Source organism: Salvia splendens, chromosome 8, assembly GCF_004379255.2.
Source record: "Salvia splendens isolate huo1 chromosome 8, SspV2, whole genome shotgun sequence".
Lineage (NCBI taxonomy): Eukaryota > Viridiplantae > Streptophyta > Magnoliopsida > Lamiales > Lamiaceae > Salvia > Salvia splendens.
This window is the reverse complement of record NC_056039.1, coordinates 4,583,522-4,654,270: the sequence shown is the minus strand read 5'-3', so window position 1 is coordinate 4,654,270 and position 70,749 is coordinate 4,583,522. Positions and strand designations below refer to the sequence as shown.

Here is a 70,749-nt window from a genome sequence, read left to right as displayed (position 1 = left end):
GCCTGGTGACGAGCAGCCGCCAACTTCCTCTGCATCTCAGCGTAGTCGCTGGACGCTTTAGAGAGTTCGACTGCGACGAGCTTGCTGAGCATGCTATTCCTCTGAAAATGGAAAAAGGAAAGAGTCAACAGAGGGGCCACCAAAAAAACATAGGAAAGAAGCAAAGCCAAAGAATCAAGAAGAGAAGTTACCTCGGCAAAGTCCGTTGGCCATGCAAAAGGCTCACAGACATGCTCCGAAGGGGGCGCCAAGACGATGTCTCTCTCCGGCGCTCTTGGGGGCTTCGGGGTCTTCCCCTTCCCCTTTGCCGAAGTGGACTCCGGCTTTTTTGGATCCGAAGAAGAGGTCTTCTGCCTCTTCGGATTCTTCTCGGCATCAGGCGCCGAGCTGGTAGCCTTCTGTTTCTCCGGCTCCTTAAGCTCGGAGGATTTGCGGCTAATCTTATTTAGCAAGTTCACTGCCAAAAAGCAAGAAAGCAAGGTTAGTTTTCGCCACAAAAGCAGTAAGGCACAAAAAAGAAGTCCTCACCCTCAGTCTCTTCGTCCGAAGACGAGGAGTCGAACAGGAAGTCGCCCTTGACGAGCTCAGACTCCAGGTACTGCTTCCTAATCATAGGAATCTTATTGAGCTCGCCCTCGAGCTCGTCCAACGGTTCTAACCGAGGATGAGGAATCACGGATTTCGGCCCTCTCCAGGGAAAGCCCGGAGCCGCTGTCCTATTATAAAAAAAAAGCGATGTTGCCACTTTGGCCACTTGGTTTTGCAGAAGGCCCTAAAAGGCTGTAAAGGGATCAAGTAAAACCAAGATCCTTTTCTCTTAAACTGGAAAAAATTAAGGATTGCCCTCAGAGACAGATCCTTATCTAGCCTACGCAGTTCGGTAGCAAAGGCCGATAAGTGCCTCCAAGAGTTCGGAGTCACCTGACCTAAAGGGAGTTGAAAAAAATCAAGCAGCTCTACAAAGGCAGGGGGAAGAGGGAAACGAAGCCCGCATTCCAAGCCGGCTTCATAAACGGTGGCGTAACCCTCCGGCGGCGAGTCAGCCCTATGAAGGTCGTCGGGAATCGCAACCTTCCCCCCAGGAAAAAAATATTTTTCGTGTAGGGATATCACAGTATCCTTACTCAAGATGCTGTGAAAATACTCTACGGTCTTCTCCCCGGATTCTTTCCGGCTAGAAGACCCCTTACCCCCTTTCCTACCGCTACCTGACTCAGAAGAAGAAGAAGAAGACATGGTTCTTACTCTTTGAAAGTCTGAAGAAATTCTGAAGAAATTTTTGAAAGCGGAAGGAAATTTTTACGCAAAAGAAAGAGAATGCAGAAGAAGCAATAGCAAAAGTGTTCAAATGATGAAGAAAGGACGTATTTATCAGATTCGGAGAAGATTTCAAAATCATCGCACCGTTTCGAATCCCACCTTTTCAGGATTCAACGGCCGGATTTTACTGTCGCATTTAATGCAGTCACGCGCAAGGCACGTCCCCTGACGTCAGCCTCCCCCGTACCTTTATCCAGAATGCCGAAGTGACTCGCTTCGCCGAAGTGATTCACTTCGCTTTTCGGGGGGGTAGTGATGGGGTACGTACTAAACAAGCCCAATAGCAGTGACGGCCCATCAGCCCAAAGCCCAAGGAAGAGTATCAGTTCGGCATTACCAAAGAGTTCGGCCCCAGCCTACAGCTCGGTAAAAGCCGACCAATCAAGCTCTACTCTCAGATCGGCAAAAGCTGCTCGGCAATAGTTCAGCAGTTCGGTCTCAGTATTCGACCGAACTGGGAGATAGTGGACTCATGCAGAACCTCCACTACACGATCTATTTAGTGGTGTCAACTCATGCAGGATCTCATGCAGGATAGCGGACCAAACAAAGAGATAGTGGACCCATGCAGGATCTCATGACCTCCACGACATCCACGACCTAGTTAGTGGTGATGCAAGCCACGATCTTAGTTCAATGTATAAATAGAACTTAGATCAGATAGACTGGGGAGGAAGAAAAGCTCTCTATACATCAAATATCATATAGCAAGTCTGTATTTGTAAGCTGTAAACCAGATCAAGCAATACAATCTTGCCCTCATTTCTTCCCGTGGACGTAGATTTACCTCAGTAAATCGAACCACGTAATTCCTTGTGTCGTGATCTATATTTTTTTTACCCGCATTTATTACTATCAAAAATTCGCCCAATCATCATGCTACTTCGCAAAGTGGAAACGGTACAACCTACACTATAAGAGCTTCTAATATTACGAAACTAAACCTTTCAAATAATATTAACAAAGCCAATAAATATACCTAAAAAATCGAATTGTAAGTTAATGTTGAAGTTTGGATGTCTATTCACCAATTGTATGCTCATGTCATACATGTTGATGTATTATGTATCTTATATGAAATCAATTATTTATTTTTCTACTTGAACGAGGTATTACTTTTTAACTTAAAGAATATTGAACGATCCATGAATTAATTATTGTAAGCTCTGATAAAATAATAAATATATTCCCTCCATCCCAAGTAAGATAACTCTTTTATTGGGTGACATTAGATTTTATATAATTTTATTTTGTGTGTTAACCGGAGAAAATAAAGTGAATAATAGAAATAAAATAAAATAAAGATAAATGTGTTTTTATTTTTAGAAATTAATCATTTTGATTGAGACAAACTAAAAAGGAACAGAGATTCATCTCCAGTTAGACGGAGGGAGTAATATTTAAATACATTACAATTTAATAAGCACCACCATTTATTAATGCGTGATAATTGGATTCCAAAATATGATTAATTTTTTATAAATTATTAAATATAATGAAAAAATATCACATACAGTATTACAGTAGATACAAACAAACATTAAATCACTTGAAATAAATTAATTAAATATTATACTTATTTATCATTAAATCAGCTTTAAACTCTATTCAATGCAAACTTCGAGTAACCATAAGCGCATTCAAGTTTAATAGAGTATATTATTTTCCTAAATAAAATATAAATATATTAGTCATACCACTAAGGCAACAAGTTTGCCTGAACAAATTTTCTAATTGAGCTAGAAAAGGATCATCTTTGAACTGAAATTCGATTCAAGATTAAAGCCCAAAACATAAGCCTGGTAAAAATAAAAATATGAATAATGGAGAATAAGAGTGGTGTCTCATTTTGTAAGATTAAATTTCTCAATACTAATGAATTATAGGTGACTCGAACTGTTATTTTATTGATTGAAAAATATCTTGCGAGATGAATTTATTTAGTTACTGTCCAATGTATGCAACTACTATTCGAAAATGAAATAGTGTGGTCCCATTAAAAAAATGATTAGGATTGACAAAGAACAAAATTGAATATACTAAAAGATGAAGAATCCGATGAAAGGTGATGAGACTCGATCATGATTTGTTCGTCCCGACAAAAGATTGGATTGAGATTGGGGGTATGAAATATGAATGAATGGTTTGGTGAGACAAAAAGTTGGGCAAATTTTGCAAAATGCTCAATTTCATTTTGGGTTATACTTATAAGGTTATAATAGTACCCCTACTACATTTTTATCGATTTATATTATTCTAAGTAATTAAGAACTTGGTTTATACACATAGCCCTTAATTAAGACTAATTACGAAGCTCTTTTAATTTTATCCCATTTTTCACTTGATTCAAATTGAGTATGAGCATGCTCCTACTGAAAATTAAGAGTTACAATGTAGCTAGTTACAAAAGCATAATACTAATAATTAATATCCCATAAATACGCCAGTCATAAAATTGACCCAATCAACAATTTTGTTTAATTTTTTTAATGTTCGGACACTGTTTCTTTGGGTATTTGTACTTATCATCAAGACCAAAACCTGTGTTAGAACCTGTGTGCGTGCTATAAATCTTCCGTTTCATAGTAGTGAAGTCATTTTTCTATCTTGGTACGTTCTATAATAGTGAAATCATTTTCATTTTTAGTAAAAGGCAATACTCCTACATTTCTTTCAATTTATTTTACTCTTTCTTATTGTATCATCTCTTCATCTCTTTATCTTTTTCATTTCCTACTTTATTCTTTCTTTAACCAACTCACTTAACACAAATTTTATTGAATCGCGTGCAGGAAAAAATGCATCCAGTACCGCAGAACGGAGGAAATATTGTTTATTGCATTAATTCGTTGTGAAAGTACTCTCTCATTTTTATTTATAAAAAATATTTTAAATTCATTACTCATATACGTCAATTTATTTATAACTTATATCACTATGACACACAATTACAATCCATTAAACATTATTATAATGTAGGTTCCTCATTAATACTGTTTTGATTATCTTTTAATTCTTCCTCCTACTTTACTAATTAATTAGGGTATCATTTCAATATATATTTGTATGGGATCCACAGAGTAAATGAATTTAGTTGGTCACATTTTGATTCAGTTGATTTGTATTGAATTGATTTAGGTGTGTAACTTGGCTACGATGATATTTTTTGTATTAGTACAATTACAAGGTCATAAACGTACATGGAGAGCTTATTTTTAATCTTATTTTATTACGTGTCCTTTAAAAAAATATTTAATATTTTAATCAAATACTATTTCTTGATGAATGTCGATTTACTTGAATACAGTATTATGGAGTATTAATTATCGGCAAATAAACTGTAATAAGTGAAGTGTAATTAATTATCGGCCCAATGTGAAGTTTTATGGGCTGAAACTGTACCGAATAATGTGGCAGGCCTCATATCCTTATAAGCCCATCTATTGAATAAGCAGAGTACATAAATCTCCAAACCCTAATCTTTTCACTCCTCCTCTGCTGAACCGAATACCTAGCTCTACCGGCAGCAGCTTCGACGGCGTAGGAGTTCGTCATATTTTCAGGTAAATCGGATAATTTTTTGTTTCATATACATCGTTGTTATATGAATTGCCTACATGTTTCCTTTTTCTCGGATCTATTCTTCGAGTTTTTCCATGTCGATTTGCAGTCATCTACGGATCTTATACTTCCGTTTTATGATTATGTGTGTATGTGAAAGCGTGATCTAAATTTGGAAGGACTCTGCCAATTCTTTGTAAATACTCCTAGACGTTGAAACAGTTAAGATCAAGTATTCATGGGCGATGTAGTCTGTGTTTTATTTAAATATGAATGTATTAAGTTGGTAGTGTCCTTGAGTGGTGATGTAGTATAAATCCTACTAAAGGCCGACGTTTTATGGTTGGATGATTTGTAATGTTATTGAAGTGTATGTTATGCAGCACGACAACATGTCGCCGTTTGCCACTTGATTCCAGATAATGTGCTGTTTTTGTATGTATTGTTTCAATTTATTTGTTGATTATTTTATAAATATTTGTGAGATACTATTGATGGAAGTTTTTGGATAGTTTTGGTTGATATTTCTATTCGTGGCTGCTATGTGCTTAATTCAAATTGATGTAATGGTTGTGATTGTATTGATAAGTAAACTTAATTGAATTTCTTTTCACATTTATGTTTATGTTTGAAACCTATGGAATGTTGGTTGTTTTTCATTTTCTGATGGCTATTTGTTTATATTCAGAGTGCACTAGAACAAGATGGTGAGAGTTAGTGTGCTTAATGATGCTCTGAAAAGCATGTACAATGCTGAAAAGAGAGGAAAGCGTCAGGTCATGATCAGGCCTTCGTCGAAAGTCATTATCAAGTTTCTTATTGTCATGCAAAAACATGGTATGCCCCTTTGGCTCTTCTTATGCACTAGGTTCTTTTGTTTGGTGCAAACAAAAAATCAAATTTTTAACTTGGTGCAACAGGATATATCGGAGAGTTTGAGTATGTTGATGACCACAGATCTGGAAAGATTGTGGTTGAACTGAACGGTAGGTTGAACAAATGTGGTGTTATTAGCCCCCGCTTTGATGTCGGTGTCAAGGAAATTGAGCCCTGGACTGCAAGGCTGCTCCCATCAAGACAGGTACAATTTGGAATTGCAACATTGTTTGTTTCATTCATGAGTAATTCACATTTCTGACTAAAATTTCCAAGTGAGAGGGTTTTCTTAGGTATGTCATTACTTGGTGAATACTAGTAATACATATATTGCAAATCGGCGTAGGAGTAACTTTCTTGATTTTAAGTTGGGACTTTGAATAGGAAAATAGCTAACATCATTTCCCATTCTTACTGCAGTTCGGCTACATTGTGCTGACAACATCTGCTGGAATCATGGATCATGAAGAAGCTCGTAGAAAGAACGTTGGAGGCAAAGTTCTCGGTTTCTTTTACTGAACATGATTTTGGATATGAGTACTGTGTGTACTGCTTTTACATCTCAATTATAGTTTGAATGGTCAAGTTGCATCATGGGGATTAATTCTCATGTAGCAGTTTTTTTGTTAATTTTAATTTTGATCATTACTATCCGATGTTATGGGATTGTGCTTTTTTTTGAAATTGCAGTAGATCTCTGATTTTTGTTGAAAACTATATGAAATGCGTTTTGAACATTGTTGTTTCTCGTTAGTTCACTATATTTTTTAGGCAATGTGTTTTCGCTTATTGGGAATTCTTGTTGGATGGTTTGTGTTGCCCGTTTCAAATGAGAATTTAGGTATATTGTTAAATCACGTCCGCCATATTTGATGTCTTGCATAATCTTACGTACTTTTTAAAATTAAATAGTTATCTATAGTGGTTTGTATATCTCTTCATTACATTCTTTTGAATATGTAGTTATCACATGATGTATGTATCTCTTCACATATTTTAGAAGTTTATCTTTCCACATTGGAAGCTCTATCAACTCATATTATTCTTATATATCTGAACGATAATTGTTGGAGCGACGTGGATCATCATTATGTGTGGGGAAGAAATTTAAAAATAAGCACTACTTTGGCGTTTAGTAAATGGTCCCTTATAATATCTTTATTATGAAATGAAAAGGCTATGGTGAATACCACCCACTTTCCAAAAGTAACCACGAAGCACTTCAAATTATAAAAGTATTCCCATTAATTCATTATTACCGATTTTAATGGTATTCGTGAAGCTCATACTTTAATTCATGAATGCTGTTTTTATCTATACTATGTGTTCTACATTATTAACCAAAAACATGATCACCTCAACCTAGCTAGATTAGAATTTCTTTACAAAAGTTCCAAATGGATCATTATATCATCGATAATTATACTATTTAATTACAACTAATTTCATTTATTCTCTAATTTTTTTTAACAAAAAAAACACTCACTGTAGATATGCTCTGTTCCAAATAAATAAAATGGAATAATACAAAGGCAAAAATCCACCAATATTGAGCATGAAACAAACTTGTTCATAGCATTCACACACTAGATTCATGATTTGATTACATTGACTTGAAACAGAAATGCCGAGTAAAACCAAAATATACAAGGAGAGCTAATAAACAACCCCCATTCCCGTATGACATCTAGTTACTTGTATCAACAAATTCCCCTCTCTTCTTTTCATGCCTAATTGAAACTTGTTTTCTAGTCAGCCAAACATATAATTGTAAAATGGGAAAGATTGAAAGTGATGATCCCCCACAGGCTGATGTTGCCTCTCTTCTTCACTCATACTCCACAAAGAGTCAGTTGGGCAGTAATCCCATATGGGAGAGGCCACTGCTTGAGAGGTGAGCCCGCGGTTCTCCTCCGGAAACTCGAATTCCTTCCATAGGTCATCCATGGAGTATACCTTGTTCCCTTCTTCCACCTCCAAAACACCAGTTTCTGGTAGTTTCATCCCACCGGTGTCGTAGAAACTCCGCTCCCCCCCTGCCCCCGCACCCTTCCCCTTTGCCAGGGGAGACTCCCCCGGCCCAGGGCTGGTGGGGGCGGACGAGGAGGAGGAGGAGTTGGAAGATGAAGAAGTCGAAGACGATGAAGAAGAAGAACCTTTCTTGTTCTTCTTCCTCTCTTGAGCCTTCTTCCTCATGTGGGTCCTCCAGTAGTTCTTGATCTCGTTGTCTGTACGCCCAGGTAATTTTCGGGCAATTCTCGACCATCTGATAAAGTAAACGAGTAAGAATCAAGCAACACATGGTTGCAAATTCAGAGAATGAGAGAAATTGGAAGCATCCAATTAGTTAGGGGTCTTTAGGGAATGACAAAAAAAAAACAAATCCGTGCGGTCTCTGCCTAAAACGGACAATATTAAGCTATTGTGCAGTACGAACCTATTTCCCCATTGGGACTGAAGCTCGACGACGAGACGCTCTTCGTTGGGAGTCATCTTGCCTCGTTTGAGGCCGGGGTGGAGGTAGTTAACCCACCGCAGCCGGCAGCTCTTGCCGGTTCGTTTCAAACCTATAACAACAACAACAACAACAAAAAATTCCGAAACTCTTTCGTTATTTTTTTTCATGGTTTCATTCTTTTGGAGAGACGATGGCCGTTTGCCCTAAACAGGCCTACCTATATATTGTGTCTCCCGCCAACCTTCAAACCTGAAACTTTGGCAACGAAATCCCATCTCCGATCTCCAAACAAGTTCACGTAGAATACAAGCTGGACATCTTCTTCTTCTGTCCATGGCCCTTTTCTCACTTCTTCTTTCTCCATTTTCATTTTCATTTTCATTTTTTCTCTGTGTATGGGTTGAGATGCTGTGAAGGGTGAGTGGGGAAATGTATATATACTAGGAATTTTATGTGGTAAGAGCATCCACAACCGTGCTCTTGCCAGCGGCACGGTTGTGGACCCGGGCGGTACTATTCATGCCTGCTCTCTGGCAAGAGCACAACACCCACAACTGTGCTCTTCCGCAAGGACGAGCACAATTAATATAAAATTCAATTACACAAAAACATTTCCATAATATTAAAATTCATTTAAAACCCACAATAAATATTACAAATGACAAATAAAATTAAACATTGCATAATTAAAATCCTAAAAATTAAAAATTACATAATTAAAATCCTAAAAATTAAAAATTACATAATTAAAATCCTAAAAATTAAAAATGACACTACTCGTTGCCGAATTTCGCCCACATGTGGTTGATTAGGTCTTCTTGTAGTTGATTGTGGATTCGAGTATCGCGCATTGTGTGTCTTGTCTCGATCCTCTGGCCAACCGTCGTATGCTCGCCTCGGCGTAGGGGAGACCTCGCTGTTGAGCTTCCGGCTTCGTCCTCGTCGTAGAAGCTAGCCGCCCTCGGCCCTTCGTCGGCTATAATCATGTTGTGTAATATAATACACGTGAACATGATGTCGGCGATATTATTCACGTACCACAGCCGAGTCGGCGATAGTTTGTATGAGAATTATGAATGAGAGATGAATGAGAGATGATTTGATGTGATAAATGGATGATGAATGTGTGTATTTATAGATGATTTTGGGGAAAAAAAAATAAAAAAAAATCAAAAAAATTCAGAAAAAATGGGAAAAAAACGGCCATATTTTTGGGATTTGGAAAATATTTTTTTTTTATTTTTTAGCATTATTTATAATTAAATACCGATTTTTAAAAATAAAAAATAAAAAAAAGTTTAAACACAACGGCTATGCCGTTGACGAATGGGAGCGCGCCACGTGTGCGTCCGCTGGCACGGACGTGCTCGATACATCGAGCAGCGCCGTGCCAGCGGCGCGGCTGCAGCGGCGGCGGTCCTGCGCCTTGCCAACGGCGCGGACGGCGGTGGCGTCTTTCGCCACCGCTGCGGATGCTCTAAAAGAGATAATAATAGTGTAGTGTGTATTATATTATATTATTTGGTAGTGGGTTTGAATTGAGTGAATTAATGAGAGATTTGAATGTGATGGAAGAATGGATTAGGCACCATATATAAATGTGGTTTGTAATAAAATTTTGTGATTGATAGGAGAATGTGGCTATATGATGCAAGCCCATTATAAAGTGCGTTTTCTTTTCTATTTTTTTTATTTTTTTATTTTTGTAAGTGGTTGTTATATTCATGGCCCTTCATTTTTTTCTCAATTACATTGTAATTTTTGAAAGAAGTTACTAGTAAGCACAGCTCATGACAGGTAAAGATAATGTTATTACTATGAGACTATTTTGAAAAAAAAAAAATCTATTACCGTATTTTATTGTTTTCAATTTTACATACTACAATTATGTATATAGAGTGTCGTGATGCTGCTTGTGACTGTGATGGTGGAATCGAAAAAAACATTATTGGTTAAGTAGCTAAGAAGAATCCAAGAAAGGCCAAGCTTTCATTTCCTTAGAGATGAAGTTGAATATTCTGGAAAAATAATATGAAAGGAATTATTTACAACTTTCGGAAATAAAACAATAAAACATTATATATTATTCTTTTATTGTGTACATATTTATGATTGATAAATCACGAAAGGTAGTTGCAACAATTTTATCTCTTTTCAATGCCAATTTATATGGGAATTGGAAATTCTATCACTTCTGTTTCTTGTGATCAAAGTGTGAGGAGTTTATTAGATATGTTAGCTATGGTTTTAGGGTGAGGAGTTTATTGTGATCAAAGTGTGAGGAATTTATTAGATATGTTAGATATGGTTTTTTGATACAATTCATCAAAGTATAATAATATCTCCAAATTCAACTTGGATTTTTAGTCCTAATATTTTCCACATTAGGTTAATGCTTGGTGGAATGCTGTTAATTTTTCTTTATTCATGTATTACTATTTTATAAAGATAGACACTTCCTGGAATTTTCCTTTATTGGGAAAAAAAAATTCGCCTTGGTAGGTTTGTCAACCAAGAATATACTTTATTTTACGAAATGATTTTATAATTTCTTCTTTCACGTAATACTCAAGCAGAAAATGCAGAATGGATTGATATTGTCAAATTAAAATCTAAATCATTTTTTAGATGGAAGTGTGATAAATTTTGTAAAACATTTAATGCAGATATTCTTTGTCATGGATTGCGAATTCATCCTCAAAGACAGATGTATTATTGTATATACATGAAAAGAATATAGAAAGAAAAAAAATCACAACCCCAAAAGGAAAATAAATAATTCACCTCTACCCATTAACGATAATATGACAAATTAAAAAATGAAAAGTTAGCAACAGGTCGCGTTGCAGTTGGCAGTGCGGAGCTGTGGTGACCTTGAGGTCACGGGTTCAAACCTCGCCACCAGCTGGGAGACTTTCGGCCTTAATCCGCAAGTCCGGTTGAGCATGATTAGTCGGATTCCGTCAAAAGACGGATTCGGTACACATGTGGTTAAACAAAATAAAAATGAAAAGCTATTTTGTAGGGAATATTCTTGTTAAAAATGAAAAGCTATTTTGTAGGGAATATTCTTGTTTGTGTATATCATTTTGCAATTATTAGCTTGTAGAATATTCTTTAAATATATTTAATATGGCTTTAACCCAGCCATCAATTGAGACGTTGAAACCAAATGATATAAAGTTATGTTATCTTCACAATTGATATGGGATGCCACCAATTTAATTTCAGCCTCTGAAATGTAATTCTATACTATTATTGTTTGAAAATGATACCACTATCAATCTAATAAAATTGGTGGGCTTTTGCATCATCTTGTTAGTTTTCCTTCTACTATATGACTTGACAACATTAGGATAAAAAAAATACTATATAAACTCGTTTGCATTAAGAAAAATAATCACAATTGATTATATAATCCTAATATTAATAGTATATAGAAGCTTGCCACTAATGTAAGAATACTCGAACACATCTTGTAATCCTAGTGAAAACAACAACATTTGTGAGTTTTTATTCTCCTTATAAATTAAAGAAAAAAATGTATATTTACACAAAAATAATACTACTAATAGTTTAATATGTTCATAATTTTAGGTTTACAATTGCATCGACTATATTTCAAGCGAACTAAGTGGAGTAGTACTACTTATCACAATTTGTCCTAATCAATGATATTTAGGCATTTATCACATCCTAATTGAGAAGATAAAACTAATTAAGGTGGCTCCTTGCTTTAGGGGTTGTGGTTGTGATGAAAGTGGAATTTAAAGGGTCACCAAAAAGATGAACAAAAATGAGGTGGATGCCACTCTTTCATCGCCACTCCCACTTGAAATAGTAATATTTTTTATTCTCACATTAACTTGATTAAAATAATGCCAAGATGAGACATATGTGGGTCAAATATATGTGTTTATCTTTGTGTGTGATGGTTTTGTTTTGAATGCTTTGTGGACAAAAATATAGTGCTAAGGTAGGGCTAACAAATATTAGCAAGAAAAAGTGAAGACATTATTATATAGTATTGATAATTTAAAAGATTGTTTGTGTATCACCATGAGGCACACCTGCCTTCGGATTCTTGTCATAAACTTTTGTTCAACTCTTTTTCTTCTTCTGCATGACATCTTTCTTTTGCAATTATGGTTTTTCATTCTTTTAACACAAATTATTCCGAAATTAATCTACTTTACCAAATAAGTTTCACCATACTGTGATAAAGGACTTTTCCAGAGTTTTTTGAAATTGTGATTGCTAGGACATTTTGCATAATTTATTATCTTAATCAATTAATAATATATACAAAGAATTTTTTATCACCACTTATTAGTAAAAAAAATACTCGTAGTATTAATCTTTCATGCGGTAACGCCATACATCTATTGCATATTTGGTACTCGATGTAAGTATAATTAAGATTTTTATTTACATATCATAATTCATATGTGTAGAAAGTACTCCACAATTCGAAAAATAATACATCATGGGCCTTTTTGGTATTTAAGGGCTTTTAGTTTGAAGCAAACGAGTGGGTCCATATTCTTAAAAAAAAGCCCGTGTAAAAGTTTCTGGATCGCATTTCCAGATAGTATAATTTTAATAGTATTATTCAGTCTTTTTTTTATGTCTAGATATAATATACTTATATACCTATAAATATGATTTTGTATCATATTTTAGACTCTAGTACTAATTTATCAAAGGCATTTCTATTTCTGTTAAAATTCATGATTCATATATATCTATTGACCTTTACTTGATTGTGCAACATCTTCTTATGTTAATCAAAATTATGTACTTAATCACGAATTCAAAGGAATAGAAAGTTCAATATCCTTATGTTTTATGGATGAAATACTAGCGAACGAAAATAAAATAACAAGATTTGCATTTTAACTTTATTAAAGTTGACTAAAAATTATGGGCTACAAAAGTTTGAAATAAAAATATTTGCCTACAAATACCCATTGGGCCTAACTATAAAGGCTATATATTAGGTTTTCATTTTCCTTTGTTATTGATAATGTGGAAACGTGTAATTCAATTATTTAATTTATTAAAGTAACTTTCATCGTTTATTTATATTTATTCAAGAATATACTTTTCAATTCCAGATCGAGGGCCTAAATACTAAATAGATGAGTCATAAAGGTTATGCCTAGCTATTTTTTTGGTAAAAAAGGACATATGTTTTGTATAAATTATAAGAAACGGGTTGTGATTTATTAGTAAAAATGAAAATTACGCAAATTTGATTAACACATTTTATAGAAATTGTCACATTTTTATGAATCAGGGAATATTCTTTTTAAAGTTTGATATTTTAACTAATTAAGGACTATTTGTTATCAAACAAACAATCATTATTTGGCGGACACAATGAAAAAGACACACTATATGATATGAGCATAGCTGATGAGATCATTTCAGTAGAAATTCGAAAACGGCATTTAATTTAAAATGTAAATAGCTGAAAGTTACAAAAATATTTATATGATGAATACGACTATACCAGGGAGTATAAACTAAACCAATTATTAGGACAAACAACCATTTCATACCGCTATTTTCAACATTTATTTAATTGTAATCATAAGACAATTTTCCTGATTGATGAATATATAGTTGAGTATTTTTAATTTTATTATTACTCCCACCACCTCCATTTATTGGCACCAATTTCTAATTTATTGACACTTTTATTTTTTACTATTTTTAAGTAATGAAACTCATATTTTATTAACTCATTCTACTCACGTTTTATTATATAAAATAGAATTTGCATTCTACTAACTTTTTTCCATTATATTTTTTAAAATACTGGTCAAATTAATTGGTGTCAATTAATGAGGGGCGGATGGAGTAACTTTTTTCTAAGTATACGAGTCCTTTTTATGATATTAATCAAGAAAATTAAGCATGATAGAAATTATCATGCATTCCTATATCTCAACCAGCCCAATATATATTCTTTAATCTTCCAAGTCGAAAGAATCGTCTCAACACAAATGAGTTGTACTAATTTTTACTAATACTGAAATTTGTCTAATCTTGTGTGAGAACGTCATCAGTACACAATTATTTGGACACTAATCGGTTTATGTCTAAGAGCATCTACAGTGGGGCATACGATAGTCAGCCCGATGCATCGGGGACTATCGTCCGCCACTATAACCATGCGAACGATGCCCGATGCATCGTCCGCGGTATCGTCCGCCCCACTGCGGGCGACACGGACGGTGTAACGCGTTTTACATTTTTTTTAATTCTTCAAAATTTATATATATACACTCTTCCATACACTCTTTCTTCTCATTCTCTTTATTTCACTTATTACAAAATGAATTCCGGTGATTTCCCAAGTTCGAATAGTCCGATGTTCGGTGGTGGTGCACGGTGGCCGGGTATAGACCCTGATGAATACCAACCCTTCGACTCCAACACCATGTACGATCCTGATTTCAGCACAGATTCGTACGAGCTGTAAGACATGGAGTCGTCTCCCACCCCGCGGCCGCGCCTCTGGCTCCGCCACCGCCGCCTCGGGCTCCGCCACTAAGATGAAGCGGAACAGGCAAAGAGCCCAGAAGTTGCCGCTTCCGGAAAAGAATGAATAATTCGCCCTATGGAGGACGAACTACAACCCGGATGAACCCATTGTCTTGACGAAGTGTTGGATTGATATTTCAGAGGACCCGGTGTTTGCCAACAACCAAAAGCAAATCGCGTACTGGGAGCGCATCGATGATCGCTACAACGAGGCCAAGCCTGCGGCCGCCTACAAGCGTCATAGGGAGCAGCTCCGCAAGTACTGAGATCAGGTGAAGAAGCAGGTCAATTTGTTCTCGTCGGAGTACGAGAAGTGCTTGAAGGAGCATGGCAGCGGCGAGAGTTTGACTGATGTGCACGATAGAGCGCTTGTGTCGTATATTTCATTGTACGGCGATTTCAAGCATTACAACTCCTGGCTCCTCTTGAAGGACAAACAGAAGCTCCAATGAGGGATTTTTCCCCTATCGGCTGAGGCGAAGAGGACGAAGAACACCACCGCCGATGATTATACGAGCAGCGACGGCGGATCACCTCCGATGGACCTCAACCAGCCGATGTACGAGGATGAAAGTTTCGGCACACCGATGTCCTCCCGGCTTCCCATTGGCAGCAAGGCTGCCAAGAACAAAGGCAAGGAAAAGGCGACATCCTCACAGGCCCCGGCCCCGATCTCGACCACGACCCTAACCCCGACTTCGGCTGCGGGACATGCCTACGCGGAGTTGGTGGCGTCCGCCAACCTGAGGACGTTGTTGGACACGCACCACGCCCTCAAGCAGTGCGAGGACCCGGGCGAAGCCGAATACCTCAAGTGGAAGATCGATGATCTGCGCCGCAAGTTGGGAATGATGTAGAGTATGTCTTTTTTATCTGTAGTGAACTTGTTTTTTTTATTTCTAACTCTTGTAACTTTTTTTTAATTAAGTAATGTAGGATTTGTCTTTAAATTGTGGTGCTTTTTTTTATTATTTTGCATGACATATTTGAAAACATAAAATTAATTAATAAAATAGTAGTGAAAACTATAATGCGGACTTTAGGGCGTCACACTTCATGTGGAAGGGTAGGAGGATAGAATGATGATGTGACGGAGCATAGAGCGCCCCATAGTAGCCCGCTCAAATGCAGGAATTATGGTGGGTCCCACCACTTGCCTTGGACCTAGTTTTCATACTCTTTTTCCATTTATTTATTATACACAAAAACATAATATAGCCGTAATTATTGGGCTGCATTCCGAATGTCAATGTTAGGTGAGACTACTGAGAACGTAGGAGTCAACTCTTAGACTGATTCGGAATTTTATGCCGAAACCAAATGCTGCTTTAATTTGAATATTTTTACAAATAATGAGTTTAATTTAATAGACATAATTAATACTAATCATTTTTATCACAACCCAAGATCGAAACGGTAGTATTAAATTAGCTTATTTCATGCGATAGTAAAAATTCTATATATACTGATGGGTTAAAAGGTTTTTCAATGAATCGATACAATCGAGAGCGAATCATAATGATACTCAAATTAATTAATAAAGTTCACTTTTTCTTTTTCTTTTTTGAGGAAACGAAATTCATATTATCCCACACTTATTTTTGTCTCAAAACGCTATCTAGAAGCATTATTAGTAGGATTTGTTTATCCACTATAATTTCCCACTCCTATAAAATCTATTTAAGCAGTAATAATTGCACGGGTTTGACTTTTGAGGTTATATTTTAAATTTGTTGCTATTATTATTCAATTGTGTTTGAAAAATATTACTCATAGTATGTAATTAGTCCGCGGGGAGTATCATTGTCTTCACACATACAAAACGAATCTCTCAACCTAATCACTTTTTCAGGTAAATTATTATAAAATCATATCTCCATCTCTATTGTTGTTAATAAATATTTGAAATATTTGTGTTGATAAGAATATTTGATACGTAATTTGAAATTTTACATGTTTTTTGAAAGGACGTGACTTTTCCACATTTGCAAACAGATTTATTAATAACAAAGAGGATTTGTTAATACCGACAATTTGTGATTTATCTTTTTTCCTTTTCTTTTTTTTTTTCACGGAACATTTACTAATCGAGAAATTTCGGAAAAGGGGATTAATTTTGCTGACCTTTCAGAATTTGACATTCAATTCGCTGACCCTTCAGAATATGAGATCGAGGCATGCGGATTTTTCAGAATAAAAGATTTTTATTTTTTTAATCTTTTTTCTCATTTTCTCTTATTATTTCCCTTCCAACATTTATCAAATTACCAAACTATCCAACTCAAATTCAGACTTAAATTTTAAAGAAACAATCGAAATTGCTACCGCCTCCACTTCGGACCCGCCGCAAAAATCTACTCATCAAGAAAACTTCGATCATCACATTTGAGTACAATATTTGAAAAATACAGTTGAAAATGGATAAGAAATCAAACTATCTAAAACTATTCGGATATACACCAGAGACTACAATCAGGTTTGTACTATCCAACATGTAAAAGCCAATCTACTGAAAATGCTTCAAAAAAATTCAGACACACAGCAAGAACAATCAAGATTATAATTTTTTAACGAAGCACAACCGAATGAAGAAGGAAAAATCAAAACGCAGCTAATATTTTTCTGAAATCGAAAACCCCACGAGAATAAGGAACCAGCTACACCAGTAAGACAAAGATACTTCATCAAGACTCAAACTTGCACATGATTTTGCTCCCATTATAGAAATTTGTAGGTATTGTGAAGCTCCTCCTTGGACTGGGAAATGTGGAAATTTTGAAAATGGAAATCTAAAAATGAGAGAAGAAGACGGAGATGTGGAATTTAAAGTAGTGGTGGCGAACATGTGATTGGTGCAAGATTAATGAATGAGGGAAATGGGATTAGGCATTTTGTTTTGTCTTGATTCTTCAAGAAAGAAATTAATTAATTAGTCCAGGACTCCACTCCACAATCTGCATATCTCTTTCTAATAGAGTTGAGGCGGGTGTGGAGTAGGGAAAGAGATGCATTTGGAGTGGAGGAGGCAGAAATTTCGATTGTTTTTCCCAAATTTGAGTTGGATAGTTTGGTCATATGATAAATGTTTAAAGGGAAATAATAGGAAAAAGAAGAGAAAATAGATAAAAAAATAAAAATACCGTATTCTGAAAAATTCGCATGCCTCGATCCCATATTCTGAAAGGTCAGCGAATTGAAGGTCAAATTCTGAATGGTTAGTGAAATTAATCCCTTTTTCCGAAATTTCTCTTACTAATCTCACTTAAAGATAGAGGGAGTACCGAGTACGGAGTATTTAACTAGTTAAATTCAAAATACAGAATTTTTCCGATGCACGAGCTTTAATAATTTATTTCTCTATATTTTTTACAGTATGAAAAAACCGGTAATACTAAATAAGCTGTGACACGTATTCTTAAGAGCATCAGCAATAGCGGCGTCAAAACCGCGACGCCGATTTTTCGCCGACGCCGGTTCTGACGCCAAACCATTGCGACCGGCATCGGCGAAATCGGCGTCAACTTCGGCGTGGCCATGCCGATTCGTGTGATGACGCCGGTTCTAACGCCGATCCTCACGGCGCCATTGTAGGCCCCGGATCTGCGTCAGACCGGCGTCAGATTTTAATTTTAATTTTTTTTTTCGAAAACACTATATATACGCGCTTTGAACGTCATTTTCATTCGCACCACTTGTACCTTTTTTTTAAAATTAATGTATTTTTTAAATTTTAATAGTATTATTCGAATTTCCCGTATTTGTCTCGTAAATTAAATTTCGTATGTTGATACGATTGTAAATTAAATTATATAATTGTTATTAGTGATGTGGATAGGTAGTGGGAAGGCTATGTGAAGGCTATTTGATGTCCAGTTGATGTGGCAAGCTGATGTGGCATGAGAATTTTAGTACGAATGATGTGACAGTGTGAAGATTATGTGAGCACTAGGTGAAGTCCAGTCTCAATGTGGATGCTCTAACTTAACCCTGTAGATTTGACCATGCCACATGAAATATGAGGGCAGGTTGGATCAAGCATTTAAAATACAAAACTGAAAGTAGAAAAGATAAATAATAGAGAGACGAGTACAAGTTTGTTAGCTAGCTTTTGTCTCCCGCATCCGTTTTTGAATTTTCCCCTCCTCTCCTCTCCTCTCCTCTCCTTCCCCTTGTCTCACCATTCACACCTCTCTTTCTCTCTCTCTCTCTCTCTCTCTCCAATTGGAATACACAACATGGACTTCAATTGACTCCTTCCACTCCTCTGCCCTGTCCTGCCCTATATATTCCATCTCCTTCTCTCTCCCACTGACCCGATAAAATGGCGGTTTCAGGTAGAATGTCAGAGCTTCAACTCCCCAAATCATGCCGCCATCACATCAGCCCCGACCGGACCAAGGTCTGCTCCGAACCCCTCAAATCCGATCGCCGATCAGTCCCCGTCGTTTATTACCTCTCCAGAAACGGCCAGCTCGAGCACCCCCATTTCATCGAGGTCCCCCTCTCCTCCTCCGCCCACGCCCTCTTTCTCCGAGGTACTACCTTCTTCTTAGTTTCATCATTATTGTGGATTTTAAATGGATTTCTTTATTATGTTTATTCAGATGTGATCGGCCGATTGAATGTTCTTCGCGGGAAGGGTATGGCAGCGATCTACTCGTGGTCGTGCAAACGGTAAATTACACTCTAAATTTGTGCCCTAATTTTGGAATTCGTAGTTTTGATTTTGGAATTTTGAATTCAGGAGCTACAAAAACGGATTTGTGTGGCACGATCTATCGGAGAACGATTTCATCTACCCTGCTCGCGGCGACGAATACGTCCTCAAAGGCTCTGAGCTTCTCGAAAATTCGTTCCCCGAGAGTCCTCTTCCTCCGCCGCCGGAGAATCAACCGGATGCCGGCCACAGGCGCCGCCGGAACCAATCTTGCAGCTCGATCGAGTACGAGTACAGCGTGTACAAGGCGGAGCCCTCATTCCGATCAGCCGCCGACGCGTCCACTCAGACAGACGACGTGCGGCGGAGGCGGCGCCGGCCTCCGCCTGAAATAGCGGAGGAGGAGAAGAAGAAGAAAGAGACACGCGACGAGATCGAGATCTCGCCGCCGCCGCCGTCCGATTCGAGCCCCGAGACGCTGGAGACGCTGCTGAAGGCGGACGGGCGGTCGATAGTGGCACAGCCGGAAACGACGTCGAATTCGAAAGGGCAGCAGATTCAGAGGGCGGCGACGACTAAATCGTCTGTTCTGATGCAATTGATCACCTGCGGGTCGCTGTCGTTCAAGGACTGTGGGGCAGGGCAGGTGATATCGCAGTACAGAATGAGAGTACCGCGCAGCGGCGGAGGGAGGCCGAAACTGGAGGAGAAGGACTACTTCAGCGGGAGCATTGTGGAGACGAAGAAGGAGGAACCGCTGCCGAGTCTCAAACGGTGCAGTTCGTACAATGCGGGTCGGGTCGGGGAGTTTTAGTTTTTCTACAGTGGGCAGGTTAGTTTTTTTGTTTGTTTGTTTAATCGCAGGTTTTTGTATGGATGTTTTAGTGTACTGGGGGATATAATGTATGATTGGGGCATAGAAATAACAGCTGTGGTTATTCAGGTTCTGACTTGTATCACATGCTTTTTTTCCAATTTTGTTTTTTGATTGCATTCCCAGATAGGAGTAATATTCTGCTTTTGTGAAAAAGGATTCAATCAGCTTTTTCCTCTAAAACGCAAGTTATTTGACAATGGAAAAGTGGACTCCAAGAAGAAAAAACTTGTACTTAATTTCATTTGTAAAATTGTATCTAAGATTAAATATGTATTGTGCTTAGTTTTGTAGTTCATGAGACTGAATTTAACTCATTGTATTCATGTATTAGGAGTGATAATTAGTCATATTCATTCTCTACTCCAACTAAAATAATCTCACAACTCAATTCTAGATTACATCTCATAATTATATATCTATTAAAACCGACAACACTACAATTAGTCATAGTCATTTTTGTTCTTAAAATTCTATTCCTAGATGAGTTATCTACCCTATCAAAGCTCATAAATTTTTGTTGTATACTTGTCAACCAAATACAGTGAAATTTTCATCATAAAACTAATTGATAATTACTCTACCAGTTCACTGTTTAAATCATTCTTTTTAATTTTGTATATTAGAATAATTCATTATTTAGGTTTACTTTTATCTAGGAGACCATTCATAAATTTGTTGTATAGTGCTTCGTTAAAGTGTTGTATTTAAATTTTTTAATGAACATTATTGGAGTGATGGTTAAGTACATCGTTCATGAATAATGTGAATGAATCAAATCATTTAGCTAATCTCTTACTGCTTAATCCGCTGACTGTTAGAACGAAAAATTAGTCTAGATGGTTGTCAACACGAGGAACACAAACAAAACAAAACAAAACAAAAGTATACCATGTAGTAAAACTTTATTAATTCATGTGTCGTGTTTATTTGACTAAGTAGCATCATATGGTAAATGTTGATGAAATGTGTTGAGAAAACCGGGTAATTTTCTCTCAAATAGTGAAATGAACCGATTCAGTAATTTCAAAGTTAACCCAATGGGGTCTACTCGATAAAATTACTTCTCCAAATAAATTCTTTGGAAAGACTGGCGAGGACACTGTCCCTCTTAAATACCAGATTCCTAACAGAATTTATCAGTCGGTGTATTTATCACAATATAAAAACACCCAAAAGAACCGTACAAAACACTACTACCAAACCCGCAAATAATATTTGTTGGAAATCGAGATCGGAGCAAAAACGAAATGGAACAACAAGAACACGAGGATATACGTGGTTCGGCGTAAGCCTACGTCCACGGGAGAATAACGAATCGATTTACTTCAATCACGATCAAGAACTACAATCATACAACAAGATCACACACTCAAGAACAAGCTACTCCCTCTTCGCATATGAACTCATATCACACCGAAGACTATACAAGCTAGTTCCTCACAAAGATAGTGTGTATCTCTCACTCTAGCCATAGATTGTTGTTATGATCCCTCAGCTGATTTCTTTCTCTCGTTTCTTCTCAATGAGCTCTTTGGATTACGGCAATATTTATAGGGAGTGTAAGATAGAGTAAGATCAGTTGGTGTAACTGATCTCCAACTGCTCCATGCAACGGCTTCTTGCTCGTTGTAATTGATCCTTCTATTGCCAACCTCTAAGTGCCTCCGTTGAACTCATTGATTCATTGGAGTGTTTGTATCAGCTCAAAATACTCTTAACAATCCTCCACCTTTTGAGATGATACAACACTTCTTTCGATCATCTTGTTCTTTGTCGATCTCATGTCCGAGTAGCGCCAATCTTGACTATTCTTGTCAGCATCCTGACTCCGAGAATCATCCCCAGATCCTCCTTTATCACTTCCTTGATCAGCCACAACGCCTCCACCGGACGATCGCCTCCACCGGACGATAAAACCTCCACCTAATTTGAATCTTCCCCGATTCAGAATTGGAGTTGCTGATCCCCAGAGATATAACACATCTCTCATGAGTGATATCTGAATTTCTGCCAAGATTATGCCACCTTCATCGCTTAGGATCGCTGCTTGGACCACTAACGAGCACGACGTCATCGACGTTGCTCTTACTCATCTTCGCATCTCTCATTGAGATCTCCAACAGACCGAGCTGCTCCTTGAGTAACTCGTCTTCAGACTTTGCATCATGCAGCAGATTGATTCTGAAGTATACTTCTCTGATTCACATGCTTGCTCAGATTCCCTTGATCAATTTTAAATCGCGCACAAAAACTTCGTCGGACCAATCTGAAAGGCCTTTCATCAAACAGCTTCTGAGCATCAAATTCAACAGCCCAACCTTCGGCCTACCTCCCGAAATAACCATTCCCTGGGATATCGCGTTCGCCTCCAGCGTCCTCCCGATTTCTTTTTTGACGTGCCTTGCGATTATTATCATCCAAGCAATCACATTCCTCTCCGGCATTTCTTGACGACGGCCTATGCTGCAACCGCATTTTGTAACCGTTTCCACTTGGATGCACCGTTGGAACCTCAAGAAACCCTTCATTCGTCAATTTACTTCTCTTTCAGGCATTTCGTCGAACACCATCTTTGCACCATCCAAGATATCTCACCATCGTCGTCTGCCTCTGAAGCATCATCTCATCAAGGCTCTCATGGCCTTCAATATCCATCAACATCATCATAGGCTTCGGAAATGAGTTGCATATCGCCATACTCGATCCCATTATGGATCATCAGTATGAGCAACGATCATTGAGCGAGCTACACCAACGATCACCAAGAACTTCCCTCTTTCTTGATCGATGAACCTTCGAGCTCTCTCCACAATGAATCGCCAATGCAGAAAACTTCTCAACAATATCGCTCAAAGCTGCACGAACCAAAACTGACCACACCGTCGTCCCCTTCAACTGACGTGATCAAGAACTCAATCTCCTTCTCCAAGACCGCTGCATTCGAGACGCTACTTTCAGCATCTCCCTCCGTTCTTCATCTCCGACTTCTTCCAACGATTCTCCTCGTTCCCACAGACGGCGCCACTTGTTGGAAATCGAGATCGGAGCAAAAACGAAATGGAACAACAAGAACACGAGGATATACGTGGTTCGGCGTAAGCCTACGTCCACGGGAGAATAACGAATCGATTTACTTCAATCACGATCAAGAACTACAATCATACAACAAGATCACACACTCAAGAACAAGCTACTCCCTCTTCGCATATGAACTCATATCACACCGAAGACTATACAAGCTAGTTCCTCACAAAGATAGTGTGTATCTCTCACTCTAGCCATAGATTGTTGTTATGATCCCTCAGCTGATTTCTTTCTCTCGTTTCTTCTCAATGAGCTCTTTGGATTACGGCAATATTTATAGGGAGTGTAAGATAGAGTAAGATCAGTTGGTGTAACTGATCTCCAACTGCTCCATGCAACGGCTTCTTGCTCGTTGTAATTGATCCTTCTATTGCCAACCTCTAAGTGCCTCCGTTGAACTCATTGATTCATTGGAGTGTTTGTATCAGCTCAAAATACTCTTAACAATATTGAATACAATACTACTACAGAAAATAAACCCAGAAATAAATGCGGAACAAAATAGATAATAAAGAAAGAACACACCCGGAACTTTGATAACGGAGTTCGGCCAAATTGCCTACGTCTCCGAGCACCCTCTGCAGAGCCCACTTATATATTTAAATGGAGAAGAGTACAATTTGGGATACATTACAAATGACGGGGGAGTTCCTTTTATAGGCAACTTACCCCCCCAAGTTTCATCTCCCCACCGATGTGGGATATGGGATTTGTTAAAATTTTGACAAACTTCAACAAATCTCCACCTTGGCAAAATTTCAAATCTCACCGAACACAAATCTTCCCCATCCAAACAAACGACTTGCGGTGCTTACATATTGGCGCAGTCAAGCGCCAGCTCCAAATCGCAGAATATTAACCAAGTCCAAACAATGTTCAAACTTGGCTCTCGTTACCACCTTGGTCAACATATCTGCAGGATTCTCCAAAGTCGGAACCTTTCTGATGACAATTTCCTCTTCTTCGAGAATTTCCCGCACAAAATGATAGCGAACATCAATGTGCTTCGTCCTTGCATGAAAGACCTGATTCTTTGCTAAATGAATAGCACTCTGGCTGTCAGAATATACTTCAAGTTGTTTTTGACCAACACCCAATTCTTTCAGCAACCCATGAAGCCAAATCGCCTCCTTCACAGCTTCAGTAATGGCCATGTACTCTGCCTCTGTCGTAGACAAAGCTACCGTTGACTGCAAGGTAGACTTCCAACTAATTGGCGCACTCGCTAAAGTGAACAAGTAGCCTGTAGTAGATCTTCGCTTATCCAAATCACCAGCATAGTCGGAATCACAATATCCAACTGCAAAATGACCAAGTGATTTATCCTGCTCAAACAACAAACCAATATCTACAGTATCTTTGATATACCGCAGAATCCATTTCACAGCTTGCCAATGACCCTTTCCTGGATCATGCATGTATCTGCTTACATTACCAACGGCCTGTGAAATGTCTGGTCTTGTACACACCATTGCATACATCAAGCTTCCAACTGCGTTAGCATAGGGAACTTTCGCCATATATTCTCGCTCGTCTTCCGTTTTTGGAGATAACTGAGAACTAAGTTTCAAATGATGAGCAAGTGGGGTACTTACAGGTTTGGAATCATCATTTATACCAAAACGCTGTAGTACTTTGGTCAAATACTGCTTCTGTGTCAGCCAAAGCTTGCCTCCTTCTCTATCTCTTGTTATCTCCATGCCGAGAATCTTCTTGGCTTCCCCCAAATCCTTCATCTCGAACTCTTTACTCAACTGAGCCTTCAATCTGTCAATTTCAACTTGGCTCTTTGATGCTATCAACATATCATCAACGTATAAGAGTAGGTAGATGTAGGAACCATCTTGAAGTCTGCGCAAATACACACAGTGGTCGTATTTGCTTCTTGTGTACATCTGATCCTTCATAAACTTGTCAAACCGTTTGTACCACTGTCTTGAAGACTGCTTCAATCCGTACAACGATTTGTTCAACTTGCAAACCCAATTTTCTTTACCAGCAACCTTGAATCCCTCCGGTTGGGTCATATAGATTTCCTCCTTCAGATCACCGTGTAAAAACGCGGTCTTCACATCAAGTTGAGCTAGCTCCAAATTCAACTGCGCTACCAAAGCCAACAAAATTCTAATTGGGGAATGTTTAACAACAGGAGAAAATATCTCATTGTAATCAATTCCCTCCTTCTGGGCGTAGCCTTTAGCTACCAATCTTGCTTTGTAGCGAACATCATCTTTGTCAGGAAATCCCTCTTTCTTTGCAAAAACCCATTTACATCCAATTGCCTTCTTGCCTTTCGGCAATGGCATCAGCTTCCACGTCTTGTTCTTCTGAAGAGATTGCATCTCTTCTTCCAAAGCACCTTTCCAACCATCGCTTTCTGAACTTTCAATAGCTTTCGAAAAGATACATGGAACATCATCAACAACTGGAAGCGCATATGCTACCATATCCGCAAATCGAGCAGGTTTCTTATTTTCCCGCCTCGTTCGCCTAACTGCAATTAGCTCTGATTGCTGCGAAGGTTCTTGGGGTGGAACCTCTTCATCATCTGACTCTTCTTCTTCCGTAGGAGAGTCATTTGTGGTGTTCGTAGTTGGGATCACAACTGCTTCTTCGAACTCCATCTGCTTCGGTGTATACTCCACATGCTGCGAAGTATCACTACTATTTGGATTTACCTTATTCAACATGGAAGATTCATCAAAGGTAACATCCCTACTTACAATCGTCTTCTTAGACTCCAAACACCATAACCGATATCCTTTAATACCAGCACTGAAACCCATAAACAAAGCCTTCTTTGCACGTGGATCCAACTTTGATTCATTCACATGATAATATGCAATAGAACCAAAAATATGCAAAGCATCATAATCAGTTGCAGGTTTATCGGACCATACCTCTAAAGGAGTCTTGCCATCAATGGCAGAACATGGCAAACGATTGACAATGTGTTGAGCGTATGTGATGGCCTCAACCCAAAATTTTCTGTCTAGCCCAGCATTAGACAGCATACAACGAACTTTCTCCACTAGTGTTCGATTCATACGCTCTGACACTCCATTCTGTTGTGGTGTATTTCTCACTGTGAAGTGCCGAACTATGCCACACTCCTGGCATACATCTTGGAAATGATCACTCTTGTATTCTCCACCGTTGTCTGATCGGAGAACCTTGATCTTCCTTCCCATCTGATTTTCAACTTGAGCTTTCCATTTCAGAAAAATCCCAAGGACTTCATTTTTGCTCTTCATAGTGTACACCCAAACTCTCCTGGAAAAATCATCAACAAAAGTGACAAAATAGTGTCTACCTCCAAGTGACGGAGTCTTGGCAGGTCCCCACACATCTGAGTGCACGTAATCCAGAATTCCCTTCGTATTATGGATTGCAGTGCCAAATTTCACTCTTCGTTGTTTTCCCAGAACACAATGCTCGCAAAACTCTAATTTGCAAGACTTCGTACCTTTCAATAATCCTTTCTTGGCGAGAATTTGCAATGATCTCTCACCAGCATGTCCCAATCGCAAATGCCAAAGCTTCGTCGCCTCTGCATCCTTCTTGTTACTCGAAGTTGCAGTTGTTACTGTCCCAACAACTGTACTACCTTGATAGTAATACAAATTGTTCTTCCTTAAGCCTTTCAACATCACCAATGCTCCTGAAGTTGCTTTAAGAATTCCATCTCGCATCATCACAACTAGGCCTTTAGATTCTAAGGCCCCTAATGAGATGAGATTCTTCTTCAACTGGGGCACGTACCGCACATCCTTCAAAATTCTGGTGGATCCATCCTGATTCCGTAGCTTGATTGAGCCTATCCCGGCTGTCTTACATGGACTGTCGTTTCCCATGTAAACAAGTCCGCCATTGAGTTCTTCAAAATCAAAGAACCACTCCCTGATGGGACACATATGATAGGTGCAACCTGAATCCAATATCCACTCGTCTGGATGCGATGTTGAAGGTGAAACCGTCAAAGAACAATCTGACTCCGCATCATTTTTGCATTCAGCAACATTTGCATCTTGCGAAGCCTTTTCTTTCTTCTTCAACTTTGGGCAGTCTTTTTTCCAATGTCCTTTCTCATAACAGAAAGCACACTCATCTTTGGCAACTCACCTTTTCGATTTGGACCTTCCTCTTCTCTCCTTTGATCGGCCTTGTTGACGACCTCTTGCCACTAATGCTTCATCTGTAACTGCTTTGCCTTTCATTTTATCTGCCTTTCGCAATTCATGACTATACAAAGCAGAACATACAGTATCTAAAGACACATTCTCTTTACCGTGGAGTAATGTGGTCTCCAGATGTTCAAATTCATCAGGTAGAGACGACAACAACATCAATGCCAGATCCTCATCCTCAAATTTCACATCTAAATTTAGCAGGTCTGCTACTAATTGGTTAAACAAAGTAATGTGTTCATTCATAGTGGTACCTGATCGGTATTCAAATCGGAACAACCTTTTCTTCATAAGGAGCTTATTCTGACCACTCTTCTTCAGAAATTTGTCCTCCAGTGTCTTCCACAATCTATGTGCAGAAGTCTCATTCTTGACAGCATACTTCTGCTCCCTGGATAGACACGACCGAATTGTTCCACAAGCTAACCGATTTATGGTACTCCAATCTTTATCATCTATATCTTCTGGTTTCTTTTCTTCAATGGCAATGTCAAGACCTTGCTGGAAAAGAGAGTCTAGAACCTCCCCCTGCCACATACCAAAATGGCCAGTACCGTCAAATATCTCCACCGTCAATTTCATATTTGACAGTGGAAACCTCGACCACGATGACGAAGAACTAGCCTTGTTTTCTTGATCATTACCCGCCATTACAGACTCAAAATAAAGTATTCAATATTACAAACAAATAGAACCAAGGACGAACCTTGGCTCTGATATCACTTGTTGAGAAAACCGGGTAATTTTCTCTCAAATAGTGAAATGAACCGATTCAGTAATTTCAGAGTTAACCCAATGGGGTCTACTCGATAAAATTACTTCTCCAAATAAATTCTTTGGAAAGACTGGCGAGGACACTGTCCCTCTTAAATACCAGATTCCTAACAGAATTTATCAGTCGGTGTATTTATCACAATATAAAAACACCCAAAAGAACCGTACAAAACACTACTACCAAACCCGCAAATAATATTGAATACAATACTACTACAGAAAATAAACCCAGAAATAAATGCGGAACAAAATAGATAATAAAGAAAGAACACACCCAGAACTTTGATAACGGAGTTCGGCCAAATTGCCTACGTCTCCGAGCACCATCTGCAGAGCCCACTTATATATTTAAATGGAGAAGAGTACAATTTGGGATACATTACAAATGAGGGGGGAGTTCCTTTTATAGGCAACTTACCCCCAAGTTTCATCTCCCCACCGACGTGGGATATGGGATTTGTTAAAATTTTGACAAACTTCAACAAAATGAACTAAAAAAGGAAGCAAAATTTGTTGGCGGCCAGCCACCGACCATATATATACGAAGCCAAAAAGAATAGTATCTGTGAAAAAAATGCTGCGTAGATTCAGTGTAACTGCAAAATTATGCTACAACCGATGTCCCTGCGGTGCAAATACTACTAATATTTTACTAGTCTTATATTAAGATAATTATTTTAAGAATGCTTTTACTCCATTTAATATATATATCGAACCTGAATACTGTAGTCAGTCATTAATTCAAGAATTCAATATTGAAAATAATAATTAAGGAGCTAACAAACTCATTTTCCAACTCAAGTTTAATCTATTGTTTTCACAAGCACCATTTCCACTAATTATACTTAGTTTAGTAATATAGTTTTTAATGCTCAAGGTAGGTCTGGAGTTCAAATCCACCATGAAACAATCTTTAAATTTTATATTTATTATTAATAAAAATATTATACTCCGTATTTCTACTACCATTTTGACTAATTGGATAGAACAGTCTCCCATTAACCGAGTATACTGTACAACATTGGAAAAGTTAAAATAGGAAATACTTATTATAATAATAATAATAATAATAATAATAATAATAATAAAATGAAAGTGAAGATTGCATCTAAGATTATTGGGAATAAATAATTGAAATCGGAGGCGGTGGACGAATTCTTGTCCCTTAGAGTGTCCACAATGGGGGAGCCACGGCCCGCGGCTCGGTGCGCGGCCCCTCATTGCAGAGAGCCGAGAGCCGGGGCGCAGGGCCGAGAGCCGAGGGACCGCGCACGTAATATATAGCGACGTGTTTGGCGCAGTGGTTCAGGTGCTTCAACTTGCGATATGATGCCACCGGCCTACCCGGCTTGTCGACATACCAGAAGTGTACGATGGCAATTAGACAGCTTGCATATGCCGGGCCCGCTGACATGTTCGACGAATACCTACAAACGGGCGAAACGACTGCCCTACAGACGTTGAGGCAGTTTTGCAGGGGCATTAAGGATATCTTCAAAGGGGAGTATCTACAGAAGCCATCGGCTGATGATTGCCAACGTCTGGTGGATATGCACGGGACTGTACTCCAAGGGGTGTACTCCAAACGCGATGGGCAATTATACGGTGTCCGGCTCGACAATGGCACGAAAATGATGTCGCAGACATCATGACTGCATGTATCATATTGCACAATATGATAATAGATGACGAAGGATTTGCTGCAGAGCGATGGACACCGGAAGATGGTGCTAGTTCAAGCTCGGGTACTGCCATGGAGCCCCTGCAGATGGGTATACCACGTAGTAATGAATACTTGATCCAGCGGTACACCGATATGCGGAGCCAAATATCGCATTCATCACTGCAGGCTGATATGGTTGAAGAGGTCTGGAACCGTAGAAGGAGCGCTGCAGAGTGATTTGGGTTTTGGGTTTCCGGGTTGTTGTTTTTAAACTAGGTCACTTTCGTTGTATAATTTTCCTACTTTAATATAATACAACGAAATTATTGTTACATTTTTTTTAGGTTGTGAATTTTTTTTATTTACAATCCAAATTATTTTATTTTAATTAAATTTATAAATATCATAAATTTAAAGACTAATAAAATTTATTATACATAAATTAAAAAATATTATTAAAAAAGCAAACAAATTAATTTTGTTTTTTGGAGAGGGCCACATTTCGTGGCCCTATTGTTTTTATTCATTTTACCATTGTAAAGGCTACAAGAGAGCCACAAATGGTGGCCGGGCCACATTTGATAGCCTTCAAGGGCCACCATTGTGGACACTCTTACACATTTAGGAGTTTGCATTTCCATTTTGGGACAAAATTTGGATGCTACTTTTTGACTTTTATGTGTGGGGAGATTAAATAATTTTGTCACTTTGTATAAACTTTTTGTAACATGAATTTAATGAGGGGTTCGATCTCGAAACGGCTAATGGTGTTCCCAAAATATTGTACATACTTTTTTGTGTAGTAAAATAAGATGATTAATGTGAAGTGGCGAGACCTTAGATGTTGACTAAGCATGAAAACAAAAAAAGTTGTTGACTAAGAAAAAACATGAGGGGGTTCGGTCAGCTTCAGTTATTGGGATTGTTTTTTAAGGAAGAATAGAAGACCAACTGTATTACTTTTGGTAGCCGCGTCCAGTATATTAGGCCACGTATGTTCAATTTTTGTAATAAGCTTGAATATACGACGCTCAATAATTGATTTGGAATTATTACCCGAACTTCTCATGATGATGTGGACCACTATTATATGGTGAATGGAGATTGATGGATAATGTCATGATGATGTGTGGTGCTGTTGCATCTATTTGTCTTGTTTTTGTTCCATTTCACGCTTATTTTGTTATTTCGATGATTTTATTGTTTTTTTATTATATTCATATTCTGAACTGTTTTGTAATGCTAAGTTGCCAATTTTTAGCTAGAGTACTGTTCTATTACTATACTACGTGCATCATAAAAAGTGACGCCTTCATTAGATTTAATATATGTAAGTAGTATTAGTTTAGCAATTTTTTCCACATTTTGATTTGCAAAGTAGTATGAGAGTATAATAAGGATTAGTTAGTCGAAGGCCAAAAAAACCCGTTCTTTCTTCTTTGAGTGAACCTTAGTAACGTTTGGAATATAAAAAAAAAAGAAATTTCACTATTTTTTTCGAATTTTCATATGAGCAACTATTGCAACAAAAATTTAAAAACCTATTTATTTGGGCCATATATATGGACCTTCAGCAGGATAATTCTTGTAAGGCTTCATCAAACTCTGGGTTTTAAAATGTTAATTCAAATCTTGATATTTTAATTTGTATTTTTATCGAACATGTTCAGGTCGAATAATACCACTAACTCAATTTTTTTCTCATTTTCTTTATTTAACTTTCTTACGAATAAAACTTATTATTCAGTTGAATCAAATTTGTTATTTGTGGCAATAAAAATGACATTTATTCTTTGAAATAATTGATAAATATATAAAATAAGCATGCGTGCAACAAGAAGATGAGTTACGAAAAAAATAAGATATGAGTTATATCAAGTTACAATTACTACATTTAATCACGAAGTCGGAGGAAAATATTCAGACTATATATGCTCATTAGTGAAGGAGCACATGATGGCTGAGACACATTTTTCATTCACAAATGGCGTTCCATCGACGTTGGGGACGTTGGACCCGTTCAAGTCGTCAACTTTCACTATATCGACGAAAACATTCGACTACACATGATGTCTAAAACACATTTTACCTTCACAAAACATAGTAACAAAAGGTAAAAACAAGGAACTATTGTTGTTGTGAATAAAAGTTATTCTTTGCGAATAAAAATGACATTTTTTCTTTAAAAAATGCTACATAAATAGTAAACATGCGTGAAAGTGTAAGAAGATTAGTTTAAGCAAAAAATAAAATATCTTATTTTGTTGCCATAAAGTAAAGGATAACTAAAATAGGATATATAAGTGGCTTTTGGCAGCCTCTTTAATTAGGCCCATTAAATTTTATTTGCCTAATACTGACAAACATAGGCCCAAGCGATCCTACACTAGAAAAATTAAAATTATGGAATACTGGATTGGGCCGGTTCAGGTTAAACCCGGGTATGGGTTCATCCATTTATAAATGGCGTGATAATTGCCTAATTGGTAAATTAATATTATCATACAAATGTGATTTTGCTTTCACTTTAATTGCAATATTTATGATAAGTGTGAAAATGGCACCTATGAGGAAAAAACCACTAGCCGGAAATTTGAATTTCCCTCCACGACGTGCACACATGATACATATTTATTTTTATTTTAACTACAACTATTTCTATGCTTTGCCACATACCGAAATTAAGGTTTTCTATTTGGTACTCACTTTTCAAATATTTTGCTAACTCTTATGAAATCCTATGAGGCCACTTTATTCAGTGTGAAGATTTTATTAAAATATTCGAGACATTACACTCTTGATGTTTTATCAATAAATTGGGGTAATTACACCATACATACAAAATATTTCACAATTATTTCAAATCAGTACAAAAAGTTTTAAGTTGACATATATCATACAAAAAATTTAACTAATGTTTCAAACTAATACACTCCGTCTAAATTACTTAACACCGTTAGTTTTATTTGCTAAATCAAGAATTATATCTGCAATATGAAAATCTCCATTCAATAACGATAACCTACATTCAATATGAAAACCTCAATACACTAATAACAAAGAACACGGATAAGTGTTTCTTTTAACTCTTCTCTCACAAATCTCATCCACACCAGTCACCATGGAGAAGAAACAGAGCTAACGCCGCCGGCCACATTGATTTGCAGTTTGTAAGCATTATTAGTTATATAGAGAAATTTCGTGAAGTGGAGAAGATAATAAATGGAGGTAAGGATGTTTTGGTGGCGGTGGAAGACATCGATGAGAGCTTCGACGGCCGAGGCACTCTGTGTTGGGTGGAGAAAATCCTGAAACCGGGGGAAAATTGGACGACGGTGGTGACGCTTGCACATACGGAGGCGCTGCCTCGTTACACCTCCCCCGCGGTCTGCATAATAGTAATTGAAAATCGATGCAATGGTTGAATCTTCGAGCAAAAAAGCACAAGAGAATAATGGTGCAAGACACAAAGAAAGTTCCATATGTAGGTTTTGATTTTAATGTAGATATATTCATCTGAATAAACTGAAAATGGTCTTTGATTGGTGTATAGTTGAAAGCTAAAACAATAATTTTGGATGGGGAATTCTAAAGAGGGAATTATGGGTTGATGTATGTATCTCCATTTGTGTTCTTTGCATGAAGTTTGTCATATTGAATTTATTGAGTACATGTTTTCATATTGTAGGCATAATTATGATTTAGTAAAGAAAACTAATGGTGCTAAGTGATTTGGACAAAATGTATTATAGGCATAATTCTCATTTAGCAAATAAAACTAACGGTGTTAAGTAATTTAGACGGAGTGTATTAGTTTGGAACATTAGTTAAACTTTTTGTATGATATATGTCAACTTAAAATTTTTTGTATTAATTTGAAACAATGGTGAAATATTTTGTATGTATAGTGTAATTACCCCCAATAAATTATGTAATAATATGTATATTGGCTTATAATTATCAAAGTGTATAGAAAATTCAATGTTCTTATTTTTAACGTGTCAAGGAAAGTTATATTGTTTTATTAGTTTGTAGTTTATATTTATGTGTGGATTTTTGCTTATATTTATGTGCAGTGTCTATAATTTATTAAAATTGGCATGCTCTCTTTATTAATAATCATATATGATTTCTTAGACACCATTATGATGCGGACTTTCAAGCAGTGGCGGATCCAGGTGGGGTCGAGCGGGGTCGGCCGACCCCACCGCCGGCCAACCGAACTCCATTTAGTTCCGCCCTTTGAAGTCACCGTCGACCCACGGTGCGCTGGAGCGGAAAAGAGAGTTGTCACTGTTTTTATATAGTAGGAAGTTTGAATAAATGAGAGGAAGAATTTGAAAAAACTGAAATGCAGAGAATGAAAATAGAGTTTCAGGCGAGAAGAGGGAAAGAAGAAGATGAAACCGAAAAAGAAAAAATGACTCATTGTGGGACCCACACATTTGGTTATTTGAATCACTTTTATATCTTTTGATTGCGTATTTTAATTTTCAATTTTGATAACTCATTTAATTAACTTTTGAGATCACTAATAAATGAATACTTCTACTAATTAAAGTAATTAATTAACTGTAATGGCTACTAATACTAAATTAATACCTATAAAATTTAATACTGTAAGTATTTTTTTCAAAAATAATGGATTGGTAACTATATATACATATCTATCTTATTTTAATAAAAATTAATTTAAATAGATAATTTCAAAATATAAAAAGTTGTGCTAAATAATTTCATAACTTTTTAATTAATTATTAGACCATCAGGAGTAGTATTTTTTTTATCTAATTTTAATTAAATGTCAAATATCTATTTTCAATAACGAAATATTTATCCATTTTTTTGTTTTTTGTCTAAAAGACTTATTATTAAATTATGAAATTTGACAATTTAAATTTTTGTAAATGAAGTTAAAAAAAAGGATGAATATTGTTTAAGGCGAATTGTGATTTCTAAGCTACTTATTTAGACAACATATTCAAGCATGAAAATGTATTTACGACGACAATGATATTTACAACACGTTGTTTGATTACTTTAGTAGGGTTTATGAGGACGACGGCGAAGGCGTAGGAGGAAGCAACGAAAAGACGCCATAAAATTGGAAATAATAAAATATTGTTTACTATGTCCGACCCCCCGAATTCCAGTTTCTGGATCCGCCATTGCTTTCAAGCGGTGTAGTTCGTACAATGCGGGTTGCGGGTCGGGTCTAGGAGTTTCAGTCTCAACCGATGCAATTCGTTTAAATATTTTGATTCTTATACGAGTACTATTCAATGCGTCAATGAAGTTGGATCCCTTTATTAATAATTCGTAGTTTGCTTTTATGTGTGAATTTCCCACTTACATTTATTTGCATTATCTGTACTTTCTTAAAAAATACAATCTAAAATTGGCAGTCTTTTTATTAACATGTTCACAAAATTAATTTTCTTGCATATTAGTTATTGCATAAAATTGAACTAGGTAGTATTTATACATTCTACAAAGGAATATTTAATTTGTTCAGGAAATTAATTATTTAATTATCTATTTCTTTTATACATTTGTATTTTATTTTAACTATTACTATTTAAGTGCATATAATTAACTCATACATTGCACATGCATCGCACAAAGAAAATTTAATTTTTAATAAAAATAAAAGCTTAATTTCTTTGAATAGTCTATTGCAAATAAAAACTAATTGGATATTTTAAAAATGTTAAATATTACATACGGAGTATAGAAAATTCTACATTCTTATATTTAGTACATCAACGAAGGTTAGATCCCTTTATTCATAGTAATCAGTAGTTTGTATTTATGTGCAGAATTTTCGCTTATATTTATTGTATTACCAGTAATTTCTTAAAAATTATTACAATCTAAAATTGCATAATCCATTTATTAATCATATATGATTTCCTACGCGTCACTATTTTTCATTTTTCTTCATGACCCATCTAACATCTTCTCATCTCTTGCTCAAGTCAAAACATAAAAACATAACCATTTAATTTATGTGTTTATATGAATTTTAATTTTTATAACTTTATATTTTGTTTTAACTATTACTATTTCAGTGCATAATTAACTTATACATTGCACATGCGTCGCACAGAGAAAATTTAGTTCTTAATAAAATAAAAGCTTCATTTTTTTAAATAGTCTATTGTAAATAAAAACTAATTAGATGTTGATGGGGTGCGTACTAAACAAGCCCAACAGCAATGACGGCCCATCAGCCCAAAGCCCAAGGAAGAGTATGAGTTCGGCATTACCAAAGAGTTCGGCCTCAGCCTACAGCTCGGTAAAAGCCAACCTATCAAGCTCTGCTCTCAGGTCGGCATCAAGCTCTACTCTCAGATCGGCAACCAAAGCAGGAGTATGAGTTCGGCATTACCAAAGAGTTCGGCCTCAGCCTACAGCTCGGTAAAAGCCAACCAATCAAGCTCTGCTCTCAGGTCGGCATCAAGCTCTACTCTCAGATCGGCAACCAAAGCAGTTCGGTCTCAGTATTCGACCGAACAAGGAGTTAGTGGACCCATACAGGATGTCCAACACACCCACTACCACGTGGTGTCAACTCAGGCCACGATCGTAGGCCATGACCTACGCTACATCCACGATCTTAGGCCATGACCTACACGACATCCACGACTTAGGGTGGTGATGCAAGCCACGATCTTAGTCCAAGATATAAATGGAACTTAGATCTGATATGAGGAGGTTAAGCTCTCTAGAGATAAAACACCATATAGCAAATAGCAAGTTTGTATTTGTAAGCTGTAGAAAACAGATCAAGCAATACAATCTTGCCCTCCCTTTTTCCCGTGGACGTAGATTTACTTCAGTAAATCGAACCACGTAAATTCTTTGTGTCTGTATTTTCATTCTCTACCAGCATTTGCTAACATCAAAAATTCGCGGATCCATCACTGGCGCCGTCTGTGGGAAGCAGAGAACAAAATTTGTGATAAAGCGAATTTTTGATCCATTTTTTTCCACCCAAAAAATGCATACCAGATCGCAGAGTACCCGTATTCCTGCCCGTGAGAACCAGGAGGAAGCCAATCCATCCCATAGGTCTGGAAAACAGCCTAGGGATAAATCCACCACCAGTTCTCATGGCGAAGGAACAGGCCGCTCCAAAAATCGTCCCACTGAGTCTTCCCAGCAGCCTGATTTGAATGAGGCTGTCAAGCTGTTCTTGGCTGAGAAGCAGGATGAGTTCTTAGCCTTCCTGCAAAAGAGCCAAGAGCCGAAGACGAAAGCGGAGGATTCTCCTTCCTCATCCAGACATGAAAGTCACTACCGCAGTAGTGCCGTGTCTTCCAGGAAGAAGAATCCTCAACCCCGACATATTCCTGCTCTTCCTCGGTACCGGAATCACAGGAGAACTCAATCTCCTCCATACCGACGAGATATCGGATTCGCCGTGTACGGAGCACTGAAGACTCCGTTCTCGGACGACATCACCCGAACTCCCCTACCGCAGAACTACCGAACTCCGTCGATGACTTACGACGGGCTCGTGGACCCTCACGATTTCTTGGGGCGCTATCAGTATAACATGGCGAACCAGGGTCTCAACGAGGTCCACATGTGCAAGCTGTTTCCCGAGCTGCTCATCGGGAACGCGAGAAGGTGGTTCGATAGCCTCCCCCAGGGCAGCATCAGATCTTACCGAGATCTAATGGATGCCTTCCACAGGAGGTTCTTTCAGAAAGCGGAAGCCCGAATCACTTCGGCTCAGCTGCTTTCCATTCGTCAAGGTCGCGACGAAAAAATCAGCGACTTTATGACAAGATTCCACAAGGAATGCCTGCAAGTAGACGATCTCAACGATCTGCTTGTCATCTCGGCATTCCAAAATGGAATCCTGCCCGGAGCTCTCTACAGGAAGCTCGTTGAGTGCGGTCCGCAGACAGCTCAGGAAATGTGGGACATTGCGGACCAGTACTCCCGGGCCGATGAGGCAGACCGTCGCAAACGGTCGTTAGACAGCTCATCGTCCCGAGGAGACAGGAGGAAGCCCGATCATAGCGATCAGGGACATCCTCGCCGAACTCCTTTTGGCGATCAGGGTCATCCTCGCCGAACTCCTTTTGAAAGGATTCAAAGGACTCCGGTGCAAGACAGATTGGGACCCCGTCTCAATCCCGAGAAGCCGCCCGCTCAGTTCGTACCGCTGAACAAGCCGAGAGCGGAAATTTTCGAACTACACTCCGACCTGTTCGAAAAGCCAAAGCGGATGACGAAATCTGCCGCGCGCCGACCCCAGGATAACTACTGCTCCTACCATCAAGACCACGGTCACGATACCGAGGAGTGCAGAAACTTGGCTGCAGGTATCGATGTTCTTGTGAGGGCAGGGACATTGAAAAAATACCAAAGCAAGCAGTCAAAGAAGAATAAGAAGCAGAGAGGTGCGAACTGCGCTCCTCAGGATCCGAAAAGGCAGCCGGATCCCGAAGACGATGACGAGCCGCAATATGATGGAGTAATCCTGACTATTGACGCTCTCCCTGCCGGGAAGACCAAGTCGTCCCTGAAGTCAGAGCGCAGGGGCTCCAATCGAGAGGAGCCAACGCATAAAAGGCTGAAGCAGGACGAAGTGATTACGTTCTCGGATGCTGATCCCGTCCCGGCCATCTCTCCTCACCAAGACGCCATTGTCATCCAAGCCGGAGTGGCAAACAAACTGATCCACAGGGTGTTTGTGGATACAGGAGCGTCAGTCAGCATTCTTTTTAAAGAGTGCTTCGACAAACTAGAAGTGGACCCAGCTCGGCTCAGCCCGGCTCCGCTTCCCCTGAAGAGCTTCGCCCAGGAGGACACCCGCCCTGAAGGTATTATCAGCCTTCCGATCACGGTGGGGAAAGCGCCTACTAGCTCCAGTACGATGATTGAGTTTTTCGTGGTAAAAGCTCGGTCCCCGTACAACGTCATCCTGGGAAGAGACTGGCTCAACACAGTTCGGGCCGTTTGCTCCACCTATCACCTCACCATCAAGATCCCTACTAAAGGAGGGATAGCGGTCATCCGAGGTGACCAAAAAAGAGCAAAGGAATGCCTGCAAATTGCGCTTAGAAGTGCCGAGCAGTCAGATCGGCACCACCAAGCATAGCAATCACAGCAGCCGGAGTCAGAGGCGATGACCGAAGTCATACCGGAGCCGAACTCGATGACAGTTCAGCTGTACGAAGACGATCCATCCAGAACGGTTAAGATCGGCTTCGCGGGAACGCCTCTACTTCGGGAAAAAACCATCCAGCTCCTCAAGGAGTACAAAGACGTCTTTGCATGGTCTCCGTTGGACATGACCGGAGTGCCCCCCGAGGTAATCACTCATCGTTTAAATATTGATCCTTCGGTCCGGCCGATAAAACAGAAGCAAAGACTCTTTGCGGCAGAACGAAGTCAAGTCATCCATGACGAAGTCCGTCAATTATTGAAGGCGGATGTGTTATTCGAAGTGAAGTATCCTTCGTGGGTGGCCAATCCTGTCATGATCAAGAAAAAGGAAGGAGGATGGCGGATGTGCATAGATTTCACCGATCTAAATAAGCACTGTCCCAAAGATTGCTATCCCCTTCCGAACATAGATAAAAAAGTAGAAGCTCTGATAGGCTTTGAAATTTTTTGTTTTCTTGATCTATACAAAGGATACCATCAGGTTTTAATGGATGAGATTGACGCTTCAAAAACGGCCTTCATTACTGATTTCGGCATTTTCGCTTATAAAAAGATGCCATTCGGTTTAAAGAATGCCGGAGCCACTTATCAAAGGATGGTAGACAAGCTTTTTCGGCACCTGATTGGAAAGGAAGTCGAAGTATATGTTGACGATATAGTCGTCAAGAGCAAAAGCACCTCGGAGTACGAGCACAACCTCAAGTCCACTCTCAACGTGCTCAAGAAAGCCAACCTCAAACTTAATCCCCAAAAGTGTACCTTTTTGGTAGATTCGGGAAAGTTTCTGGGTTGTTGGGTTTCAAAAGACGGACTCAAGGCAAACCCCTCAAAAGTTCAAGTCGTTCAGAACATGGCAATGCCGAAGTCCATACATGACGTGCAAAGGCTAACCGGATGTCTAGCCGCACTGAGTCGATTCCTTTCCCAAGCAGCCGAAAAGCAACTGCCGTTCTTCAAGGTGTTGAAAAAGGCACCAAAGTTCGAGTGGGGAGCCGAGCAGAAAAAGGCCTTTGACGAGCTCAAAAGTTATCTAGCCGAGCTTCCTATTCTCTCTGCTCCAGCCGAAGCCGAAGTACTATTCTTATACTTAGCGGCATCGGATCAAACCATCAGCGCGGTGCTTGTACGAGAAGAAGGCCTAAAGCAGTTTCCCATCTACTTTACAAGCCGAGCATTAAGAGGTCCAGAAACAAGGTATCAACCTCTGGAAAAAATTGCTCTGGCGTTAGTAAATGCAGCAAGGAGACTGCGGCCATACTTCTATGCTCACAAGGTATGCGTCTTAACCGATCTACCTCTTCGGCAAGTTTTGACCAAGCCAGAAGCATCGGGCAGAATCGCCAAGTGGGCTATAGAGTTGGGAGAGCACACAATTGAATATCTACCTCGGAAAGCCATCAAGGGACAAGCCTTGGCAGATTTTCTTGCAGAAGCGAAGTTCGATCAAGCAATTCCTATTATTGCCGAACAGAAGAATTCTGCCAATGCCGAACTAGCACAGCCCTTGGAATCCGAAGTAGAGCCGCCGGACTGCTGGAGCGGATTCGTAGATGGAGCTTCAAACAAGATGGGAAGTGGAGCTGGTATTTTACTTGTCGCTCCCGACGGACACGAGGTAACCTACTCACTTCGTTTCCTATTCCCCACTACTAATAATGAAGCCGAGTACGAAGCCCTCCTGGCCGGACTCCAGTTAGCGCAAAGTCTACTCGTCAAATCTCTCAAAGTCCATTGTGATTCACAAGTCATAGTAAATCACATGTTGGGTACAAGTGAAGCCCGTGACGAGAGAATGAAGAAGTATTTGGACAAAGCGCAAAGCATCAGCCGAAGTTTCTCCTATTTTCGGATAATCCGCATTCCCAGAGCGGAAAATAGCCGAGCAGATACCTTAAGTAAGTTGGCCTCAGATCCGAGCTCAAAGGCGGAAGAATTAATGCATCGAAGCATTGATGAAGCCGAGGTACATTCTGTATCCAGCTCGCCGAACTGGATGACGCCGATCTTGCAGTATCTGGATCAAGGACAATTGCCCGAGGATAAGAGAGAAGCTCGGAAGATCACGTGCCGAGCTCTTCGGTACGAACTTCATGAAGGAGTCCTCTTTAGAAAGTCTTACCTCCAGCCGTTATTGCGGTGCGTAGGACCAGAAGAGACGGACTACATCCTCAGAGAAGTTCATGAAGGATCGTGCGGTAGCCACATCGGAGCCAGAGCTTTAGCTAAAAAAGTTCTGAGATGGGGATATTATTGGCCAACCATGGTACAAGAGGCAGTGCAGCTCGTCAAGAAGTGTACGAAGTGCCAAATTCATGCAAATGTCCCAAGGATGCCGCAGACCGATCTATACACTATGCAAAGCCCTTGGCCTTTCATGCAATGGGGCATAGACATAGTGGGACCACTTCCTCAAGCTCCTCGGCAAATGAAATTCCTTATCGTTGCCGTGGACTACTTCACGAAGTGGGTGGAGGCTGAACCATTAGCTACGATAACGAGCTCAAAGGCATTGGACTTCGTCTGGAAGAACATAGTGTGCCGATTTGGCATACCCCACATCCTCATCTCGGATAATGGGACTCAGTTCACCGACAAGACGTTCAAGAATTGGTGCCAAGAGCTGAACATTCAACAGCGGTTCACTTCGGTCTCCCATCCCCAAGCAAACGGACAAACGGAAGTAACGAACCGGATTCTGGTGAAAGGGTTAAAAGCTCGGTTAGAACAAGCCAAAGGACAATGGGTAGAAAATCTCCCTCAAGTCCTATGGTCCTACCGAACTACACCCAAAACCTCCAACGGTGAAACTCCGTATAGCCTGGTGTACGGCACTGAAGCCGTAATTCCGGTGGAGATCGGCGTACCCAGTCCCCGAACCCTAAATTTCTCCTCAGAAATGAATGACGACGGACTGAGAGCAGAACTAGATCTCGCCGAAGAAAGAAGAGAATTGGCGTGCATAAAAGCAGCCAAGTATAAGGAGCAAGTAGCCCGGTATTATAACCAAAGGGTGAAAAAGCTTCAATTTCAAGTGGGAGATCTCGTCTTGAGAAACAACGAAGTAAGCCGAGCAGAAAAGCTGGGCAAACTCGAACCCACATGGGAGGGTCCATATCGGGTGTCCGAAGTCCTCGGCAAAGGGTCTTATAAATTGACTCACATGTCAGGAGAACAAGTACCCCGAACATGGCACGTCTCCAACCTCAAGAAGTTCCACTTGTAAGAGACAAAGTCCGGTCAGTCCGTCTCGTGTCTAGTTCGGTCATAGGGGTATGTGTTTTTATTTGTTTGTTTTTTACTTGTACCTTTTACTTGTCGTTTTAAAAAAAAGGTTTAAAGTTTTTTTTCCTTCGTCTTTTTCATTTTTTCCCTATGTGTTTTGTCTCTATGTGCTTGTCGTCTCTTACAAATGGTACCAAGGTATATCGTTCTTTAAAGACAGATCCCCTTTTTAGATCGATTATTAAAGACTATTGTGAGTCCAAGCTTCTAAGGAGGATATAAGACCACAATTCAGCTTAACAAGCAGTCCGTCTGAAACGAACTGCAATAAGCCAACGATTGTGAGTCCAAGCTTCCAAGGAGGATACAAGACCGCAATTCAGCTTAATAAGCACTTCGTCTGAAACGAACTGCAATTAGGGAAAGTCCGATCCACGCGATAAACCTCGCCGAATTAGGACGACCAAGTTCGGTCAAAGAAGTTTACCTCATAAGACCGGGGACGACCATGTCTAGTCAAAGAGGTTTACTGCATAAGACCACTTCGGTTAACTGGGAAAGTCCGATCCACGCGATAAAACTCGCCGAATTAGGACAAGGGAAAGTTCGATCCCGGCGACAAAAATCGCCAAATTAGAACACAAACCAAGTCCGGTCAAAGATGTTTATTTCATCAGACCAAAGACGAGTCCGGTCGAAGATGTTTATTTCATCAGACCAAAGACGAGTCCGGTCAAAGATGTTTATTTCATCAGACCAAGGACCAAGTCCGGTCAAAGAAATTTACTTCATAAGACCGAGGACAAGTACGATGAAATTTTTTCGCTAAGCTGTAAATACAGTGTTAGAAGCGAAAACAAAATTTCATTTATCAAATCTTGTTCAGCATACAACTCCGCTACCCTACAAAATGGCGTTACGCTATTACAAAGGACTATTCTACTGTCCAGGGTTGCTGAAGTTAAGCCACCTATCTGCAAAATCCTCTGGAAGCCGAGTTCGGTTGTTCCGAGCAGATGAAGAATAAGCAGGTCGACGAGATGCTATCCTCGACCCAACGCCTCTTCCCCGAGCCCGAGAAGTCCTAACACCTCGGCGATGAAGAGTCTCTGCAATAAGCATCTGCTGATCTTGCTCGCTCATAGTCACAACTCCTCGGCGAATTTCAGTCCGTCCCCGTCTTGACGATTCCGGTTGCTCCTGAGCCCGTTCTCGTCTTGACGTTTCCGGCTGTTCCGGAGTTCGTTGTTGGCTGGGAGTAGGATTTTGAACAAGGGAACCAGAGGTTTGATCTGGAGTGCGAGCATCTGTTGGCGCGATATGCCGGAGGAATCTCTCAATTGAGGGACGCCGGGCAAGAACAATGTCGTACCGAGAAGCCCAGCGCCGCAATGATTTCACGACTTGTTGGCAAGCCGAGCTCTCCAGCGCATTGTTCCTCCGGAGTACATTATACTCCTCCCACAGTTCGTCAACTCGTTCCTGAACTTCTGATATGGTCATTCCCCCGCGCACACGGATGTAATCCTCATACGCAGTCCTCTCAGCAATGGCCGTATTCAGCTCGGCCTCCAGATCTTTCTTATCGGACTCTAAGTCCTTGATATCGGCCTCCAGCTTCACTAAACGAGCCAGAAGCTCGTCATTCTTCGTCTGATCGGCTATAGCTCTTCTCTCAGCTTCGTCCAAAGCCGAAGAGTACAGCCGTTTCCAGTGAGGTATCTCCATCTCCTTGGGTACAAAGCAGCTATATTAGTTCGGCAGCTATACCGAGCAGATAGTAAAATACAACAGGAATAAAGGCGAGTACGAAAAGCTATACGAAGACAAATGTAGAGAATTTTTCATTCACAAGGAAAATTTTTTACACTAGGGCTTCAAGGCCATTTTACAAGGAAGAAACTAGACTAAGAGAAGGGAGACGAAATCATACTCCGCCTGCTTCGTCTCCGGCTCCTCGGTCTGGTACAGCTTCCTTCTCCTGGGCTACCTCAGCCTCGGCCTCGCCTCCTGCCGGCCTCGCCTCCGCCTCCTGATCGGCCTCCTTCTCCGGATGCCCGGCCTGATCGACTTCGGCCTCCCGCTCCAGCGGCTCGGCCTCACCCTCTCCGTTGTAAGTCGAAGCGGGTGAAACGGGTCCCACGGAGGCAAAGATAGCCTCCAGGTTCTCGTCCCGATCAGCTCGACAACTCCGGACTCGGTCTGCAGAAAGCAGGACCGAAGATGAAGCGAGCTCCTCAAGGAGCGGCAGATTCTGAAGCCGAGCTGCTATCTCTCGGCTGTACAGAGGCAGCACGACGTCGGCCCCCTGCTCGCCCTTATCGGCAATTAGCCTTACCAGGCTACCGACAAAGGCCGAGAACTGGCTGCTCAAAAAGAGTTTCTCCGTGTAAACACGGAGAGCCTCCCCTTGGGCAACCACGGCAGCAGCATCGCTCCGCTTCGCCTGCTCTCGCTGGATGACGAGCTGGTTTTTGGCAAACTGAGCTTCATCCTGGGCCGAAATCCTAGCAGCTCTGGCCTTCTCAAAGTTAGCCTCAGCCTGTTCGGCCCGATGACAAGCAGCTGCCAACTTCCTCTGCATCTCGGCATAGTCATTGGACGCTTTGGAGAGTTCGACGGCGACGAGCTTGGAGAGCATATCGTTCCTCTGAAAATGAATAAAGAAAAAAGTCAACAAAGGGACCACAAAAAATACAGAAAAAAAAAGCAAGGCCAGAAAATCAAGAAGAGAATTCACCTCGGCGAAGTCCGTGGGCCATAAAAACGGCTCACAGATATGTTCCGAAGGAGGCGCCAAGACCACGTCTTTCTCTGGCGCTCTCGGGGGCTTCTGGGCCTTCCCCCTCCCCTTTGCCGAAGTTGACTCCGGCTTCTTCGGATCCGAAGAGGTTTTTTGCCTTTTCGGAGTCCTCTCGGCATCAGACGCCGAGCTGGCGGTTTTCGGCCTCTCCGGCTCCTTGGACTCCGAAGATTTTCGGGTAGCCTTGTTCAGCATGTACACTGCCAAAAAGCAAGAAAGCAAGGTTAGTTTTCTTCGTTAAAGCAGTAGAACATAAAGGTAAAGAGAAATCCTCACCCTCGGCCTCTTCGTCCGAAGACGAGATGTCGAACACGACGTCGCCCTTGACGAGCTCAGACTCCGTGTATTGTTTCCTAACTATGGGAATCTTGTTGAGCTCGTCATCGAGCTCGGCCAATGGTTCTAACCGAGGGTGAGGAATCACGGACTTCGGCCCTCTCCAGGGGAAGCCCGGAGCCGCTGTCCTATTATAAAAAAAGAAGCGGTTTTGCCATTTCGGCCACTTGGTTTTGCAGAATGCCCTAAAAGGCTGTAAGGGGATCAAGTAAAACCAAGATCCCTTCCTTTTAAATTGGAAAAAATTAAGGATTGCCCGCAGAGACAGATCCTTATCTAACCTACGGAGTTCGGCAGCAAAAGCCGACAAGTGCCTCCAAGAATTCGGAGTCACCTGACCTAAAGGGAGTTGAAAAAAATCAAGAAACTCTACAAAAGGTGGGGGAAGAGGGAAACGAAGCCCGCATTCTAAGCAGGCTTCGTAAACGGTGGCATAACCCTCCGGCGGATCGTTAGCCCTATGATCATCGTCGGGAACCACCGCCTTCCCCCCAGGAAAAGAGTATTTTTCGTAAAGGGATATCACAGTATCCTTACTCAAGATACTGTGAAAATACTCTACGGTCTTCTCCCCGGATTCTTTCCGGCTAGAAGACCCCTTACCCCCTTTTCTACCGCTACCAGACTCAGACGAAGAAGAAGCAGACATGGTTCTTACTCTTTGAAAGTTTGAAGAAATCCTGAGGAAATTTTTGAAAGCGGAAGGAAATTTTTCACGCAAAAGATAGAGAGTGCAGAAGAAGCCAATAGCAAAGGTGTTCAAATGATGAAGAAAGGCGGTATTTATCAGATTTGGAAAAGATTTCAAATCATCGCACCGTTTCATATCCCACCTTTTCAGGATTCGACGGCCGGATTTTACTGTCGCATTTAATGCCGCATTTAATGCAGTCACGCGCAGGGCACGTCCCCTGACTTCAGCCTCCCCCGTCCCCTTTTTCAGAATGCCGAAGTGACTCGCTTCGCCGAAGTGATTCACTTCGCTTTTCGGGGGGGTAGTGATGGGGTGCGTACTAAACAAGCCCAACAGCAATGACGGCCCATCAGCCCAAAGCCCAAGGAAGAGTATGAGTTCGGCATTACCAAAGAGTTCGGCCTCAGCCTACAGCTCGGTAAAAGCCAACCTATCAAGCTCTGCTCTCAGGTCGGCATCAAGCTCTACTCTCAGATCGGCAACCAAAGCAGGAGTATGAGTTCGGCATTACCAAAGAGTTCGGCCTCAGCCTACAGCTCGGTAAAAGCCAACCAATCAAGCTCTGCTCTCAGGTCGGCATCAAGCTCTACTCTCAGATCGGCAACCAAAGCAGTTCGGTCTCAGTATTCGACCGAACAAGGAGTTAGTGGACCCATACAGGATGTCCAACACACCCACTACCACGTGGTGTCAACTCAGGCCACGATCGTAGGCCATGACCTACGCTACATCCACGATCTTAGGCCATGACCTACACGACATCCACGACTTAGGGTGGTGATGCAAGCCACGATCTTAGTCCAAGATATAAATGGAACTTAGATCTGATATGAGGAGGTTAAGCTCTCTAGAGATAAAACACCATATAGCAAATAACAAGTTTGTATTTGTAAGCTGTAGAAAACAGATCAAGCAATACAATCTTGCCCTCCCTTTTTCCCGTGGACGTAGATTTACTTCAGTAAATCGAACCACGTAAATTCTTTGTGTCTGTATTTTCATTCTCTACCAGCATTTGCTAACATCAAAAATTCGCGGATCCATCAGATGTTTTAAAAATGTTTAAGTATCACTGTGTATAGAAAATTCAACATTCTTATATTTAGTGCATCAGTGAAGGTTGGACTTGGATCCCTTTATTCATAGTAATCGGTAGTTTGTATTTATGTGCGGATTTCTGCTTATATTTATTGCATTGTCAGTAATTTCGTAATAAAATAACAATATAAAATTGCATAATCCCTTTATTAATAATAATATATGACTTTCTATGCATCATTATTTCTCATTTTTCTTCATGACCATCTTCTTACCCCTTGCTCAAGTCTAAACATAAAAAAATTAATTTATGTGTTTACATAATAATGTTAGGCCAGTATATTAGCTTAAGATGGGGAATAGTCCATTACATGTAAAACTTTAGTAATATTTTGGAATAGTCTACTATGAGTACTTTTTAAATATTTTGACAATGTTAAAAATATTAAAATACATAGAAATTTTAATATTCCTATATTTAATGCATCAACGAAAGTTGGATCCCTTTAGTAATAATCCGTAATTTGTATTTATGTGTGATTTTTTCGCTTACATTTATTTGCATTGTCTGTAATTTCTGAATACTACTACAATCTGAAATTGGCAGGCATAACTTCTTTATTAAAATGTACGCGAAATTAATTTTCTTGCATATTATTGTTCCATAAAGTTGAACTAGGTAGTATTTATATATTCTACATAGGAATATTTATCTTGTTCAAGAAAGTAATTATTTTATATCATTTTAAAAAAAAATTTATACCTTTATTTTTTTATTTTAACAACAACCGGTTCAATACAAAATTAACACTTACATCGCACAAAGAGAAAATTTAGTTCTTAATCAAATAAAAAGCTTCATTTTTTTGAATGGTCTATTATAAATTAAAAAAAATTAAATCTTTTAACAATATCAAATATTACGGTGCATTAAAAAGTCAACATTCTTATATTTAGTGCGTCAACGAAGGTCGGATCCCTTTATTCACAATAATCCGTAGTTTGTATTTATGTGCAGATTTTTTGCTTGTATTTATTTGCATTACTGTAATTTCTTAAAATTGGCATACCCTGTTTATTAACAATCATAGAACTTATATGATTTCCTAGGCATCTTCATTTTTCATTATTCATTTTTCCTCATGACCATCATCCTATTCCTATCCATTGCTCAAGTCAAACCATTTATTAATGTGTTTATATAATAATGTTAGGCCAATATACTTATATAAGTAGCGAGCTACCCTCTCTCTCTTCTCTGAGCTCTTTCTTCTTTTGTGCTAAGAAGTTAATGGAATTCCAAAATAATGAAGGAGAATAGATTCATTCTACTAGAGGGGGTGACGCATAATGTTTGTGCGTCGTTTATTAATGACGCACAATCCTTATGCGTCGTTTATTAATGACGCACAAAGATTATGCGTCGCTTAACAACGCATAAGGGTTGTGCGTCGCTATTGAACGACGCACAAACATTATGCGTCGTTAAGTCGGGTTTTAACCCCCTCCAGGCAGACACAGATCACAGAACGAACATTCACACACTTTCATTTCCTCTCTCGGCGATTTCCGGCGTTTTCAGGCGATTTCCGGCGATTTCTCCATAAGATCCGGTAATTTGTTAATCAATTTAGCTACATTCGACATTATTCATGTTTATTGCGCTTTCATTTGTTAGTTTGACCCAATTTATACAAATTAGGGCTTGTAGGAAAAATGTCCTTAATTGTCGTTGGTTTATATGTTTTTGATGCAGAAATCATGCAAGTATTTGTGAGTTTGTATTGGGGTGGTAGAGTAGTTCAACTACCACATATGAGTATTGGTTATGACCCACCTCGTGCGAGGAGCTCCATTATATTAAATTCAGGTGTTTCCTATTATGAGTTGGTAGCAATGATTTGTGATGCAATGGGAATAGATATGAACCAACACACAATTGAATTATTATGGAGACAATGTATAGTCTATGGTTCCGGTATGAGTTATACATGTTCTGTGATTCGCAATGATGATAGTGTAATGTTTATGTTCAACAATGCTCAAAATTCAAGTGGGTGTATTGAATTATTTGTTGAGTATTCACCTGTGAGGAGTGAAGAAATCCCACCAGTTGTTGATTATGGTATTGGAGCATCTGCGAGGTTTGAACAAATGAGTTTTGACTGTGGTATTGGTTCATCTGCGAGGGTGGACCAAATGAGCTTTGATCGTAGTATGAATGAGCAGCGAGATGTTGTAGATGTTGTAGATGTTGCTGATGTTGGGGTTGGATTGAATGATGAGGTCGATGCTGCAGATGATCTTGCTGAGCCAAGGCCACTATCTGAGACAGAGGCAGACCCCGATCTCAGTGATGGTGATGGTGCTGATGATGTCGGTGCTAGTTCTGATGATGAGATAGTACCATGTAAACCTGTTATGCAAGGTGAACAACCACTTCCGGAATACAATCCTAGTGGGTTTAGATTCTTTCGTGAATTACCAAGTCGTCCTTCTGGAGTATCGGATGATGTGGGTGGTAATGAACACAGCCTTTTGTATTGGAATGAGAATGAGCCGCATCGGATTGTGTTGGGAACAAAATTCGATTCCAAGCTACACGTGAAGACTGCTATTACTATGTGGAGTTTGTGGAATGAAAAACAGTTTAAGGTTGTCGAGAGCAAACTAAGAAGGTGGCATGCTGTATGCAAATTTCCAGCAGGAACGACAGTAACAGGGGCAGGCATCATCAGCACCACCGACGCTGAAAAGGCGAGGGAATGTAAGTGGGAGGTTTCGGTTACACAAAGGTCGAGCACTATATGGAAGTTGGGGGTAAGTTCATTATATGATGTCAACAGTGGTGCGGTTCGAATGTAAATTTGGGGGTAAGTTGGGGGTTCATTATATGAAGGCCATTATATGGAAGTTGGGGGTAAGTTCTCAGGAACGTAAATTTGCCAGAAGACGTCGAGCACTATATGATGTCAACAGTGGTGCGGTTCGAATGTTAAATAGGATTACAAAAGAATGTTGGTCACTGTGCTACGATGGTGGACTTAGGTGGGGGGTGGCCACAACAAACATGTCAGAGTGCTACAATAACGTCTTGAGGGGTGTGAGAGAGTTGCCGATTAGAGCGTTGGTTGATTTGACATTTTGGAGGACGGTGAAATGGTGGGTGGAGAAGAAGACAACAATCGAACACACCGAAGGTGAATTAACCCCATGGGCGAGGGACAAACTTGCTAAGAATGACTCAAAGGGGCGAAAACATTACGTCACTGTCATTGACCGAGATGTTGGGAAGTACCATGTCCGAACTCGAGGAAGAATCGTAAAAGGAGTGTCAAAGGGCAACAATGTTCAAATAGTCAGGTATTTGGAATCGAGTTGCAGTTGTGGTAAGTGGCAGATGTGGAGAATCCCTTGTTCGCATGCTTGTGCGGTTGCTAGAGACAGAGGTCATGTTATGATGGACCTCATAGATGAGAAGTACTACCTAGGGCTCTGGTACCGCATAATCAGGTTGCGGCGGTTGCTGCTGCGACAACCTATGCTGTCGTGTAATCCCGTGTCCTCCCGTCCGGACACCCGGCAGTCCATGACGAAGAGAAGTTGGTGGGCGTGGCGGCATGACCACATTTCGCCGTTGCGATGTTGGATACTCCATCACATCAGTATGGTCCGTCGTACGAAGCGCCTCAGCAGCCATTGCACGAATCTGCCGTAATCGAGGGTCTGTGTCGTGTTCAGAGGTCAAATGCCATATCCCCTGAATGGTCTCGACCTAGATAGCACAAATACAAAATCATTACAATCAATCTATACAAACTTCAAACTAAATACATTATAATATAAAAAAACATAACATACCAATTTCATCATAGAAGATGCTGACTCGTTCATCCCAACCGTTGACTGTGTCGCAGGTTGAACTAGGTACGACACTGTGATCCTATTGAACCACGCCATATAGCCCGGATTAATGCTACCATCCATGGTCATCGTGGCATGATCAAAATTTGCTTGGAACCTGTGGTGTCTCAAATCCCATTCTTCAATGTAGAATTTATGTACCTTAGCCCAATCGGCGCCCTTCCTCCCACGGCGGTGACTTTTAGACAGATGTCCGGCATTATGTAGCATCCTATCACAATACTGAGGAATACGCTGGTAGCGGTTGAATTGTCGGCAAACGCGTCCAGCCTCGTGTGCCTCGACAAATGACCAGCACACCAAATATGTGTCGCACAAGTAGGATGTGGTCGAATCAATGCAGTAATCGGGCAGGATACAATCTGTATATGGTGTCCACAGAAACTACAAAAACATAATATCATTCACACAATTAATTTCATACTAGATTAATTCATTAGCTAAGCTAACAAAAATAAATTTCACCTGGCCCGGACGAATCAATGATAACTGATCACGATAATGAGCTACTGAATGTTGGGGCGCATTTCCAATTTCAGTAACTCCGTGCCACCTACACGGAATATTAATATCAAAAGTTACCCAAAAAAATACATAATTAAGTACGTTACTTAAAAAAAATATTACTTGGCTCCACACGGGGTATACGGCGTGTGCGTAGGCGATATCAAGAAGGCTGGCCTCAATGTAGGCATTCTTTCCCACGCCCACAGCTGCAAGAGAACCATAGGGCCACCCACATCTCTTCTCTGTCTGCCTACAGAAGCTTCGCACAAATAATGATACAGGTATGCTAAAGCAGCACTACCCCAACTGATATTAGCCACGTCTTCCGGATCGTCAAAGGCATTTATCCACATAAAGGGGACCTTGCACCCGGTAGTGTCCGGTAAAATAAGCCCCCCTAACAAGATTAGAGCATGTATACGTGCTCTTTGGACGTATGCATACTCATGCAGCCCATCACCCAACGGCATAGTCGCTTGGTTGATCAGAGACGTCATCAACAACCCACCGTGCTTCGTTTCTGTTTCTGCGTCAGGTATCCATCCCAACACATCTCTACACTTGCTGGGCCAATCTTCATATCCAATAGGGTAGTCACAGCCAGTGAAAACACGACCGGCTGCTCTCAAACCCCACAGGTTTTGCACATCCTGTAAGGTTACGGTTACCTCACCAACTGGAAGGTGGAAACAGTGGGTCTCAGGCCTCCATCGCTCGATCAATGCAGTTATTAGGTCATTGTCCATCCTTCTTGGCCTTCCACATTCAATCACACCTCTGAACCCCCAAACATCAAGCCAATGCATCACATCTTCATGTATTGGCAGTGCCCAAACCTTACTCTCCGTCCTACGAACTCTCAACACATTTGTTGTGCCATTCGCCAACAATGAGGCTGAAATATGTTCGTTTTGATGAAACAGTACGGATGGATCCTCAGGTCCATAACATAACTGTTGTTCAGAACTTGCAGATGCCATCTACTTCAAAACATTCACCCAACATATAATAGCATAAGATAACTAAAATTTTCACATTTTTGCACAAGAATATATCTATTTTCTGCACTTTGTGTATATAATTTCAATTGAACCACTTACTTCTACAATTGACCCTAAATTCATGTGAAACACACAAATACGCAACAAAACAACACAAATAAGCAACACACTAACAGAAATCGTCCGTAAATTGAGCAATTTCATACAAACCCTAACTTTACTAAATTAGGGAAAACCTCCATAACTTCAGCAATTATTGATTTATGTAGCCAAATGGATGAATAATTACCGAAATATGTTTGGTATTTGGTTGAAATCTGTCGGAAAACGCCTCAAATCGCCGGAAATCGTCGCTGAAATCGCCCCTCCTTCGCTGCTCGCTGCGTCGTCTGTCAATTACGAGCATTCTGCCCTCTTAATCCCGATTTAACGACGCACAAATAATATACGTCTTTACTGAAAGACGCATATATATTGTGCGTCTTTTAGCAACGACGCATAACAGTTATGCGTCGTTTATCGACGCATAATCTATATGCGTCGTTTTTTATAGACGCATATTATTTGTGCGTCTTTCAGTAAAGACGCATAACATTTGTGCGTTTCATTAATAACGACGCACAAATGTTATGCGTCACTCACTGTGCGGGAATTCATCTATTGCTCTTCATTAAATTGGAATTAAGTTAACATGCATTCACAAAAATAGAATTTTGCCTCTCTTCTCTCTATCTCGGCTGAGAGTCAGAACACATGTAAGATTTGTTTACAGCCTCAAGCAGTAGCCGTGTATGCCATTTTGTCTTTGCACGTTGCCTTAAAACTCCACGCCAACCCTAAAAATCATGTCTTTATTCAATTTCCTCAAACCTTTCCCTGCAAAGCACCTGCACTTCTGCTCCTCTATGAGAATCTCTTCAATTTGCATGCTACTAAAACACCCTGCACCGCCTAATACCCTATAAACATACTTATGTGTAGAGAGATACATGTTTTTCTGTACTAGTTGCATGCTCTTTGCTTTTTATGGCTTGTTCATGATCATTTGATGTCTGTGGCATATTTATCACAAATGGGTGCCTGCTTTTTTTTGAATTGTAACACAGTTTTCCTTTAATTCTTGCAGTTTGTATCTCGAATTGCCGGGGTATTTTGGGTATTTGATTGAATTGGGTTTTGCTAGTATAGAGTGATGGCGCCTTTGAGAGGAGGTAGGAAGAAGAGGAGAGTTGAGAATCAAGACGAAGATAGTAAATCTTTGGCTTCTGGGTCTTCTTCTCAAGAGGGTTTTGCTGAATGGTGGGATGTTTTGTCCAAGAAAATTAAGGGTAACGATTCTTAATGTTCTATTTTTTCATTTGATTTGATGTTTAAAGTTTGAATCTTTATGATGTTGGAATTGTTGATCACCTTATGTTTTGATGGGGGTGTTATACTTACTGGATTGCTCCATTGGAATCTTTGTTTTGAGCTTGATGTTGTTCTTGACAGTTTGTTGATGGCAGATTAATATGTTCAAGTAGGATCCCTAATTTTACTTTTTTCTGTTTGTAAATTTTGGATCACGGCTAGATGTTTGTGTGTTTTATTTGCCTTGTGACAGTAGGAAATGTGGTGAGAGTCAGTAAATGCAGAAGTGAATTTATGTTGGTAGATTGTATGTCAAGTTCTCTGATTTATGATGATTAAAAAGATTTAATTCCGATGACAATGTTTGATGCATTTGTGAATTCAGCAAGGAAATTTGTCAATATATATAGTGGTGTGCTTAACAAGGAAGTAAGTCTTTTCAGTTTCCTTTTTTTTGTAGTGAAACAGAGTTGAGAGGATTTCTTAGTCTCATGTTTTCTGCTGGAAATGCATCATCATTTCTTAGTCTCATGATAGTGTTAGTGTTCTTGACCGAAAACCATGATAGAGAAACTGCATTTCTGATTATGTAGTTGTTTGATTAAGCTGTGCATGATCTGATCTTTTGGTGTTGAGAAAACATTTGAGTCGATTCCTCATTATACAAGTTTCTCGGATATGCAGATACTAGTGAGTTCTATTTTACATACTTGGGCCATTTTTGTCTTAAAGAAGTTCCTTGTTTGATATATGAGGTTTTTTGCCAAACATCACCAGAGGAAGGATGTTACAGTGTCTGTCACTTCCAAAAGTCCCAAAAAATATGCATTGAAGAAATGTTTGCATTTTTTTATTAGTTCTAATGTGTTGGTTCTGTTTCTTTGTGTCTTTTCTATCGTTTGTTTTTTTTTTGTTTTTTTTTAAACGCTGGGATACAAAACTGTTTGCATTTTTTTTCAATGGATTTATGTCAAAGGTAGCTACTGATTTTTACTTGTCAATATTAGCATCGAGTTTATATTTTTGTTGGCATCTAGGAGAGATACCATATCCATATGCTATAGAATGTTGCAAGTAAAAGAGCTTGGATTAGTTTGAAGTTCGTTGTTATCTTGGAAAACTGTCTCTTCTGATTTGTTAGAAGTGTACAGTATTTTTATGGCTTCATTTTATACCATTCAATCACGGTGATTCTAAACTACTACTGTTTAAACTTTTGCCCTTGATTAAGGTAGTGTACCTCTATGTTATGAAAATGTTATGTCTCCGTAGACATATTTTGATGTATGATTCACATTTATTGGTAAAGGTAAACTGAGAACATTGTCTTCTTGAAAGATCTGAAGATAAGTAACACTAGGAAGTTTCTTGAAATGTTTTTCTTGTATTCTGCTTCCTTGTAGTAAAGAGAGTGTTGTGCTTTAACCAAATGCTTGATATTTAGTCTGGAGTGCTATTCGTGGCGATACTATATCTATATATCGGAATGCTACCTGCTGGCTCCTTTCTCTGGCGGTTGGCAGTCGACTGTCATCTATTTTTGTGGTTTTTTTGCTTAGACAAACAAGAGATGCAATGGCTTATTTGCTCGTTTTCTTCTGATTAAACTAAGAAAAGTTTACTAGTCCACAACATATAGATCAATCAGCTCAAACGGACCAACATATTCACTTTATGGTTACACAGACTATGGTCAGATAATACACGAACTTTACAAGGTTTAGAAAATTGGAAATCTCTCGACGATAGCTTTCTTTTGGTAACCATAATGTTGGGTTTTGGTCATCTGAAGTAGTCAGAAAATGGCCTGGAAGTTGTTGAGCATTTTCACTTTCTTTTGGTACCTATGCCTTTTCACTTTCTTGATGCATTGCTTCCCTTAGCAGTATTTGTCAGATTGATAATGCCATTTATCTGTTCTACAGGAAATCCATCGATGACGGGGACGTTGGACCCCTTCAAGTCGACTTTTGCTATGTCTAGAAAAACATTTAACTACATATGTTCCTTAGTAAAGGAGCACATGATGTCCAAAACACATTTCGCCTTCATAAATGGCAATCCTATGTCACTGCACGATCAGGTAGCCTTGGCTCTGACAAGGCTCAGCTCTGGCAACTCCCTCATCACCATTGGGGACTCCTTCGGGGCCCACCACTCCACCGTCTCCCAAGCAACGTGGCGCTTTGTGGAGGCCATCGAAGACAAGGGGCTCCGCCACCTCAGTTGGCCCTCCACAGAAGAGGAGCTCTCGGAGATCAAGTGCGAGTTTGAGAAAATCAGAGGGCTTCCCAATTGCTGCGGCGCAATCGCCACAACTCACATCACAATGCTACTAACCTCCTCCGACCCGGAGGCGGACAGCTGGCTCGACTCCAGGGGGAAACACAGCATGATCCTACAGGCCGTGGTCGACCCTGATCTCAAATTCCGGAGCATCATCACTGGATGGCCGGGAAAGATGAATGCTCCCTCGGTTCTCCAGAGCTCAAGCCTCTTCAAGCAATGCCAGAGAGGCGAGAAGCTCAACGGCCCCAAGATGTTCGTCTCTGAAGACACAGAGTTAAGGGAGTACATAGTAGGCGACACGGGTTATCCCTTGCTTCCGTGGCTCCTCACTCCTTATCAAGGGAGCCGGATCAATGACACGAAGGCAGACTTCAACGAGCGCCTTCTTGCAACTCATTTTGTCGCGTATAAGGCGCTGGCGAAGCTGAAGGAGGTATGGAAGATGATGAAAGGCGATCTGTGGAGGCCGGATAAGCACAGGCTTCCGAGGCTGATAACTGTGTGCTGCATTCTTCACAACATCATCATAGACATGGAGAAGGATGAGGATTTGTTGGAGTTTCCCTCAGATCTCGTGCATGATGCTGGATATGGGCCAGAGATCTGCGAAGCAGTCGATAAAACGGGCTCCGTTGCTAGGGATAAGGTGTGTAGGTATTTGAGTGGGAGGTAGTGTTGTTGAATATGATAAGACATCTTGAGCATAACAGGTGAGTAGATAGAAGATTTAGTGAGAAATTCAATGTTGTGATTCTGAATAAGTTTCATGTTTTTTAGTTTGTTTTCGTTGTAGTTAACAACGTTGTTCATTCTCAACATATGCCGCTCTTTACTAAGAACAAAAAAGAGTTTCATGGCAAATATATAGAGAGGTTTGAACAAAAAATAGCACGAATTTGCTACTATATGATTGTAAAATGAATCATCAATTTACATAGATATTTTGATATTTGGTACATGATTACCTTATCAATAGGTGTTAGTGTTAGAATACAAAGTACAAATACATTAAATCATTTCTACGTAAATTAATAATGAGTGTGTGATAGAGTGTAAATTTTGGACAGATGTCTTATTTTTGTTTACTTTTGAATAGAGGAAGAGAGACTTATCCACTAATTTGAACGAAAGAAAATATAATCATGCTACGACACACTATAGACAAGTATTAGTAGTAATAATATAATTTTGTATTTGACGTTTAGGTAGAAACTGGAAACCCAACTGATGAAAGGAAATAGGTAGGTTATCTGAACAAACACAAATCAAATTAATAGTTTGAGTTATCTCACATCTCACTTGTATTTGAAATAGAAACAATGTGTACATTACATCATAATCAAGAAACTCATTGCAATTTTTTAATCAAAAGTTGCTGAGATTTAAGAGCATTCACAATCCTTAGTCACTAAGTTGCTGCAATTTAAGAAGAGTATCCACGACCCTTGAGCAGTACACTATTCATACGATTTTAAACACTTATAAATGTATTTTTTTAGCACTATGATATTCGCCTACTTTTCATATTTCTTAGTATTTCTTATTTTTTACATCTTCCAATTACATTAGTTTATAAATAGTAAATAAAAAGAATAGAATTAAAATAAAAAAAATAACTAATTAAAATAAAATCATAGAGATAAGTTGGAGAATAATAGAATTTGGATGTGAATTAAAGCCGGAGAAGTGATATTTATAGATAAAATTAGAATTAAAAATTAGAATTAAAGTTAAAATTAAAAATAAAAAACAATACTAATAAAAGAAAAGAATAAAGCACCATTTCGTGTTGAAAAATTAGTGTACGCTTTGGAGTGAGAATGCACCAAAATTGGTGTTTTCATGCAACTCTAGATTGGCCTTTGTGTTCTACTACTATAGTCTATATAGTCTATAAATCATGCCAACTTTCTGATATTCATCCATCCTTCCCCAAAAAGAACTTATCTATCTAATTTAACCAGCATTTAATTTTTGAAAGAAAAATTGCTCACGTTTTGAGCAATCGTCAGGTAAATGGTTAGAGATTTATGTATATATTACTATTAAGGAGAAGCAAATAAATGACTACTCCATTAAAGGATGATTCATGATGAATCCGCGAATTTCTGATGTTAGTAAATGCTGGTAGAGAATAAAGATCACGACACAGAGATTTACGTGGTTCGATTTACTGAGGTAAATCTACGTCCACGGGAAGAAAAGAGGGCAGAGTTGTATTGCTTGATCTGTTTTCTACAGCTTACAATACAGACTTGCTATTTGATATTTTATCTCTAGAGAGCTTAACAGAACTTTTTTCTATCTATCTGATCTAGGTTCTATTTATACATTGAACCAAGATCGTGGCATGCAGCACTATTTACTAGGCAGTGGATGTCGTGGAGATCGTGGCGATCTTGCATGGGTCCACTATCCTGCATGAGTTAAAGACTGCTTGACACCACTAAATAGATCGTGGGTGTAGTGGAGGTGGAAATCCTGCATGAGTCCACTATCTCCTAGTTCGGTCGAATACTGAGACCGAACTGCTGAATTATTGCCGAGCAGCTTTTGCCGATCTGAGAGTAGAGCTTGATGCCGACCTGAGAGCAGAGTTTGATTGGTTGGCTTTTACCGAGCTGTAGGCTGGGGCCGAACTCTTTGGTCGTGCCGAACTGAACTCTGATACTCTTTAGTCATGCCGAACTGATACTCTTTCTTGGGCTTTAGGCTGATGGGCTTTACTGCTGTTGGGCTTGTTTAGTACGTACTCCATCACTACCCCCCCCGAAAAGCGAAGTGAATCACTTCGGCATTCTGGATAAAGGTACGGGGTAAGTTGATGTTTGTCCTCGGTCTGATGAAGTGAACTCTTCTTTGACCGGACTTGGTTTGTGTCCTAATTTGGCGAGTTTTATCGCTCGGATCGGACTTTCCGTTGTCCTAATTTGGGGATCGGACTTTCCCTTGTCCTAATTCGGCGAGTTTTATCGCGTGGATCGGACTTTCCCTTGTCCTAATTCAGGCAAGTTTTATCGCGTGAATCGGACTTTTGTTGCAGTTCGTTTCAGACGAAGTGCTTGATTCTTAAGCTGAATTGTGGTCTTGTATCCTCTTTAGAAGCTTGGACTTCACAATCGTTGGCTTATTGCAGTTCGTTTCAGACGAACTGCTTGTTTAAGCTGAATTGTGGTCTTGTATCCTCTTTAGAAGCTTTGACTCACAATCGTTGGCTTATTGCAGCTCGTTTTAGACGAACTGCTTGTTTAAGCTGAATTGTGGTCTTGTATCCTCTTTAGAAGCTTTGACTCACAATCGTTGGCTTGTATATGTTCTAAGAAGGGGATCAGCCTTCGAAGAACAAGATACCTCAGTAACATTTGTAAGAGACGACACGCACATAGACAGACAAAACACACCTAGACAAAACGCACAGAGACAAACAAAGACCAAGCAAACCAAAGAAAGCACATTGACCGAACAGGACTCAAGACTGACTGACCGTGATGAATCCGCGAATTTCTGATGTTAGTAAATGCTGGTAGAGAATAAAGATCACGACACAGAGATTTACGTGGTTCGATTTACTGAGGTAAATCTACGTCCACGGGAAGAAAAGAGGGCAGAGTTGTATTGCTTGATCTGTTTTCTACAGCTTACAATACAGACTTGCTATTTGATATTTTATCTCTAGAGAGCTTAACAGAACTTTTTTCTATCTATCTGATCTAGGTTCTATTTATACATTGAACCAAGATCGTGGCATGCAGCACTATTTACTAGGCAGTGGATGTCGTGGAGATCGTGGCGATCTTGCATGGGTCCACTATCCTGCATGAGTTAAAGACTGCTTGACACCACTAAATAGATCGTGGGTGTAGTGGAGGTGGAAATCCTGCATGAGTCCACTATCTCCTAGTTCGGTCGAATACTGAGACCGAACTGCTGAATTATTGCCGAGCAGCTTTTGCCGATCTGAGAGTAGAGCTTGATGCCGACCTGAGAGCAGAGTTTGATTGGTTGGCTTTTACCGAGCTGTAGGCTGGGGCCGAACTCTTTGGTCGTGCCGAACTGAACTCTGATACTCTTTAGTCATGCCGAACTGATACTCTTTCTTGGGCTTTAGGCTGATGGGCTTTACTGCTGTTGGGCTTGTTTAGTACGTACTCCATCACTACCCCCCCCGAAAAGCGAAGTGAATCACTTCGGCATTCTGGATAAAGGTACGGGGTAAGTTGATGTTTGTCCTCGGTCTGATGAAGTGAACTCTTCTTTGACCGGACTTGGTTTGTGTCCTAATTTGGCGAGTTTTATCGCTCGGATCGGACTTTCCGTTGTCCTAATTTGGGGATCGGACTTTCCCTTGTCCTAATTCGGCGAGTTTTATCGCGTGGATCGGACTTTCCCTTGTCCTAATTCAGGCAAGTTTTATCGCGTGAATCGGACTTTTGTTGCAGTTCGTTTCAGACGAAGTGCTTGATTCTTAAGCTGAATTGTGGTCTTGTATCCTCTTTAGAAGCTTGGACTTCACAATCGTTGGCTTATTGCAGTTCGTTTCAGACGAACTGCTTGTTTAAGCTGAATTGTGGTCTTGTATCCTCTTTAGAAGCTTTGACTCACAATCGTTGGCTTATTGCAGCTCGTTTTAGACGAACTGCTTGTTTAAGCTGAATTGTGGTCTTGTATCCTCTTTAGAAGCTTTGACTCACAATCGTTGGCTTGTATATGTTCTAAGAAGGGGATCAGCCTTCGAAGAACAAGATACCTCAGTAACATTTGTAAGAGACGACACGCACATAGACAGACAAAACACACCTAGACAAAACGCACAGAGACAAACAAAGACCAAGCAAACCAAAGAAAGCACATTGACCGAACAGGACTCAAGACTGACTGACCGTGATGAATCCGCGAATTTCTGATGTTAGTAAATGCTGGTAGAGAATAAAGATCACGACACAGAGATTTACGTGGTTCGATTTACTGAGGTAAATCTACGTCCACGGGAAGAAAAGAGGGCAGAGTTGTATTGCTTGATCTGTTTTCTACAGCTTACAATACAGACTTGCTATTTGATATTTTATCTCTAGAGAGCTTAACAGAACTTTTTTCTATCTATCTGATCTAGGTTCTATTTATACATTGAACCAAGATCGTGGCATGCAGCACTATTTACTAGGCAGTGGATGTCGTGGAGATCGTGGCGATCTTGCATGGGTCCACTATCCTGCATGAGTTAAAGACTGCTTGACACCACTAAATAGATCGTGGGTGTAGTGGAGGTGGAAATCCTGCATGAGTCCACTATCTCCTAGTTCGGTCGAATACTGAGACCGAACTGCTGAATTATTGCCGAGCAGCTTTTGCCGATCTGAGAGTAGAGCTTGATGCCGACCTGAGAGCAGAGTTTGATTGGTTGGCTTTTACCGAGCTGTAGGCTGGGGCCGAACTCTTTGGTCGTGCCGAACTGAACTCTGATACTCTTTAGTCATGCCGAACTGATACTCTTTCTTGGGCTTTAGGCTGATGGGCTTTACTGCTGTTGGGCTTGTTTAGTACGTACTCCATCACTACCCCCCCCGAAAAGCGAAGTGAATCACTTCGGCATTCTGGATAAAGGTACGGGGTAAGTTGATGTTTGTCCTCGGTCTGATGAAGTGAACTCTTCTTTGACCGGACTTGGTTTGTGTCCTAATTTGGCGAGTTTTATCGCTCGGATCGGACTTTCCGTTGTCCTAATTTGGGGATCGGACTTTCCCTTGTCCTAATTCGGCGAGTTTTATCGCGTGGATCGGACTTTCCCTTGTCCTAATTCAGGCAAGTTTTATCGCGTGAATCGGACTTTTGTTGCAGTTCGTTTCAGACGAAGTGCTTGATTCTTAAGCTGAATTGTGGTCTTGTATCCTCTTTAGAAGCTTGGACTTCACAATCGTTGGCTTATTGCAGTTCGTTTCAGACGAACTGCTTGTTTAAGCTGAATTGTGGTCTTGTATCCTCTTTAGAAGCTTTGACTCACAATCGTTGGCTTATTGCAGCTCGTTTTAGACGAACTGCTTGTTTAAGCTGAATTGTGGTCTTGTATCCTCTTTAGAAGCTTTGACTCACAATCGTTGGCTTGTATATGTTCTAAGAAGGGGATCAGCCTTCGAAGAACAAGATACCTCAGTAACATTTGTAAGAGACGACACGCACATAGACAGACAAAACACACCTAGACAAAACGCACAGAGACAAACAAAGACCAAGCAAACCAAAGAAAGCACATTGACCGAACAGGACTCAAGACTGACTGACCGGACTGTCTCTTACAAATGGAACTTCTTGAGGTTGGAAATGTGCCATGTTCGGGGTACCTGTTCTCCTGACATGTGAGCCAATTTGTAAGACCCTTTGCCGAGGACTTCTGACACCCGATACGGACCTTCCCATGTGGGTTCGAGCTTGCCCAGCTTTTCTGCTCGGCTTACTTCGTTGTTTCTCAAGACGAGATCTCCCACTTGAAATTGCAGCTTCTTCACCCTTTGGTTGTAATACCGGGCTACTTGCTCCTTGTACTTGGCTGCTTTTATGCATGCCAATTCTCTTCTTTCTTCGGCAAGATCTAGCTCAGCTCTCAGTCCGTCGTCATTCATTTCTGCTGAGAAATTTAGAGTTCGGGGACTGGGTATGCCGATCTCCACCGGAATCACGGCTTCAGTGCCGTACACAAGACTGTACGGAGTTTCACCGTTGGAGGTTGTGGGTGTAGTTCGGTAGGACCATAGGACTTGAGGGAGATTTTCTACCCATTGTCCTTTGGCTTGTTCTAACCGAGCTTTTAACCCTTTCACCAGGATACGATTTGTTACCTCCGTTTGTCCGTTTGCTTGTGGATGAGAGACCGAAGTGAACCGCTGTTGAATATTCAGCTCTTGGCACCAATTCTTGAACGTCTTGTCGGTGAACTGAGTCCCGTTATCCGAGATGAGGATGTGGGGTATGCCAAATCGGCACACTATGTTCTTCCAGACGAAATCCAATGCCTTCGAGCTCGTTATCGTAGCTAATGGTTCAGCTTCCACCCACTTCGTAAAGTAGTCCACGGCAACGATTAGGAATTTTATTTGCCGAGGAGCTTGTGGTAGTGGTCCTACTATGTCTATACCCCATTGCATAAAAGGCCAAGGGCTTTGCATAGTGGATAGATCGGTCTGCGGCATCCTTGGGATATTTGCATGGATTTGGCACTTCGGGCATGTCTTGACGAGCTGCACTGCTTCTTGTACCAAGGTTGGCCAATAATATCCCCATCTTAGAACTTTTTTAGCTAAAGCTCTAGCTCCGATGTGGCTACCGCACGATCCTTCATGAACTTCTCTGAGGATGTAGTCCGTCTCTTCTGGTCCTACGCACCGCAATAACGGCTGGAGGTAAGACTTTCTAAAGAGGACTCCTTCATGAAGTTCGTACCGAAGTGCTCGGCACGTGATCTTCCGAGCTTCTCTCTTATCCTCGGGCAATTGTCCTTGATCCAGATACTGCAAGATCGGCGTCATCCAGTTCGGCGAGCTGGATACTGAATGTACCTCGGCTTCATCAATGCTTCGATGCATTAATTCTTCCGCCTTTGAGCTTGGATCTGAGGCCAACTTACTTAAGGTATCTGCTCGGCTATTTTCCGCTCTGGGAATGCGGATTATCCGAAAATAGGAGAAACTTCGGCTGATGCTTTGCGCTTTGTCCAAATACTTCTTCATTCTCTCGTCACGAGCTTCACTTGTACCCAACATGTGATTTACTATGACTTGTGAATCACAATGGACTTTGAGAGATTTGACGAGCAGACTTTGCGCTAACTGGAGTCCGGCCAGGAGGGCTTCGTACTCGGCTTCATTATTAGTAGTGGGGAATAGGAACCGAAGTGAGTAGGTTACCTCGTGTCCATCGGGAGCGATAAGCAGAATACCAGCTCCACTTCCCGTTTTATTCGAAGCTCCATCTACGAATCCGCTCCAGCAGTCCGGCGGCTCTTCTTCGAATTCCAAGGGCTGTGCTAGTTCGGCATTGGCGGAATTTTTCTGTTCGGCAATGACAGGGATTGCTTGATCGAACTTGGCCTCTGCAAGAAAATCTGCCAAGGCTTGTCCCTTGATGGCTTTCCGAGGTAGGTACTCGATTGAGTGTTCTCCCAGCTCTATGGCCCATTTGGCGATTCTGCCTGATGCTTCTGGCTTGGTCAAAACTTGCCGAAGAGGCAGGTCGGTTAAGACGCATACCTTGTGAGCATAGAAGTATGGCCGCAGTCTCCTTGCTGCATTTACTAACGCCAGAGCAATTTTTTCCAGAGGTTGATACCTTGTTTCTGGACCTCTTAATGCTCGGCTTGTAAAGTAGATGGGAAACTGCTTTAGGCCTTCTTCTCGTACAAGCACCGCGCTAATGGTTTGATCGGATGCCGCTAAGTATAAGAAAATTACTTCGGCTTCGGTTGGAGCAGAGAGAATAGGAAGCTCGGCTAGATAACTTTTGAGCTCGTCAAAGGCCTTTTTCTGCTCGGCTCCCCACTCGAACTTTGGTGCCTTTTTTAACACTTTGAAGAACGGCAGTTGCTTTTCGGCTGCTTGGGAAAGGAATCTATTCAATGCGGCTAGACATCCAGTTAGTCTTTGCACATCGTGTATGGACTTCGGCATCGCCATGTTCTGAATAACTTGAACTTTTGAGGGATTTGCCTTGAGTCCGTCCTTTGAAACCCAACAACCCAGAAATTTTCCCGAATCTACCAAAAAGGTACATTTTTGGGGGTTGAGTTTGAGGTTGGCTTTTCGGAGCACGTCGAGAGTGGATTTGAGGTTGTCTTCGTACTCCGAAGTGCTTTTGCTTTTGACGACTATGTCGTCGACATACACTTCAACCTGTTTTCCGATTAGGTGCCGAAAAAGCTTGTCTACCATCCTTTGATAAGTGGCTCCGGCATTCTTTAAACCGAATGGCATCTTTTTATAAGCGAAAATGCCGAAATCGGTAATGAAAGCTGTTTTCGGAGCGTCACTCTCATCCATCAACACTTGGTGATATCCTTTGTATAAATCAAGAAAACAGAAAATTTCGAAGCCGATCAAAGCTTCTACTTTTTTATCTATATTCGGAAGGGGATAGCAATCTTTAGGACAGTGCTTGTTTAGATCGGTAAAATCTATGCACATCCGCCATCCTCCTTCTTTTTTCTTGATCATCACAGGATTGGCCACCCAAGAAGGATATTTCACCTCGAATAGTACATCCGCTTTTAGTAATTGGCGGACTTCGTCATGGATGACTTGGCTTCTTTCTGCCGCAAAGAGTCTTTGCTTCTGTTTTACTGGCCGGATTGAAGGATCAATATTTAACCGATGAGTGATTACCTCGGGGGGCACTCCGGTCATGTCCAACGGAGACCATGCAAAGACATCTTTGTACTCCTTGAGGAGCTGAATGGTCTTTTCCCGGAGTAGAGGAGTTCCTGCGAAGCCGATCTTGATCGTTCTGGATGGATCATCTTCGTATAACTGAACGGTCATTGAGTTCGGCTCTGAAGTGACTTCGGTCATCTTGCTTGCCTCTGACTCCGGTTGCTGTGATTGCTATGCTTGATGGTGCCGAACTGATTGCTCGGCACTTTTAAGCGCAATCTGCAGACATTCTTTTGCTCTCTTTTGATCACCTCGGATGACCGCTATCCCACCTTTAGTGGGGATCTTGATGGTGAGGTGATAAGTAGAACAAACGGCCCGAACTGTGTTGAGCCAGTCTCTCCCCAGGATGATGTTGTACGGGGACCGAGCTTTCACCACAAAGAACTCGATCATCGTATTGGAGCTTGTAGGCGCTTTTCCCACCGTGATCGGAAGGCTGATAATACCTTCAGGGCGGGTGTCCTCCTGGGCGAAACTTTTCAGAGGAAGTGGAGCCGGACTGAGCCGAGCTGGATCCACTTCCATTTTATCGAAACATTCTTTAAAAAGAATGCTGACTGACGCTCCTGTATCCACAAATACTCTGTGGATCAGTTTGTTTGCCACTCCGGCTTGAATGACAATAGCGTCTTGGTGAGGAGAGATGGCTGGGACGGGATCGGCATCTGAAAATGTAATCACTTCGTCTTTCTTCAGCCTTTTATGTGTTGGCTCCTCTTGATTGGAACCTCTGCGTTCTGCTTTTAGGGACGACTTAGTCTTCCCGGCAGGGAGAGCATCAATAGTCTGGATTACTCCATCATATTGCGGCTCGTCGTCGTCTTCGGGATCCTCATGCCTTTTCGGATCCTGAGGATTGCAGTTCGCACTTCTCTGCCTTTTGTTCTTTTTCGGCTGCTTGCTTTGGTATTTTTTTAACGTTCCTGTTTTCACAAGAACATCAATACCTGCAGCCAAATTTCGGCACTCCTCGGTATCGTGACCGTGGGCTTGATGGAAGGAGCAATATTGATCCTGAGGTCGCCGCGCGGCTGATTTCGTCATCCGCTTTGGTTTTTCGAACATATCGGAATGTAGTTCGAAAATTTCCGCTCTTGTCTTGTTTAATGGTACGAACTGAGCGGGCGGCTTCTCAGGATTGAGACGTGGCCCCAATCTGCCTTGTACCGGTGCCCTTTGAATTCTTTCAAAAGGAGTTCGGCGAGAAAGCACCTGGCCGCTTTGATCGGGCTTCTTTTTCTCTTCTCGGGATGAGCTGTCTAAAGACCGTTTTCGACGGTCTGCCTCATCCGCACGGGAAAACTGGTCCGCAATGTCCCACATTTCTTGAGCTGTTTGCGGACCGCACTCCACGAGCTTTCTGTAGAGAGCTCCGGGCAGGATTCCATTTTGGAATGCCGAAATGACAAGTAGATCGTTGAGATCATCTACTTGTAGGCATTCCTTGTGGAATCTCGTCATGAAGTCGCTGATCTTTTCGTCGCGACCTTGACGTATAGAAAGCAGCTGAGCCGAAGTAATTCGGGCTTCCGCTTTCTGAAAGAACCTCCTGTGGAAAGCATCCATTAGATCTCGGTAGGATCTAATGCTGCCTTGAGGAAGGCTGTCGAACCACCTTCTGGCGTTCCCGATGAGCAGCTCGGGGAACAGCTTGCACATATGGACCTCATTGAGACCCTGGTTCGCCATATTATACTGATAGCGTCCCAGGAAGTCATGAGGATCCACCAACCCGTCATAAGTCATTGACGGTGTCCGGTAGTTCCGCGGCAAAGGAGTTCGGGTGATATCGTCCGAGAACGGAGTCTTTAATGCTCCGTATATGGCGAACCCGACATCTCTTCGGTACGGAGGAGATGGAGTTCTCCTGTGGTTCCGGTACCGAGGAGGAACAGGAACATGTCGGGGTTGAGGATTCTTTCTCCTGGAAGACACGTCACTACTGCGGTAGTGACTTTCATGTCTGGATGAGGAGGGAGAATCCGCCGTTGTCTTCTCCGGCTGTTGGCTCTTCTGCAGGAAGGTTAAGAACTCATCCTGCTTCTCAGCCAAGAACAGCTTGACAGCTTCATTTAAATCGGGCTGCTGGGAAGACTCGGTGCGATCTCTCCTGGAGTGGCTTGTTCCTTCTTCGTGAGAACCGGAGGTAGATGTCTCCCGAGGCCGTTTTTCAGACCTGCGAGCTGGACTAGCTTCCTCACGGTTATCACGAACGGTATTACGGGTAGTATGTGATCTGGTATGCATTTTTTTTGGGGTGGAAAAAGGGTCAAAAATTCGCTTTATCACAAATTTGGTTCTCTGTTTCCCACAGACGGCGCCAGTGATGAATCCGCGAATTTCTGATGTTAGTAAATGCTGGTAGAGAATAAAGATCACGACACAGAGATTTACGTGGTTCGATTTACTGAGGTAAATCTACGTCCACGGGAAGAAAAGAGGGCAGAGTTGTATTGCTTGATCTGTTTTCTACAGCTTACAATACAGACTTGCTATTTGATATTTTATCTCTAGAGAGCTTAACAGAACTTTTTTCTATCTATCTGATCTAGGTTCTATTTATACATTGAACCAAGATCGTGGCATGCAGCACTATTTACTAGGCAGTGGATGTCGTGGAGATCGTGGCGATCTTGCATGGGTCCACTATCCTGCATGAGTTAAAGACTGCTTGACACCACTAAATAGATCGTGGGTGTAGTGGAGGTGGAAATCCTGCATGAGTCCACTATCTCCTAGTTCGGTCGAATACTGAGACCGAACTGCTGAATTATTGCCGAGCAGCTTTTGCCGATCTGAGAGTAGAGCTTGATGCCGACCTGAGAGCAGAGTTTGATTGGTTGGCTTTTACCGAGCTGTAGGCTGGGGCCGAACTCTTTGGTCGTGCCGAACTGAACTCTGATACTCTTTAGTCATGCCGAACTGATACTCTTTCTTGGGCTTTAGGCTGATGGGCTTTACTGCTGTTGGGCTTGTTTAGTACGTACTCCATCAATTCACAAATAGCATTTTTTGAACAAGTAGTTTCAGAACTGAAGTCTTTGCACATCGCACATAAAAATATGAAATCTGCGTGGACATTTGATTGTAGAATACGTGCGTTAAACTTAATAGTTATAGCAACACCAAATTCCTTTGTCTCAAATCAACATGAACCTATATCATTACCACTAGAGCCCCCCATTTCCAGAAGCCAAAATTCCACAAATATTCACCCCCCGTTGTTTCTTCTTCACCGCGCGCCACTGACTTATGAGTGCCCATTGCTCTTGACGTTCTGTGCTCGTTCAAGAACCACAGCACGCCGACTTCTGTGCAAGTTGCCCACCTCCAGCAGATCCGTCGGGTTGATTGATTTTGATGGTGGTCGGCTGCAATCAAGACAAGGATGTGAAAAACACAACATACTAAGGTTGACAACAACAGTACACAGACAAGACGAAATTTGCTGACCTCTGCTTTCGTGTCAGTATCGGAAAGCCTTTGCTTTATGTCCCTGGCTATTGAGAAGAAAACTTCTTCAACATTAAGGTTTGTTTTTGCACTCTGCAGCAAATGATATTTCTTTAGATGAGTCTGAAGTTTGTTCATCTCCTTATAGAAAATAGAGATGTACTTACGGTTTCGAAGAATTTGATGCCATACTCATCAGCAAGTGCTTGGCCCTTGGAGGTTGGAACAGCCTAAGTCATATACACAGCAGAAGGTAAATTACTAAGAAATATAAATATCATATCTACAGTCACAAGACAACAACCAGCCATTTTAGTAATGGAAGGATTATTTTAAGTGCAATTTCTAGAGTCAAATCTCTTTTCTACTAAACCAAAGTTGGCAGGCATCTCACAAGGTTTTGGGATGAGGTTATGTAACCAGAACATTATAAACCTGTAAGCCTTGAGTAACTACTAACTCAGTAAAATTGGAAAACAAATGCTCCAATCTAAAGATATGAGTGAATGTAAAGGAAAGGCAACCCTAAACCACACTTTTCTCTTTTTCCAAGTACTCCCAAGTCAGAATTAACTTGTCGTAATACAAAAAAATGAAGTTGCGTGAAGGGGAATTACCCTTTTGCTTTCATCCATGTCAGCTTTGTTTCCTACCAATATCTTGTTGACGTTGTCAGAAGCATGCTGTTCAATGTTTCTAATCCAGTTCCTAATATCTGTAAGACACAAGCGCTACTTTTAACAGTAATACAGAGATTAAGGAAAAAGGGAAAATTGAAAGAAAGAAACCTTACTGTTAAAAGACGATTCGTCTGTAACATCATAAACCAGTAGTATTCCCATGGCACCACGATAATAAGCTGGAGGTGCGGAAAAACAAAAACTGAATATCCGAGCATGATGATTATAAATATGTAAATACATAAGTATTGATAATCAGATGACTATATAACAGTGGATTGAGAAACCCCATACATGAGTACACGTCTTTTTTATCCTTACTACTATCCAAACCCGAACTCTCTTACATAATGAAAAGTAGACAGGATTAATTCCCCCTGGTTCAGGTTAAAGAGGAATGGAAGTAAACAGAAGTACAACTGGTAGCTCAACCTGTCTTCCATATCTTAATACCAAGAAATTTGAGAAAGTAGATTGTTGGCACATTTTAAAGAAAACACGAAATTGACCATTACATTTGTAAGGAGGCCAATCATTTTCACAACCTTCATAGTTTCTCGTAATATCACCTCAAAAACTATACCAGCACAAGCCCACAAGGTTATAAGGACAAATATCGATGAAATAAACTGTTCTTTGAGGAAAACAAAAAGAAGTGAGCTAGTTTGGGGTTAATAAAATCAAACTGCACCAGTTGTGATAGTGCGGAATCGCTCTTGTCCAGCTGTATCCCAAATTTGAAGCTTGATCCGCTTTCCATCAAGCTCAACAGTTCTTATCTTAAAATCAATTCTACAAAAAAATCAGCCACATTAGGTCAAGAGGACAATTCATTTATCCA

General features: G+C 40.5%; 6 protein-coding genes across 9 annotated transcripts in view; 3 read left to right on the top strand and 3 right to left on the bottom strand.

Annotated features, from left to right (window-relative positions):
• The first annotated feature begins 4,789 nt into the window (after positions 1 to 4,789).
• LOC121743095 (40S ribosomal protein S15a) lies at positions 4,790 to 6,474 on the top strand. The gene is made up of 4 exons (XM_042136284.1): positions 4,790 to 4,883; positions 5,570 to 5,718; positions 5,802 to 5,962; positions 6,178 to 6,474. Exons 2-4 carry the CDS (start codon positions 5,586 to 5,588, stop codon positions 6,274 to 6,276), a joined length of 393 nt encoding a protein of 130 aa, XP_041992218.1. The 5' UTR covers positions 4,790 to 4,883; positions 5,570 to 5,585; the 3' UTR covers positions 6,277 to 6,474.
• Positions 6,475 to 7,306: 832 nt separating this feature from the next.
• LOC121745460 (transcription factor MYB59-like) lies at positions 7,307 to 8,626 on the bottom strand. 2 transcript variants are annotated; one of them, XM_042139378.1, is made up of 3 exons: positions 8,433 to 8,626; positions 8,195 to 8,324; positions 7,307 to 8,023 (listed from the first exon to the last, which is right to left on the bottom strand). In XM_042139378.1, exons 1-3 carry the CDS (start codon positions 8,548 to 8,550, stop codon positions 7,510 to 7,512), a joined length of 762 nt encoding a protein of 253 aa, XP_041995312.1. In that variant the 5' UTR covers positions 8,551 to 8,626; the 3' UTR covers positions 7,307 to 7,509. The 2 variants fall into 2 exon arrangements, with proteins under 2 accessions (XP_041995312.1, XP_041995311.1); XM_042139377.1 differs by having other exon boundaries at positions 8,465 to 8,595.
• Positions 8,627 to 18,857: 10,231 nt separating this feature from the next.
• On the top strand, positions 18,858 to 20,654 carry LOC121745498 (protein SOSEKI 5-like). Of its 2 annotated transcripts, XM_042139434.1 has the most exons (4): positions 18,858 to 19,302; positions 19,372 to 19,441; positions 19,512 to 20,256; positions 20,425 to 20,654. In XM_042139434.1, the coding sequence occupies exons 1-3, from the start codon at positions 19,089 to 19,091 to the stop codon at positions 20,236 to 20,238; spliced, it is 1,011 nt and encodes a 336-aa protein (XP_041995368.1). In that variant the 5' UTR covers positions 18,858 to 19,088; the 3' UTR covers positions 20,239 to 20,256; positions 20,425 to 20,654. The 2 variants fall into 2 exon arrangements, with proteins under 2 accessions (XP_041995368.1, XP_041995367.1); XM_042139433.1 differs by lacking the exon at positions 20,425 to 20,654 and having other exon boundaries at positions 18,859 to 19,302; positions 19,512 to 20,374.
• Positions 20,655 to 50,775: 30,121 nt separating this feature from the next.
• Positions 50,776 to 51,873, bottom strand: LOC121744692. The gene is made up of 4 exons (XM_042138278.1): positions 51,840 to 51,873; positions 51,678 to 51,765; positions 51,150 to 51,596; positions 50,776 to 51,063 (listed from the first exon to the last, which is right to left on the bottom strand). Exons 3-4 carry the CDS (start codon positions 51,420 to 51,422, stop codon positions 50,776 to 50,778), a joined length of 561 nt encoding a protein of 186 aa, XP_041994212.1. The 5' UTR covers positions 51,423 to 51,596; positions 51,678 to 51,765; positions 51,840 to 51,873.
• Positions 51,874 to 53,457: 1,584 nt separating this feature from the next.
• On the top strand, positions 53,458 to 57,156 carry LOC121743523 (protein ALP1-like). Of its 2 annotated transcripts, none has more exons than XM_042136838.1 (3): positions 53,458 to 53,475; positions 53,847 to 54,048; positions 55,996 to 57,156. In XM_042136838.1, exons 2-3 carry the CDS (start codon positions 53,913 to 53,915, stop codon positions 57,030 to 57,032), a joined length of 1,173 nt encoding a protein of 390 aa, XP_041992772.1. In that variant the 5' UTR covers positions 53,458 to 53,475; positions 53,847 to 53,912; the 3' UTR covers positions 57,033 to 57,156. The 2 variants fall into 2 exon arrangements, with proteins under 2 accessions (XP_041992772.1, XP_041992771.1); XM_042136837.1 differs by lacking the exon at positions 53,458 to 53,475 and adding an exon at positions 53,520 to 53,719.
• An 11,674-nt stretch (positions 57,157 to 68,830) lies between these two features.
• The window catches only part of LOC121745239 (ras-related protein RABE1c), a 3,390-nt gene continuing 1,471 nt past the window's right edge, over positions 68,831 to 70,749 (bottom strand). The window contains exons 4-9 of the mRNA XM_042139058.1: positions 70,600 to 70,700; positions 70,022 to 70,087; positions 69,846 to 69,943; positions 69,396 to 69,458; positions 69,229 to 69,321; positions 68,831 to 69,146 (exon numbers count right to left, since the gene is read on the bottom strand). Of these exons, the coding sequence (XP_041994992.1) occupies positions 69,063 to 69,146; positions 69,229 to 69,321; positions 69,396 to 69,458; positions 69,846 to 69,943; positions 70,022 to 70,087; positions 70,600 to 70,700 (505 nt within the window). The 3' untranslated portion in view covers positions 68,831 to 69,062. The remainder of the gene's footprint in view (positions 69,147 to 69,228; positions 69,322 to 69,395; positions 69,459 to 69,845; positions 69,944 to 70,021; positions 70,088 to 70,599; positions 70,701 to 70,749) is intronic.

Bases quoted from the DNA above. Each gene is read 5' to 3' on its own strand.
- LOC121745498 (XM_042139434.1), top strand. From the start codon at position 19,089: ATGGCGGTTTCAGGTAGAATGTCAGAGCTTCAACTCCCCAAATCATGC. The intron at 19,303-19,371 runs GTACTACCTTCT...ATGTTTATTCAG, and splicing joins CCACGCCCTCTTTCTCCGAG to ATGTGATCGGCCGATTGAAT. The intron at 19,442-19,511 runs GTAAATTACACT...TTTTGAATTCAG, and splicing joins TACTCGTGGTCGTGCAAACG to GAGCTACAAAAACGGATTTG.
- LOC121744692 (XM_042138278.1), bottom strand. From the start codon at position 51,422: ATGCTACATAATGCCGGACATCTGTCTAAAAGTCACCGCCGTGGGAGG. The intron at 51,064-51,149 runs GTATGTTATGTT...TGTGCTATCTAG, and splicing joins CATCTTCTATGATGAAATTG to GTCGAGACCATTCAGGGGAT.
- LOC121743095 (XM_042136284.1), top strand. From the start codon at position 5,586: ATGGTGAGAGTTAGTGTGCTTAATGATGCTCTGAAAAGCATGTACAAT. The intron at 5,719-5,801 runs GTATGCCCCTTT...TTGGTGCAACAG, and splicing joins TATTGTCATGCAAAAACATG to GATATATCGGAGAGTTTGAG. The intron at 5,963-6,177 runs GTACAATTTGGA...TTCTTACTGCAG, and splicing joins GGCTGCTCCCATCAAGACAG to TTCGGCTACATTGTGCTGAC.
- LOC121743523 (XM_042136838.1), top strand. From the start codon at position 53,913: ATGGCGCCTTTGAGAGGAGGTAGGAAGAAGAGGAGAGTTGAGAATCAA. The intron at 54,049-55,995 runs GTAACGATTCTT...TCTGTTCTACAG, and splicing joins TTTGTCCAAGAAAATTAAGG to GAAATCCATCGATGACGGGG.
- LOC121745460 (XM_042139377.1), bottom strand. From the start codon at position 8,591: ATGAAAATGAAAATGGAGAAAGAAGAAGTGAGAAAAGGGCCATGGACA. The intron at 8,325-8,464 runs GTTTGAAGGTTG...TTGTTGTTATAG, and splicing joins TTTCGTTGCCAAAGTTTCAG to GTTTGAAACGAACCGGCAAG. The intron at 8,024-8,194 runs GTTCGTACTGCA...TTACTTTATCAG, and splicing joins CAGTCCCAATGGGGAAATAG to ATGGTCGAGAATTGCCCGAA.